The 72,089-nt window shown below is 42.2% G+C and overlaps 2 protein-coding genes across 2 annotated transcripts in view; both read left to right on the forward strand.

Moving 5' to 3' along the window:
* The first annotated feature begins 5,727 nt into the window (after nucleotides 1–5,727).
* NAMPT (nicotinamide phosphoribosyltransferase) lies at nucleotides 5,728–38,400 on the forward strand. Its single transcript, XM_074163902.1, has 11 exons — nucleotides 5,728–5,865; nucleotides 18,593–18,749; nucleotides 19,705–19,808; nucleotides 22,488–22,616; nucleotides 23,087–23,245; nucleotides 23,604–23,740; nucleotides 25,770–25,995; nucleotides 27,176–27,295; nucleotides 33,012–33,152; nucleotides 33,309–33,443; nucleotides 35,140–38,400. The coding sequence occupies exons 1-11, from the start codon at nucleotides 5,806–5,808 to the stop codon at nucleotides 35,251–35,253; spliced, it is 1,482 nt and encodes a 493-aa protein (XP_074020003.1). The 5' UTR covers nucleotides 5,728–5,805; the 3' UTR covers nucleotides 35,254–38,400.
* Nucleotides 38,401–70,190: 31,790 nt separating this feature from the next.
* Nucleotides 70,191–72,089, forward strand: part of SYPL1 (synaptophysin like 1) — a 4,398-nt gene continuing 2,499 nt past the window's right edge. Inside the window, exons 1-2 of the mRNA XM_074168924.1 lie at nucleotides 70,191–70,259; nucleotides 71,051–71,169. Of these exons, the coding sequence (XP_074025025.1) occupies nucleotides 70,191–70,259; nucleotides 71,051–71,169 (188 nt within the window). The remainder of the gene's footprint in view (nucleotides 70,260–71,050; nucleotides 71,170–72,089) is intronic.

Genomic DNA, 72,089 nt, shown 5'->3' on the forward strand with positions numbered 1-72,089 from the left:
CTATATACCGCATAAATAAAGCAATTCCTCTTATTTTTCATACATATTATAGTCAGTTATTCATACAGTCTGCATAACACATAATTTTTAAAGAGCATTTTGAGTTATGGTTTAATCAGACTTCTACACAAGCCTTTGGATAAACTACAGGGGGAAACACTAGGCTTGCTTCATTCACTGAAAATGATTTAAAATGATGTGTCAGGATTTTTTTATTCACTTCTATACACTTCTACGTCTCCGTGATTCCTTGTGATTGGGATACTATTTCACAAGACTATTGATGGATGCTGTTTAGCAGTGAGAATTAAATTCTGGAGCCCACTAAAATCTACTTAGATGATCTTAACCAATTATGCACTGATTAACCCTGGAGTCTCAGCCAGGTATCCAAGGTGAAAGAATGCCACAAGAACACACAGGAAACACTAAGATGCTGCAGAATGGTGTAGGATGGTAAGCTTTAGGAAGGATGAAAGGAGATTTAGGGGACTTAGCCTTGAAAAAAATGTCTGTGGGCTCCATTCTGTTTTCTTCATAGCTCCACAGCAAAGAATTGTATGCACCGAGGTGGAGAGTCACAGACGTCTGATAAACTCCAGCAGTACCAGCCTGGCTATCAGGCACCAAGGGACTTGCTGCCAATCATTACAGGCTCAAACACTGCCGTAAGTACTAGTTGCACCAAACCTAAAGCACAAAGGAGTAGAGCTAAAATTCTGTTCTTTCACCAGCATATTTGAACAGAAAAATAACAGTATTAAGAGATAATGTTGACATTCAATCTGTCAATATGCCTTGAAACTATCATCCAGGTAAAGGGAGCACAGGGGATTGGTTCGGGCTCAGAATCAACAAGCAAAAGAAGCAGAAACTCTTCACGAGGGAAAAAAAAATCACACTCTGCATTACCATGGTGTGTGCAGAAATTTCAGTCACATAGATCTATGCAACTGCGATGGGACTCTCACGGCTAGATGAAATAAATTTCAAGTTTTGCAACAGTGATCGAAGAAGGGATATAATGTATTATCCATCTTAATTTGTCTGTCCTTGTACACTTCCTCAGACATCAACCTGAGGACATATTTGCAGGATAGCTTTCCTCCAAATACAAGAGCAGACTACATTATAGAATTTATATATGTAAAATGCTGACTGGACACTTCTGCTACGCAGAATATCATTTATTATCAGAAATCCCAGGGCAATAAAACATGTCCCTGGATTTATATGAATTTATTAAAGCTACCATTAGAGCTTTGTTTATTAAAAATATCTAACATGAGTTCCTCTAAAAATCGCTCACATGCCAAAGGAAAATGTTAGAAGATAATTACTGAAGAACCCTGGGTCTATCACTATGCTAAACAGTATCAGAAACAATTTAGCTGAACTCACATTTAGATTGAAGAACATGATTTCTTGGTGTGGTTCCACCTGAAGACAGAAGTTAAGCCCCACATACATTACAAATCCTGGTTTCAATAAGACAGATGAACAGTCCAAAGTCAGTTTCACAGATAATAGATGACAAACAGAGCACAGGAATGGAGTGTTTGAGGTTCCTAGGACTATTCCTCTTTTGCCGTTGTAACTATACTCCCACCATCTACTGCTGCAAGAGATGTATTTAATTTTTTCCAAACTTAAAATATGTTCTCTTCACCAGAAAACCGTGATTTAATATAGTTCTGTTTAGCATAATACCATTTTCTATTAATACTCTGAAGTCTCCTAACTTTACAATATTTCATTGCAGATACGGCTTTAGATATGTTCATATGAGCTAAATTAAGCCATTATTCAAGTTCTGGCACATCCTAAGGTACAAGAAAGAGCCAGCAGGAGGAGGAGGAAGATGCTAACAAAAATTATGTATGAGCAAATCATCATTAATTATTCTACTGAAGGCTTGAAGATATATCAGCAGGATTCTGTAGAGAGGAACATAATTTTTTAAAGAAAAACAAGCAGCCCTGTAGTATCTGTCTGACTTTTCTAATTTCTTGCAACAGTTAAGATAAAATACTGATCTGATAAAATTATTCTTTTTTCTTTTTACTAATCTTCCTCATATTAAAATAGACTTTACAAACAAAAATTAAGATTTGTCCTTTGTGGCAGAGAAATTTCACCATGAAAAATACACAGATTAAGGATGTGGTAAGGGGGGAAATTCTGATGTAAACAACATCATGGAAGAAAGTTTTGGGACAAAACGAGGGAGATTTCTATATAAAGATAATTTCAAATTATCCCAAAATCTTGTTGTCACAATGATGGGACACTCCACGAAAGGAATCCTCAGAAGGAATTAAGGAGGAGTCAAGTCCAGACAACTTCAGAAAAATCATTTTATATTTCAGGAGGATGTGGAAAAAGATAGAGCATCTTTCTAGACTAGCTAATGGAAGTGAGCAGACTGGGTTGGCTATGCAGCAAGAAACAAGGCCAAGAGATGGAAGGGGAAGAGTTACAGAGATCCTCAAGAAAGAAAATGGAAATTTCAACTTTTTTTCATTGTGAAGGGGAAGTAACGGTTAGAAGATTAACTTCAGGTCCATGGGACTGAACAAGAGCAAGAAGAAAATCTGAGACAAGGAGAAGAGTTTGTGGCAAGTTCATGGAGGAAAACAGCAATAATAGCAATTACCATTGCTACTACCAGATTTTGTTGCCAAAGAGCACATAGACAATCTGGCAGAGGGAAGAGTACAGGAAACTCCTGATACACATATTCTCTTAACGTTTCCAACTGCTTCACTGACTTTTTCCTGCTCCATGGGAACTTTTTCCCTCCTGAGAAAACTAATGAAAGTAATTTCATATAGCTTGATTATTGTCAGTAGCTGTCAGTGTTTACCCTTTTTTTTTTTAAACAGTAAGTACATGGTTTAATAGTAAGCAGTCACAATTAAACGAAAGACCTGGTGCATCTCTCACATGAAATGGCATAAAGCAAGAGCACACTGAAGTCAATAGGGCACACAATGGTAATTGAAAGAATGAGGCTCAGAGTGTAATTATGGATCAACCGGGACCAGAATATCTGGATCCCATTCCTGATCTTATTCTTTGCAATTTATTGGATATTCATATTTCTATGAAAATCTGACTGGTGAAACCCGTCTTTTCCAAAGCATCTTAATAAACAGTTACTAGTTAAACAATTTGGGGTTTGGATTTGTAGACGATCAAATGCCAACCTAACTGTTAATTCACCAATGGTTTTACAGAAAAGGCTAATTAAGCAGCTTTCTTAATGCAGTATTGATCAGTAGTATGGTCAATATTTAATGCTATTATTTTTCCAAACATCTGATTAGTAGAGAGCAAGAAGACCATCTTCCCATCATGAAGGAGCCATGATTGCGCCAGAAACCATATTTTCTATTTCCTCCAAAAGAAGCAATGTTTCCTATTGTCACAGAACAATTCAAACAACAGCTTTCAAACAATAGCTAAATATGATTTACACAGATTAAAAGACCAATTACAATTATAACGAGTATAAAAGAAAGCTTTTGGAAGGCATTTGTATCTTTACATGTAATTTCAGATCAACACCTACTTAAAAGAGGGCTAGGGAAGTATTGCTCTATAAAAAGGTATCTTATTCTTCCACTGGAGCAACTGCTTCTGAACAACAAAGGCAGAGACAGCGATTTTGGTGCTCTGGAAGGCCAGGTAGTCCTTTCCCATATGGCAATCCCAGCATCTTGATAATGGGAGGCCTGACTGGAATAGCCTATACTTCGCTGTTTGGTCATTGCCCTCCATACAGCGGCTGCAGCTCTTTTTCAAGCACTCACACGCTTTCCACTTTCCCCAAGTTCTCCACCTTGTTTCCCCGTCTCTTTCCCCAAACTGACTCCAAGCATAGGCATCAGGGGAGACCTTATGGCTCTCTACAATGACCTGAAACGAGGTTGTAGCAAGGCAGGGGCCAGTCTCTTTTCACAATTAATAGGCAATAGGACAAGAGGAAATGGCCTCAAGTTGTGTCAAAAGAGGTTCAGAATGGATATTAGGAAAAATTTCTTCAGCAAAAGGGCTGTCAAGCACTGGAACAGACTTCCCAGGGAAGTGGCAGAGTCACCATACCTGGAGGTATTTAAAAGATGTGTAGAGTGTTGGTTGATGACAAACTCAACATGACCTGGCAATGTGCCCTTGCAGCCCAGAAAGCCAACCATAAACTGGGCTGCATCAAAAGAAGCGTGGCCAGCAGGTTGAGGGAGATGATTCTGCCTGTCTACTCTGCACTGGTGAGACCCCACCTAGAGTACTGTGTCCAGCTCTGGAGCGCCCAGCACAGGAAAGACAGGGATCTGTTCAAGTGGGTCCAGAGGAGGGCCACAAAGATGATCAGAGGGATGGAACACCTCTGCTATGATGACAGGCTGAGAGAGTTGGGGTTGTTCAGCCTGGAGAAGGCTTCAGGGAGACCTTATAGCAGCCTTCCAGTACCTGAAGGGGGCCCACAGGCAAGATGGGGAGGGACTCTTTATCATGGAGTGCGGCAATAGGACACAGGGTAATGGTTTTAAATTGGAAGAGGGGAGATTTTTATTAGGTATCAGGAAGAAATTCTTTCCTGTGAGGGTGTTGAGGCACTGGAACAGGTTGCTCAGAAAAGTTGTGGATGCCCCATCCCTGGAGTGTTCAAGACCAGGCCGGATGGGGCTTTGAGCAACCTGATCTAGTGGGAGGTGTCCCTGCCCATGGCAGGGGGTTGGAACCAGATTATCTTTAAGGTCCTTTCCAACTCTAACCATTCCATGATTCCACGTACTGCTGAAGGACATGCTTCAGCAGTAACTTGGCAGTGCTAGGTTAATGATTCGACTTGATGATCTTAAAGGTCTCTTTCAACCATAAGGACTCTATGCCCCTCTTCTTCCTCCTCCTCCTCACACACGCCCAATGGCCCGGACCCACACCCGGTGTACTCAATAGCCGCTGCAGTTGTCCTCTCCTGGCAGCAGCGCGGTGGCAGGCGGCACCCGTATCCCTCTTGGGGAACCCGTCCTCTGACCCACCCCCCTCCCCCAGAGAGGACGCTTCTCCTCACGGGGCATACCGGCCAGGCCGCACGCCCTCCCAGCCAGCCCTACCCCCGGTGCGGCTGCAGGCCCCCCCGCTTCCTCACAGCCCGAGGGGGTAGGCGGGAAGCTGAGCCCTCCCTCACGGCCGGGCCCAGCCTCCGCGGAACCGAGGCTGCCGCCCGCCCTTTCCCGTAACGTCTCTGAAAACCGTCGAGAACCGAAACCGCCCCCCCCAACCGCGCATGCGCAGGCCGCCCCCCTCAGCCCCCAGCCGGCTCGGCCGAGGATCCCTGCTGCCCCGCCGCCGCGCGCCTGGCCAATAGGGAGAGAGCGCGCACCGGCCGCGCGGTGACGTCACTCAGCCGGCCCGCCCGGGATCCAGTCAAAGAGAAGGTGCAGCACGGGGGCCTGCCCCGCCCCCCGTGGCGTCACGGCCACCTCCTCCCTTCCCCTGCACAGACCGTGCAGCGGGGCCAATCAGAGCCTGCCTGGGCCCTTAGCCCCGCCCTACTCGCGCGGTGACCTCACGGCCCCTCCTTCGGCGGCGGAGACGGGCGGCCAATCAGCTGTGCGGGAAGCCGCGCGAGGTCCCCGCCCCCTTCAGCCGTAATCCCCTTTCTCCCCGCCCCGTCCCCGTTCCCCCCTTTCTCCTCTCTCCCCCCAGCACCGAGCGCCTGGCGGTGGCGGCGGAGCCCAGCCCAGCCCGGCCCAGTCCTGTCCGTGCGGGCGGCGGCGCCTCTCCGGTCCCAGCGACATGGAGTGCGCTGCGGCTGGGGCCGAGTTCAACATCCTCCTCGCCACCGACTCCTACAAGGTGGGCGCGGGCACGGCGGGCGGGAGGGGGTCACCTCTGCGGGCGCCCTGCCGCCGCCGTCACACCAGACCCGCCGGGGCGCTCCGTACGTGGGGCGCCGAGCCAGGCCCTTCCCGCCGCCACTGGCTCGCTGTCCCCTGCCGGCGGCCGGGAGGGCCCCCCCGAGGCGGCAGGGAGGGTGCCCGGCCTCGGGGTGGCGCGGGGGGTAGGAGGGGGGCGGCGGAGAGGCCTGGGCAGAGGGCTGCCTGCCCCAGCCCCGTCCTGGGGAGGGGGCAGCCGAGCCTGCTCCCCACGCCGGGTGCCCGGGGCCGCGCTGCCGGCGGCGGCCGGGCGAGAAAAGAAAGTGAAAGCGGGCGGGGGGGGCGCCCCGTCGGGCAGGGCAGGGCTCGGGGGGGCTACCGTGGCGGCAGGCGGGGGCTGCGTGCCCATCCGGCGGGCTGCCCGCCGTCCCCCGGGGAGGGGAGCGGGCGCACGTGTGGCCCCGGTGGGCGGGGGGGAAACGAGGAGCGGAGTGGGTGCTTTTTTTTTTTTTTTTTTTTCCTCTTCTCTTCCCGTGTTTCGTTTCTCCCGCGTTGGTCACCTCGGGCGGCGAACCCTGCCGGCTGCCTGCAGCTTTGTACCTGGTTGCGATGCAGAGCCCTCCGAGGAGGAACCCCGCCTGGCTCAAGCATCCGTATTTTCGAGTCCTCTGCTTAGTTTCCTGGTCATTGCGGTGTCAAATTTGGTAGACGAGGTGATTCAGAGCAGGGAGTTGCACTTCCACAGCCCTCCCTTCTTTCCGTGAAAATCGTGTTGCCGGATAGCAATGGCCAGGTTCCATCGCGCTGGCCGCACTCCGGTCCGGTGGTCACCGGCGGACGTGCCTCAGGACATGAGTGTGCCCAGACCCAGGTCCCCCCCGGCGCAGCGCTGCGTTGATGTACGCACGGGGTTTCTACGCACCGGGCAGAGCCAATGTGTGGCTCCCCGGGTCTGGTCATACAGATGTGCCCTGCATTGCCTCGGCAGAAAAACTAACTTTTCATTTCTTCAGGAGCTGCGTTGCAATGTCAAAGAGGTTGTTGGTGCCCTAAACAAAACTCCAGTAACAGTCCTGGGTATCATCATAAAGCATTTATGATGTTATAGTCTTTTAAAGATTTGATCGCTCAGGTGGGTTTCGGGGAGGAGGGTACTTCTAGATAGAATAGTTGAAAAAAAGCAAATATGATGTTATGGCCAGGTCTTGTTACCGGCGAATTACCAAAGTACGAGCCTCAGTGCGTGCTCTGATTGCTGACTTGTGCTGTCGTACCTTTCCCAGCTCCTCTGTGACATTATTATCATTGTATACTTCTACATAAAGACAGTCTTTTTGTAAAGAAATTCTTAACGTTTATTGTCGCTGTTTGTGGGAAGGTGTGTTGGAAGACTGGAAGATGCTGATGCATCTTAGAGCAGCTCAGTCAGAGCATCCTCACGCTGCTACTGAAGGCTCATAAAACAGCTTTCATTGAGGACTTCATCTAGCTACAGTACTCTTTAAGAACTATGTTTAAGTGCTTGTTACCAAACTTATTCAAATGCTTTTCTTCCATGTCTGAGATTAATCACATTAATTACTGTAGGCCTGGGTTTAAACACTATCTGTTTTAAATCTAATTTGCACACTACTTTTCCTAAGTTCACTGCATCTGCTGTAGGGTCAGTGGTAGTGAGGAGCACTGCAGTGACAGATCACTAGTTTGCTTCTGGTTTGTTTCCTGCTTCGTAGGAAAGACGACTTGGAAGCATTTCAGGAATGGTAGAAATCTTAGAGGTCAAGTAAAGGCTGAGGTGGGTTTTTTTTTTCCAGTTTAAAAGTAAATTTGGATGAGGCTTTCTGTGGCAGGTAGGAGCATTTTCTATTATATTAAAAACAGTTGGAATGGTGTACTTTGTTTTGTTAGGACTGTTCAAATTGTCTCTCTTCCTGTATGCTTTTTTTCCAAATCTTAGGAACTCCAGCATCTTTGAACAATACTTAAACAAGTAGCTTCTTTTATCTTGTTGGGTAATATGAGCAAACATCACTTATCTTCTCTCTGGATGATACTGTCATTTCCTAATCAATGAAAGACACTTAGTGAGAGCACTTTCAGCAACAATTGCACTAAAATATCTGATAGTTTGCAACATCAAGCTTTTTACGGGAGTTACCAAACACTCTTACTAGCAATTAAAAGAAAAATGAGAATTGATCTTGTGTGTTTTTCTTCTTCTTTTTTTTTTTTAATATTTCTGCTATATCCACAATTGTAGCATCTGTCTGTGTGCAGTACTGTCCGTATATAATGTTCAGACTCTGAGAAAAAACATGGATCCGTTCAGAAGCTTACTTGGTGATCCTATTGCAGTAGATGCCGATCCGTACAAACTAATGTTGGTGACAAAAGTCATGTGGAAATAAAGAGCTTGGGGGGGTGGGGGTGGAATATATGTGCAGACCTTCCTAAACAGTAGGACCCTAGCTTAGGCAGCTGTCTGTGAGTAAAAAGTTCTGGTGTCTCAGGGTCATATCTGTCACAACTCATTAGTCTGAGTGTTAGCTCCAGTGTCCCAGTTCTCTCTTGCTGCAGTTGGAAATTTGGGGTGGAGAGAAAATTGGTTACTGGTTTAGTGCCTATAAAAATGCAGAAACAAAGTAATTTGGTAGGCAAAGATTCATCTGTTGACAGTTAATCCAGCCTCCCCTCCCTCTAGACTATTTTCCTCTGTGTACATCATAGGATATTTCTTCTTAAGTCACAGAAGATTATAAAATAATTCAGTTTCAAAATCTTAAAAGCTGTTATTGAAAAACTGAGTATTGTGCTAATTTCTAGTATAATTAATATTTCTAGATAGGAATTGTTCCCAGTGCGTGAATTGCAGAGGCTTGCTACATCCTGGATCCAGTACTGAGCTTCCATTGTGAACTGGGAATTTTACAAGTGCTCCAGGATCTTAAGGCTGGGCTTCCAGTTGTGCAGTTTATGTCTAACCCACGTAACAAGATAAGTGCTCTTACATCAGTTAGGTTTTTTTTCCTTGCTGTGTACTTTATTGCATATTCTTAAGCTTCTCCAAATCCCCCGACAGTGTAATTCCTCCTGTGTGCGGGTTATTATATGCCATTCCTTCAGAGTCTGGGCACGGGCATATGGCGTGGTGTGCGTGCGCCTTGCTGATAAATGACAGCAGTCTCACTAATTCTTTGGATCGTAAGACTTCAGAGAGATTCATCAATGCGATGTTATCTAGGGAGCCTCTTTGTTTGCATGCCCAGTACAGCAATGACGCTTTTAATAATGACGTTTTCTGCTAGTGACTCGGTATTACTGGAAAAGGGAAGCACTTGGAGTCAAAATCCTTGTTGCTAGAGAGCTGCAAGTGAGGGGTTATCAGCAGGCTCCTTGAAGCTCGCTGTTCATGCTGTATGATGGCGTACTCTTGTGTCCGCACCACGAAGTCCTGGCAGTTTTGACCCTCTGTGACGGTGAGGGTTCTGTTCACTCATGGTGAACAGAACCCTCCAAGTAGGAGGGTCCATGCACTTCAGTTCCTCATTCATGTCACACTGTTGACTGTGGTGGGTTAACCCTGGCTGAACGCCCACCAAAGCTGCTCTATCACTGCCCTCCTCAGCTGGACAGGGGAGAGAAAATAGAACACAAGGCTCGTGGGTCGAGATAAGGGCAGAGAGAGACCATTCAGCAATTACTGTCATGGGCAAAACAGACTCAACTTGGGGAAATTAGTTTAATTTATTGCCAATCAAATCAGAGTAGGGTAATGAGAAAGAAAAACAATTCTTAACGCCTTCCCCCCACCCCTCCCTTCTCCCTGGACTCAACGTTCCTGATTTCTCTCCCTCCTCCCCCTGAGTGGCAGTGAGTGGCACGTACCAGGCCTGGGTTGGATGGACCATGAGCTGCAAGTGGGAAAGGCTATCAAAATAGGGACTGAACCTTGTTCGCTAAAGTAACAAGAGCTTAATTTGCTTTTACCAATTAAATGTATTACTGTTGCTTGGAATGTTTTGTAATTAAGCTGATAGCTATAATAAGCTGCCATGCAGTTGCCCCATAGGAGTAGCTGACTTTCTGTCTAGACTGTAAATGAGATCTGTTTCAGAATTTAATTCTTTCTGGACACTTCAAGGAAGCCTAAAAGATACTTTTTAACTCTATATGCCTTACATGTTGGATCTTAAGTATTTGTCATTTTGAGTGACTAATTTTACTCTGCATGGATGTAGAAGAGCACTTACTTCTGGAGCACTTCACGTGAGTGTTTATTCCAGGCTCTGACAGCCTGTATATCCTTTATTTAGAAGCCTAGAGGTATGGAAGGAAGAGACATGCATATTTGTTGCTTATTGCTTTTGACTAGTACTTACTGTCTGCAAAATACTCTTTTCAGCAGCCTATATATGTGTACATGTATTTATTAAAATCTTGTGCTTGGGGTGTGACTGTGTTCTCCTGTAATTCTGTCCATGGAAAAGCATTGGAAACTTCTGGCCCGGCATTCCTGGTAAGCAATCTTCACTCAATCTAGGTTCGTTATCTTCCAAGTTTTGATTCGCAGTCATGTAGTCCTGTTACAAACACCAAGTCATCATTGCTCTAAGGGAACACCACAACTGTACAGAATTCAGCCAATTTTTAAATTAATGGAAAGTAACTCCTTCCAGAGTCATTGCAACTTTCATTGTTGAAATGGTAAATGTTTTTCTTTCATTAAGGAACAGCAAACTTGTAGCAGTATGTGAAGTAGTACAGCTGCCTATTCACAAATGTGTAAACAGTAAACATAAGGCATGTTGTCATCTTTGTTATGATAATCTTGGATGCAGAGCACACAGAAAGTTTTGACGGTAAAGAAATCTGCTGTTACCTTTTTTAAACATTGTATTTTCTCTGAGCCATTTAGACTGTGCTCGGTTCTAGTGCTTACACTTGACCTTGTTTTTCAAATGAATGTGGACCTGGTCACTTACAGCATCTCTGCTGATAATGTGCAGCTTCCATAAGAATTCAGTTGCTCGCATGTGCTCTCATTAGTTTTCTTACTACTGACTGATCTCTTAACTTTTTTTTTTTTTCTCACTCTAGTCCTCTTATTGTTCATTAGGCATATAAGAGATGATGGATGAACTAGAATACAGAGGCATTAGAAGTGGTACAAGATCAGTCTTCAGTCATGACTTGCAAAAGTTTATCCCTCTCATCTTATAAGAGCAGATATTTCCCAATATTGTCACTTTAGGTCTTAAACATTTTCTTAACCTGTGTTTGCTTCACTTACGCGTTTTTAATAAGGGGCCTGGAGTCTCTCTAAGGCTACTTTCCTGTGGCAATTTGAAGCTCGTGTTTAACCAAAATAGTAAGATTGTACTTGACTATTAGATTATTATATTTTTTTTGGTACTCACAAGTGTTTTTCACTTTACCTGCTGTTATTGGGTACCCTTTTTGTTGACTAATAAAGATTGATTCTTCTAAGGTTTCCTCTTGTGTTCAAGTAAGCTTATCTTTTAACCACACGGCCTTTTGGGTTGGTTTTCATTTCCACTTTTGTTTGTGGTGTGCATTCTTTTTGTGATAGCTTTGAAAGCTACTAAAGCATCCTTGTTGAATATAGCTGCTAGTCAGAGCTGCCAGCAATACCTTGTAAGTGCCGTTAGTGATGCCTCATCCCAGTGAGGTGTGTCTGATGGAGGATTCCCTTTGCTCCCAAGTACTGGTTCATCTCCTTGTTGTCAACAGTGTTGTTTTTCATACAGGTTATTGGCAACCTTTGCTTTTAACCACTCCATTGGTTAAACTTCATAAAAGTTTAGGTAAAGCAGTCGTTCAAATCGTGGCCTCTTTCCACAGTATTTGCAAATAATATGTGTTACTGTAAGTAATGGGCATCTTAGAGGTGCTTTGTAGAAGTGTCCCCAGTGTAAACGCGGTAAAATCCTGTAACTCAGTAAGTTGTATATAGGGGTGACGATCACCCAAATACCTCTTCCAGCATCAACAAGCCGTTCTGCCACTGCACCCCCAACCGTAGCTCTCACTTTCACTTGTCACATAAAACAGGCTAAGGTCAATCTTCAGCTACACTGGAAAGGATATAGCTCACATCAGTGTACCAAGAAGGTACAGTGACCTTGGGCCCTAATTACTTGCCGCAGACCTGAAATGCCCTACCTGGGTGGCGCAGCTACGAGCTTCCAGGGCTACGCTGCTTCTCGCTTATCTTCCACCTCTTCCTCTGATACGTCGTGTTTCTGGCTGTGCAGCGCCATGGGTTCAGTAGCCAAGTTGTTCTGTACCCGTTTTGCACTAAAGATCTTTTCCAAATAACTCCAGAAAGTTCAAATATTGTCTTAGCTGAATTGGTATCATCTTACCACGTGTAGAGTTTGTATGGTATGCTGGTTTTGACTGGGATAGAGTTAATTTTCTTCATAGTAGCTAGTATAAGGCTACGTTTCGGATTTGTGCTGGAAACAGCATTGGTAACGCAGGGATGTTTTAGCTGTTGCTGAGCGGGGCTTGCACTGAGTCAAGGCCTTTTCTGCTCCTCACTCTGCCCCACCAGCGAGTGGGCTGGGGGTGCAGAAGGAGCTGGGAAGGGAGGCAGCTGACCCCAGCTGACCAAAGGGATATTCCATACCATATGACATCATGCTCAGTATATAAAGCTGGGGCGGAAGGAGGAAGGGGGTGGGGGGGAATGTTTGGAGTGATGCTGCTTGTCTTCCCAAGTAACTGTTATGCATGATGGAGCCCTGCTTTCCTGGAGATGGCTGAACACCATCCTGCTGGTGGGAAGCAGTGAATGCATTCCTCACTTTGCTTCACTTGCATGGCTTTTGCTTTAGTTATTAAATTGTCTTCATCTCAACCCATGAGTTTTCCCTTTTGATTCTCTCCCCATCCCAGCAGGGGGGAGTGAGCGAGCGGCTGCGTGGGGCTTGGTTGCCAGCTGGGGTTAAATCCTGCTGGCTGGATACTTTGGGTTTGTTTGCTTCACTCTAAGCAGGGCTTAGAAGCATCTTTCTGATGGGTCATGTTAGCACCCACCTGACCTACCTGAGCACCAATAGAGAATTTGGCCATGCCTGACTTCTATACTCATGTCAGACTTGGTTTTCTCATATTTTCAAATGGTTGAGTAATACAGACTTAAATAACCTTTTAAAGTCCATTTCATTGCAATCTCTTGTAGAACAAAACTTGTAGATTGTAAGATTATTTGACTTTTATAGCAAAGGTTTTCTTATCTAGTGTATAAAAATGCAGCCATGACTGACCTCAGTCATCCCTCTTCTGTGATGAACATCTGTTAATTCCTTTTTCTTAAATTTTAACTATTCATGTTAGGGGTGCTTTTTTGGATGGCTGTTGTAAATGCAATTTGTGCTTCATAGTCTTTCTCAAATGGCTGACTTAATTTAGTTAAGTGGATATAGTCTTTGTGGAGGTATTCTTCGTTCAGAATATACCTTTATTTGGATGCAATTTAATAAGGAGTTATCACAACTGGATATTTCAGTCATAGTACATAACCTTGTTGTAGATGGTTGTTCCAAGGGGCTGTTTGTCATACTTTGTGTAGACAAAACCTAAACCACAGTCTTTGAACTAAATATCAAAAGGCCTTTGAAGATATTTTTGGGTTTTGTTTTCTTGTAAGGGTCTCTTAATCCCTGTAGGGGCTTTTGTTTGGTCTTTGTTTTTTTCTTTCTGCAGAGAAGAGGTTTCCTATTGACTTTATAGTCACTCCTGCTTCTCAAGAACCCATCTGTGCAAGTCCTGCTTCTGTCATCCCCTAACTGAAAGCACAGATGTATTGGTACTGTCTTGATCTGTAGTCACATAAAATACATTTCAAATACTGTACATTGTCACTGCTTCTTTCCACTCTTCTCTAGAATACAGAAGGATGCAAAACTTCATCTGACAACAAGGAAAGTTCAGGGGTTTTTTTGAAGCATAGTTTTCATTGTCTGAGTGCCTTCGCATGTTGTGTTGTGGGTTGTTGGTTTTTTTGTTTGTTTGATTGGTTGGTTTGTTGTTTTCAGTGGCATTCTTTGTGTCTTCTGTGAACTGTTCCTGTTCCCTAGAGCTTGATCCTTTTTCAGACTTTTTTTACCACCAGGCATTTCACTACATGCCAAACCACCTGACCATCGCTATGGTGGATGGGGATTGTTTCCCCGTGTCCTAGTGGTCCAGAAATGCCAGCTAAGGGTCAGAGCTGCCATGATGTTTTGTGGGCAGATGCTACTGCTAGGTATGGTGCAAGAAGCTCTTCCGAGAGCTTGGAAGCAAAACTGATGGCCCCAGATAAGTGAACAGGGGATGTAGGTCTTGTTCTTAAGTTCACATACCTATACAGCATGCCTGGAATAAGTTATGCTTGGAAAGTGTGATTGTGTCTTTAAATACTGAGTAGTCAGTGAGAAGCCTTGCAGACACCCAAAGGGTTTCAGCTTTATGGATAAAACTAATCGCTGTGAAGTGTCAAAAGAAGCACAAGTTATTTAAGTTTGCTTAGATGTAAATACCTTAATTGCCAGGGATGTGTATTTTCCACTGTTAAAATAGATTCTAATTTGTGAAGAATATAATTGAATCTTACATGTATAGCAGTTGTAAAGTTCATTATCTCTTTCAAGTTCTTGAAGCAATTTAATTGATAAAATGACTTTTCTATTCACAAAAAAATTTATTTGGATTTGAATCCCTAGAAATACCTATTTTCTGGACACTAGCCAGCATGTATATTTTCAGGTTAAGATCTAATCTAAGGTCAAAAAAGTTAGCTAAACCTGTGATTTAATGTTTGAGGAACTTGAGTGTTTTCTTTAGGTGGAAGCTGCCAGCAAGGTAGTCTGGGGGAGCTGTTTCCCCAGGTATGCTGCGTGAAGGATAAATCTGGCTGTTAGCATTCCAGCTTTATTTCAGCGCTCAAGTTCTGATTTGCAGGCAGAGCACCATGTTTTGTGACCATGCTTCAAAGCAGAGCTAGAATGGGAAGTCCCTAAAAAAACCTGAATGTAAATGCAGTAGGAGAATGTGACACCAATTCAATGTGTGCACTGTGCACCTTAAGCTAATTTTGGTCCTGTAACCGATTTGATAGAGAGAAGCATTTAGCTGGAGGAGATGTCTTTGAACTGCCAGAGTCTGATTTTTATCTTTTTTTTTTTTTTTAAGATCATACCCAAAGATCACACAAATTTCCATTACAATATAGGTGTTGACTTCAGCAACCAGCTCGTAGTTAGTAAGTTGGATGATTAAACTTCTTTAAAGAAACCCAGTAGGCAGCCTTATGTGGATATAGTTTTCTTTTTTTTGCTTGAGCTGTTGTGAATAGAACAACAGTGTTACATTGGTTTGCTCTAGAGCTTGTCACAAGAAATTCAGAGAGTTGGTTTGGAGAATTGTTCCTGGGACATCTGCCATGTAGACACTAAGCTGGTGGGCTCGGGGTTGAGCCTTTACTCTGAAACCATGAAGCTGTAGCATGCCAATAGGATGAAGAACGGAAATAAAGTTAAACTGAGTTCCCAGGTGATATAATCAAATCATAAAGAAGCGGCAACTTAAAGTCCAGTCCCAGTCATTTAAAAGAGCAATTTTTTTTTTCATACAACTGCTGTAACTTACTGAAGTGGCAACAGTGTGAAGCAAAGAGCTGCTTTCTGTGCCTCACAGTGAATGAATGAATGAACCTTCCAATGAATTATTACATGCCTTTTTTCTCAGAGTCCATTTACAACATCGGGATTTTTTGCAGGGTGGGTGGGTGGGTGGGTGTGTGTGTGTGTGTGTGTGTGTGTGTTCATGTTTCCATTAGTTAGAAAGATGTGTCAAACAGCATATTTTTGCGGGCACCACAGTGTGAGAGGTGATTTAGGAAGGGTGTGTGTTACATGCCTTTCTCCTTTAAGCATGATGATATCCTGAAGACAGTTTTCTGTGAGCTGGTAGTGTGATTTACTTTTTTGGAAGTTCTCTGTAGAACTAGAAAAGGACATGTTATAATTTGTGGAGTGAGACATTTCTTAATAGCTAGAACTAAATCTAAAAGTCAGGTTTTGTATTTGGGTTTAACTTTGCTACTTCTGCTTTTGAGGGGCTGTGGAATTGGAACACAATAGGTTTGTGCTCCATTAAATGCCTGCATTGCAGTGCTTTGTTTGAAGTAAAGGCAGAAAACTTGCAATGACAAGCTTGGGTTTTATTTGATTGGCCTTGAAAACCTCCTAGAAGTAAAGATAATGGAAAGATCTGAAAATTGACCTTTTTGTTGTTTGAACGTTTCCTTGCAGCATTAGAAACACAACCACAACAGTGTTGTGATGGTATAGGAGAACCAAAAAATTCAGTTGAGCGGTCTAGTTCATTGCCTAAGCTGAGCAAAATACTAAGTATAAATGGCTTTTGAGAGGGGGAAAAAAAAAAAAAATTTAAAATCCTTTAATACACAGTTTTAGCAACACAGGTAAGGGGAACTTACAAGTATTTTATTTTGAAAGTGTCAGTGGTACATTTAAAAGAAAAAAAACCAGGACAATAAGGAAGAAGTGGTAAAACTATCACTTTTCCAGTTCCTTGTGATATTAGACACTAAAGGTTTTAAGGCGATTTGGAGTAAGAAGCAGCAGCACTTACAGTGAACTCATGCTCTAACCTATAAATCTGGGGATTTGACAACAATTCAGACACAACTTTCACACCTTTTTGCAAGTTTTGTTCTGTTACATGATGGTGCTTTACTCTGCCATAGGAGCAGTTTTCTCTTATGGAATGTATAGGCTTGTTCACAGACTTCTCTTTTTCATAGATTCATAGATTGGTCCAGGCCGGAAGGGACCTCCAAAGGTCATCTAGTCCGACCTCCCCGCAGTCAGCAGGGACACCCCCAACTAGACCAGGTTGCCCAGGGCCTCGTCAAGCTTCACCTTGAATATCTCAAGGGAAGGGGCCTCAACCACCTCCCTGGGCAACCTGTTCCAGTGTTCCACCACCCTCAGAGTAAGAACTTGTTCCTAATATCCAATCTAAATCTCCCCCTCTCCAACTTAAAACCATTGCCCCTCGTCCTGTCGCTGCAGGCCTTTGTAAACAGACCCTCCTCAGCCTTCCTGTAGCCCCCCTCAGGTACTGGAAGGCCGCTATGAGGTCTCCCCGGAGCCTCCTTTTCTCCAAGCTGAACAACCCCAGCTCCCTCAGTCTGTCCTCACAGGAGAGGTGCTCCAGCCCCCTGATCATTTTGGTGGCCCTCCTCTGGACCGGCTCCATCAGGTCCATGTCCTTTCTATATTGAGGGCTCCAGACCTGCACACAGTACTCCAGGTGAGGTCTCACCAGAGCAGAGTAAAGTGGCAGAATCACCTCTCTGGATCTGCTGGCAACACTTCTTTTGATGCAGCCCAGGATGTGATTGGCCTTCTGGGCTGCGAGAGCACATTGCCTGCTCATGTCCAGCTTCTCGTCCATCAGCACCCCCAAGTTCCTTTCCTCAGGGCTGCTTTCTAATACCTCATCCCCCAGTCTGTATTTATACTGAGGATTGTTTCTTCTCAGGTGCAGAATCCTGCACTTGCTTTTGTTGAACCTCATGAGGTTCAACTGGGCCCACCTCTCCAGCCTGTCCAGGTCCCCCTGAATGACATCCCATCCCTCTGGCTTTTTGTCATAATTTAAGAAAGCTTTCGATAGCTTCACCTTTGGAAATGCCTTAAGCTGATTTATGTATCCTGTAATTTGAACATCGGTAGTATTACATTTATGTTTAATACAGAATTATGCCTTTTTCATGGAGTTTGCTTTTTACACATTAGGAGATAGCAATTTTGCGGGTTTAAGTTGCTAATGTTTAGAGTCTATGTGTTTTAAATGATACATTACTCAAATTCCTGGGTAGATTTACTATCAGGAGCTCAAAAAAGCTGTTATTGTTGAATCCAGTGTTACATTATATGTTCATATGACCAATTTCCATGTAATAAACACTTTCAGGCTGCAAATTTTTGTGCTTCCTTTATGCCGAATGTGAACTTTTTCAGATTGGAAAAAAGTCCACTGAGCAAACTTTGTGAGGAGGTACAAACCTCAGGTAGATTTTAACAGCGTTACCAGCAGTAACAGGCTTCATCATAATCTGGCCTTGGGAAACATCCTCCGCTCATAGTGAATGGAACGCGTGGAACTTTGTCAACGCCGCCTTGAGTCCGGATGGCTTTTATTTGAACTATGTAATTATAGCCCTCAAACTTCAATAAAATACAGTGGGCACCTCCACTTTGGTAGTAGCAGACAGCTTTGTGCTTCCAACTTTAGACTTGGCCAAAGTGTGGGAGAGTGAAAGCTGATCCTGTGTGTTGATGCTCAGTGGGGATCCTAAAATCCCACCTAGTGTCTTTCCCAGTTAATCAAAGCAAAGTCATCAGGGGAGTCGAAGAGCTGACCATGCAAATTGCTCTAGGGGGAAAGGCCTGACACAGAAGCAAAGAACAAGATAGGGAAGTCAGTCTTTTGAACTGAAAATTGAAGGTGGCTAAAAAAGGGAAAATCCCCCAAATTACTGTGTAGAGTGTGAATAAAAGTCCCGAAGAGTTGGGTGTCACTCTAAGCTTTAATGTATAAATAAGTTTTCTCTCTGCTTTGTAGTGATGCTTTGAGCTCTTACTGAAGTTTTTTTCTTAATGTAGGTTACACACTACAAGCAATATCCACCTAACACAAGCAAAGTATATTCCTACTTTGAATGTCGTGAAAAGAAGACCGAAAATTCCAAATTAAGGAAAGTGAAATATGAAGAAACTGTTTTTTATGGTTTGCAGTACATTCTGAATAAATACTTAAAAGGTAACTGTCTCAAATTCCAGTAAATAATACCTGTAAATACCTCAAATACCTGTAAATAAATATTTTCATTTTTCTCAAGCCTGCAGTCTTATAGTTAAAACAATTCCAGGATATCTTGGTACAGTGTAGGTAGATCTTATGTGATTCTAAAAATGAGATGTCCACCCTCATAAAATGGTATTGACTTCTTAATTCAGACACCTCTCTAGTATGTTTATTTATGTCAATGGTTTATTAAAAATGAAGAGATGTTCATATCCCAACTTTATTGGGCTAAATTGAAATGAATTAAAGTAGAGCAAGACTGCATAGAATCACAAGAAGATAGAATGTTCAAGGGGAGAAAGATTTTGCATTTTGAACATAAGCTTTAGTCTCTATTTGCTGGTTTAGTTACTGTGTAAACTCAATGGTTTTAATTTCCCTTAAATGTCAATTGCCACTCAGTTTAGATCACTGAATATGGCAGCTACGTGTGAAAGTGTTTTCAATAACACAATAGTATCGCAGAAGTGGTTAATCAGAGACTGGTTGTAAGGCCTGTCCATGGGGATTCTCCCTGGAGCAGCGTAGCTTAACCCTTGTGCTAGTCTGGTTATGTCTTGTTGCATGTCCCAAACTGCGCAATCATCACATTCTTCTGGGAAAAGCACTGCTAGTAAAACCCTTGACAGGTTACTGACTGTCAGAAAAGAGTAGTAATCCCAAATTGTTCCTGAGTCACCTGCAAACTGCAAGTTTATTTTATCCTGTTGGTTTCTTGAGCAACCTAATCTATGTAATAAATGAAAGTAAAATTTTGTTTTAACATAGGTAGTGTACTGCATTTGACATATTCTCTCTATCTTGGTTGAAGACAAAGTGACTTTTCTGTGTCTGAACCTTTTTGTTATTTATCTTATAAATTGATGAATATCACAAGTTTCTAAGCTTTCATCTGTTTCTGAAACCATAGGCAAAGTGGTGACCAAAGAGAAAATCAAGGAAGCCAAAGAAGTATATAGGGAGCATTTTCAAGATGATGTCTTCAATGAAAAGGGATGGAACTATATTCTGGAGGTAAAAACTTCTGAAAGTAGTGTGAGATCATCATGAAGAATTTATGAATCAACTGTAGAATAAATACAGAAGCCTCTCCTTGTAACCATGATAGTAAAGACTGGATAAATTTAGCTTTTTATGCTTAGCGTACAGGGAGCAGCAGCTGTCAAAGAATAATCATATAATTGTAATTCCTTAGAGAAAAGTAATTTTCATCCTTTCAGATGCCAAATATGGCTTTGCAGGTAATAAGGATTTATGGCTGCCGTCAGCCAGATAGTATAAGTGAGGGCTTGTTGGCAGGTCTCCATATATAATACAGTGCTTAGTGGTTGCTTGCATCATTTCCATTGCTTTCTGTAACTAATATAACGATTTTTGTTCTAATGCAGAAAGCATTACAACTTCTTGCATGTGTAAATAGTTCCAGAAAATACATGTTTTGTTCAATCACTTCCTAAATTTTTCAGAGAGACTTAAGTTGAACTTTATTATGAAATACAAGGCTTGAGCACTTCTGACACACAAATCCCTCCAAATCAAGTCTTTCCACAATTATCCTCTTTCCCTTTTGTTTAAAAAGGTGTCAGTCTTCAAATAATTGCAAACATCTCTTCTCTGTAAAAGCAGCAGATTCAGACTAATAGCATTCATCGGAGCTCTTCTAATCCCTGCAGATTAATTAAATTTCATTGTAGGTTCTAGTGAATGGATATTTTTGCCATATGAAAACACAATTTTTAGTTATTTGCATTTATTTGTCCCTGAATACCCTGACAGTATGTATTTTATGGTGGCATCTGTCTGTAAATATATCTGGATGCCATCTTGCAACCAGGGTGTACCATAAGGTGTGCAAGAGAAAAGTGAATTTCAACTAAACGTTGCAAATGGCCGCAAGGTAAATAAAACCACCGTTTTCTAAGAGGGAGTTATGGAGAGGTTTGTAGAGGACTGTGAATTCAATCCATATTTGTGTTTGAGCTATGCTATACATTGTGAACTGCTCTCATCTGCATTTAATCTTGATCCCTCTTTGGCTAAACTGAATTAATACACTTTTAATACTGCATGTCTGTCCACAGAGTTTTAACATGGTTTAACTAATTCAGTTTCGATGCATGCTTTTGGTTTAGTCAAAAGAAGCCTTCCTGCATACCCCCTGTATACAATTTTTTTTTGATTCCTTTCTCAGATTTTCTTGTTGAAATTGTGCATCTGTATAAACAAATACAATTTCAACTTCTTGATGTTAGGTGCTGATGGCTCTCAAACTGGAAGTGTATGTACCCTTTGGGTCTTTGTATGCCTTTACGTGCACATAAACCCTGCTTCTCCTCACTAAATTCCTGTATATATTCACATACCTACCACTGTTTGCTCTCTGGCTCTGTTACCTGATGTGTAGTGTTAGGTAAAGTGGAGGCAGCAATGGCTGTATGGGTGGAGGGCCAAAATGGATTTGAAGTGTACACGCATGAATTTGTACAGAGAGTAAATGAATGAGTAAATACTGATAGGGTGAAGTGGAAGAGAGAAGTGGACTGCCTGGAGAACAAGGGGGTGGTGCAAAGGCTGGAAGTGAGCAGGAACTGATGATGACTGATGAACAATTCAGGGCTTATATCTTTAAGTTGATTTTACCTAAAAATTTTGAAAGGGGCTACAATACAGTGCTATGGCATGACCTTACTGCTTTTTCCATGCACAAAATCACCACCTATAGCAACTTTTGAAATCTGTTTTGTTTTTCCACTTAAGTATGCTTCTGTCTTCATTGAATCAATAATAAATTATTTCAAGCCTTTTTGAAGGCTTCATTGTCCTTTTTTAATCCAGAACAGACATCTCCAAGTCTAACAACCAAACCTGTGTGGTGTATAAACACAATTTGCTTCAGTATATTACACTTTGGGAGAAACTTTTAAACTGTAGTGTAGAAGAGACTTCTGATATGTTTTGGGCATTGGAGAATATGTTTTGATGCTACTTATGAATCTGTAATTTCTCTGAATTGATGCAATTTTTGTTGTCTTTAAAGAATATCTTATGAGAAGCTTTCTGTCAAATAATATTAATATACAAAACACTTTAAGTTTTATCAGTTTAGCTTGTAAAGCTCTTTCAGAAAGTTAGAATTACTCCTTTAGAATTGCTGTCTGCAGCTTACCCTTTTGAAAAAGGTGTGTTTCACACAATGTTTAGTCCTTCAGGGATGAAAGACTGAATTTGTCAAAAGAATGACATGTCAAGGTTAGATTTCATGTTTAGTGAATAATTGCAATGATAAAATATTCTTTAAAATAGATATTAAGTGGATGCTGTTCTAATAAATTAACAAAGCACGCATCTATACTAAGTAAAACTAAAGATTTTTTTTTTTAAAGGCCTAGATAGTAGCTAAACTTTTTTTAGCTTACTTCATGTGAAAGTACTGAAGAAAAGAGTAGCAAATATTTCTTGTCCTGTGGGTATTTTTATAGAATGTTTAAGCCTTCTTGACTCAAATTGCACAAGGAATACAACTGATAACCATCATTTGGTTTGATAAAGAGACTATTATTATTTCTAGGGTTCAAAGAAATGAAGGCAAAGAAAACTTTATCAATAAACTCATAGCCTGACTTTTGTTCCATTGCAGTCAAATAAGAGGGGTATTTTTCCTGTTGTCTAACAATATTACTGTTTCTTACACAGAAATATGATGGTCATCTTCCTATAGAAATAAAGGCTGTTCCTGAGGGCTCTGTAATTCCCAGAGGAAATGTTCTTTTCACAGTAGAAAACACAGATCCAGAGTGCTACTGGCTCACAAATTGGATTGAGGTCAGTTTTGGAAAGTTAACTTTTTTTTTTGAGTAAATATTAATGCACTTACATTAAAGGCTGAATCCCTTATTGGTTTAAGGGGAATCTCTGGCAGCTTTAATTTTCTGCTTTAAGTAAGCCTGGATTCTGTTTTTAGTGCTCTTACACAGACCTTCTCCCCCTACCTGGCAAGAGTAATAATAATTTTACAGGAAATTCACAAGAGTACTTTTATCCACAAGGAAAGGAGGATGGGAAGAATTATCTGTCTGTAGTTTGGGAGTGATAATTCCTGAGATGATCAATACCTGGCCTACCTTATAAAGGTTAATTACTTTAGCCTTAAAGCAAACTGTTGGAGGCATCAGTGATTTCTGAATGGGTGATGAAAACAAATAGACCTTTTTGTGCCTGATTAGATGCCAAGTGGGGATTTCTGAGTCCTAAGCAAACACATACCTAATAAGGTATTGTTTTATATGTTTTAGACTATTCTTGTGCAGTCTTGGTACCCAATCACAGTGGCTACAAACTCGAGAGAGCAGAAAAAGATTTTGGCCAAATATTTGCTAGAGACTTCTGGCAGCTTAGAAGGACTGGAGTATAAACTGCACGACTTCGGCTACAGGGGAGTTTCTTCACAAGAGGTAATACAATTTGTCTAATAATTTGAGTAATCTAATAGTTCTTAACTATAAGGATTGTAGCATGTATCTGCTGACAATTGTGTCCCTGTTCAGCAGTGAAACTGTGAATGCATAGAGCACTGTGGACTGACGCGGAGGGGGAGATTTGGGCTGGAGGGTGGGTATGTCTCTGAACTGTGAGCACAGACTGGGAGGGCCGTTTTCTCTATGGAAGCTGTCTTTCCAATGTAAATGCATGAGGAGGGTATTGGTGAAATGTGAACTGAGTCAGAGTTTTGCTGTTACAAACTAGTGCTAGCAGTGACAGGATTTAGGCTTCTGTATCTGGTGCAGCAACTGAAAGTTGTGTCTCTTTCAGACTGCAGGAATAGGAGCTTCAGCTCATTTGGTGAACTTCAAAGGAACAGACACTGTAGCAGGAATTGCATTAATTAAAAAGTACTACGGTACAAAAGATCCGGTTCCAGGATATTCTGTTCCAGCTGCTGAACACAGGTAAGATATTAGGCTATTAAAGCCTTTTTTAAAATAGCTTAACAAAATGTAATTTTTTCTTATCCATCTTTGTATCCAGAAATATTAAGCTTTTTCGCTTAAATCATACAGTATTAGCCATGACTGATCCAGCTGTTGAGGCTGAAGTGCGATACTGATGCCTCTATGCTCTAGGGACACAAGAGTGGCACAGTTATTCTTATCTATAAGTATGTTTTAAATGTTTTCCAACTATAACCTTCTCATCAGCGTCTTAAGTAAATTTGGATGATTCTTTTTAGAATGGACTTGAAGGCTTACAGGTGAAATTAGATATTGAGGATTCATGTTATGAGCTTTAAATTTTGTTTGAAAGACAAAATTGTAAAATAAAAAAAACATGTAAGTTGCAAATCTGGACTCTCCCAGATAGTGTTCACCCTCCAGAAGAGGCAGTTGCTCTAAAGCTTCCCATCAGTACAAATAATTCAGCCAGTGGTAAATCCTTGATCTCTCACTAAGAAATGTGAATGAGTTTTTGAGAGTAAGGAACTGGTGTCAAACAGGCATTTAAGATCTCTCATTGTTTATATCCGAATCCTGTACAAGGTCAGGAGTGAATGCAAATCCTTGGATTTCACCTGCATGTCTGCATACTGAAATAAACAGAATATAAAGGAAAGGATAGCTGCTTTTTTTTCTTATAGACTACAAAACCTAGTACTTTTGAATAGTGAATATTTTCACTTAGAATTGCAAAACAGACAATGGAAAAGCTTATATGAATAGTCCCAATAGATGAACTTCGAACAAACACCGCTTCATGTAACTCTTTGGACCATTGCTTTTCTCGGAGACCTGCTTGATCAGTAGAAGTGACAAATTTTTTCTGAAGTGTCTTCTCTTAGCTTAGCTTAATACTGCAGTTAAATCCAAAAATGGTGAATCAAACAACTATAAAGTTGTTTGTAATGAAGGCAAACACACGGAGTCAAAGAACAAGCAAGAGTCTTCTGCCTAGCATATTGAAGTGGTGGTGTGAGACCAGACAGCTTAAACTGTCCTCATTAAAGTTCGCATTGCAAAATGCAGACTGCAGTCACCCTTTCCAAGTTAATACACCAAAAGGGTCTCATGCAAGAGACCTAAATTTTTCCAGAATTGCTCTGCTGTTTCACAACCTCTGATGTGAGGTGGTGTTGTCAGTGTGGTGCTTGCCCCTGGGTTGCCACCAGGGTTGTTCCTCAGACTGCCCCAAACTTTTTTTGTGTCTTAACCAATTTTGTTATGTCCTGGGGCTTGTCCACACAGAAGTTAATTCTAGCATTTTATGGTAAAAATTCAGTGCCCCCTAGCTCTTGCTGCACACCTGTGCTTTGCATGTGAGCATTTTTAGATGTTCACACACAAGTCACTAAAGTTAATTATGTCAGCTGGTCTGTGACAGCCACATACAGACAGCTGCTGCGGATCAACTGGCATTCAATAACGAATTACCTCTCTCAGCAACTCTGTTTTATGTGCTTGCCTGTACCATTCTACCAAGGGTAATGCCCTGAGGTTCCTCTAGACGAATGTTTGTATGAGTGAGCATAATGATTTTAAATCGCTAGTAAAAAAATGAAAATAGTGTTTTCTTCTAAGATTTGTTGAACATATGCTGTGAGTTCTCTACTTCCCATCTCCTAGTCTGAAGCTGCCAGAGCAGATGTTCTGTTCTTGCATCTGTAGTTCCCAAACTGTCTGAATTTCAGATTTAAAAGAAAAACTCTCTCACATTTGTTAAATAAATAAAATCATTTTAACGAGTGAAAGACATTTCATGTGTCAAGTGTTTGCCAAAAATGAATCCAGGGTACTGTTTATTTAGTGTATATAGTATATGTACTATCCATGCAACGCAGAGCTGACAAGCACGTAGTTTATGCTGTCTTATAATCATATTGCCTACTATTACCTTGAACTGTTACTGAACTGTTACTGAAATACAGAATGTGCGATTTAACATTTAAATGCTGCTCTAATGTGGATTTTTCAATTGACTTTACAGTACCATAACAGCTTGGGGGAAAGATCATGAAAAAGATGCTTTTGAACACATAGTGACACAGTTTTCTTCAGTGCCTGTATCTGTGGTTAGTGACAGCTACGACATCTACAACGCTTGTGAAAAAATATGGGGTGATGACTTAAGGCATATAATTGAAGCCCGAAGTCCAGAGGCACCACTTATTATTAGACCAGATTCTGGGAATCCCCTTGACACTGTTCTAAAGGTAATTCTTTCTTCAAGTCATTTGTATACAAGATTGGGAAGGGCAATTTTGTTTTGCAATGACGGGCTAACAGACATAGGAAACACAATGCTCTAACTTGATATGCATAGTATATACTTGATGCTAGATTTATTTGGATTTATGAAAAATGTAAACATTTACCTCCTCTCGGTGTAGATATGGGAACTGTTTTGCAGTCTGAATAGTTTAATCTTTTTCATCAAACCCATTCTTGCATACTATTCTTGAAGCTTTTACAACAGCTACCAGTTTTGCTGGTCTAGTGATGTTGGAATAATTCTAGAAAGAGCGATCTTTCATCACTTAATGAATAAAATGGGAAACATCTTGAACATTAATAAATACCAGGCCAATAAGACATCCTACCACCAAGTTTAAGTATCTTGCTGTCCTGTATTAATGTAATTCACTGTTTTATGTTACAAATACAAGTTTAGCACACTTCTCCTTTTTTTAAGATGTGCGTTTAAGTCAGTGGCACGTGACTTCCAACTTGAAAAGTGCTTCTTGCCTTGTTGCTCTTTAGAGAGTCTAATCTATTGCAGTTCTATAATAAAAGCTGTTGATACCTCTGATTTTGAGTAGCTGTTGGCACTGTTTTAGTTAGTTATGGTGTTACTATGTCAGATTAGATCCATACAGCTTTAACACTTTTTTTTTTTTTCTCCTTTGGGACAACAGACATATCACAAATAGGAACTTTGAATAATCTTTCGGAGCTGATTAGAAAAACTCCTAACTGAAGTCTTTCATTTTAACTATTCATGGCTAACAAAATTGCAGAAAACTGAAAGCCTCATCCACCATCTTAAGGGAGGTCAAAAGAAGAGCAGAATCTTAAGTTGACGTGTTTAATTGCAAAAACTTGCAGCAACCAAAGAGAGAAAGGAGGGAAGCATGGGTCTGGTTAGCTCCTGGGTACAAGTTTGTAAAGGCCATATGGTCTGTGACTGCTTTAATCTAATGGCTCCCACCACAATGACTGGCATGCTTTTTGATTATGTGCCTATGTGGATAGATTTAGAGCAGGATACGTGGGTATATTTATGGAATTATTTTTTTTCAGAGCATGACTCAAATGTGGAAATTGTGGGGTTTTTTTTTTACTGGAATGGCAGGTGGTTTTTTTTATTTATTTTGAACTATCTCTTTTCAATAGGTCTTGGAGATTTTAGGGAAGAAGTTCCCCATTACAGAGAACTCAAAAGGCTACAAGTTGCTGCCGCCATATCTCAGAGTTATTCAAGGCGATGGTGTGGATATCAACACACTGCAAGAGGTAGGAGATCCTGTTTGGGTGTCAGGGTGACACTGGCAATGTTGATATTTAACCTGGACTCTCTTACAACTAGTCAAATATTGCAGCTTCTCTGCTGACCCCACCCAGCCCTTCATTCCAGGCTCTGGCAGTGATATCCTAATGTGTAAAACAAATTCATTAAAACTCCACAGGGAATTATTAAGATGCATAAAAAAAAATAAAAGGCATTTCCTAATCCTCCTGTTGTAACCCTTCTCCCACTGTCTCCTTTTGTTTGATTTTATCCTGCTTGTCAAGTCTCATTCAGATCAAAATCTGGCAGTGTTTGGTCCTTTCATTGATATATCTAAGGCACACTGCATGATTGCTGTGCTATAGCAGTGGTAGTAATTGACTGGTTTGGCTCATTAGCTATGTACCATCTGAAGTGTGCTTGCACTCAAATACTGAAGGTGTAGTTTTGAAGGAGACTTTTTAAAAACAAGGGTAAGGGAGGTGAGTTTGTTGATTTGGCAACTAGTGGAATAAAGATTGTTGAAAGCCCAGAAAATATGTTTAACAGATTAGTCTGTAGTCTGAGTCAAAAGTACAATTTCATCAAGACAAAAATTGATTATTTAGTAGATGCTGCATGCTTGGAACTAGTTATAAATTCACCACTGTTGACTAGATGGTGGTACTGGGTAATATAATGTGGTTACAAAGGTAGAGACTGCAGTAAGTATAGATGACGAGGTGCGCGTAAGAGGAGGACTTGACTTTATCAGGTTTGTTCTGGATCATTCATCTTAAGCTGTATCAGAGTTCAAAACTAGAAATAACTTGAATAAATTGAAATTAAGTTTACTTGATTTTATTAACGCTTGTCTTAGCTTTCTAGACTGATACATCTTTGTATTCTTGTTAATCAAAATTGGCTTTTGCTACTCCTCAAAATTAGGAGTGAGAGAGACATCAGGCTTGTTTTTTAGCTAGTCTGAAACTATCTGAGACTGAGTATGTAACATGGGCACATAATACGAAACTCAGTGACAGAATTCAAATTTGTCACTCAGATCCTTAGAAAGCAGTTAGCTTTGATACTGTTACCTATGCCTACTGTAGTGCAGTCATGCACTAGGGTTTTGTTCCTCCTCCATTAGCCTTTAAAGTAAATTTTATTTTACTTTATTTTTTTTGTCCCATGTGGCTTTTTGAAAATATACAACTGTGCTAATGTGCTTAACAGGACACAAGCATGAGAGGTTAATAGCTGCAAAGAAAGTCTTATCGTTAGATACTAGGGGAAGAGACTGTTTGGTTTTTTTTTATATATACATATAAAAACTTGTTCTCAAAAACCATTTAACAGGACGGATGCCTGTGTTAAGCAAATTAGATAGTGGCTGAGATTTTCATGAGTCATAACAGGAAAGAAACTGGCCTATTAATCCTCTCTTGTAAGGAATTCAAAGGTTGTTTTCTTTAAGTTGTGCTGGACAAAATTCAAGGACGCTCATATAGCATCAATTGTAATCAAAATAGTAAAACTAGTATTTAAAATATTTGCATTAGAGGAAAAAATGCACTGCTCTCCCAAGTTCTGAATAGAGCAGGTAAATAATTCCAGCAGATAATGGGAAAGGGTAAGAGGCAGAAGGAGCAATTCTTTGTTCAGATGATCTGCCTGTTTACATATTTTCTTCATCTAACTGTAACTGATTATGAAGAAAAGTCTACTTCTGTGTAGCAGAAGAGAGTTGAAAGTCTGGTTCCACAAGACTTAGAGAGCAGACATAACTCACTGCTGCCCAGTGGCTGCCTTTTTAGCTCTTCCTGATTCTAATCTTGCTGCACACCTCATGTCAGCTTTGGTCATTGAACCACTGGTCATTAAACTAATTTAGCCCACACATGTAGCAGCAAACTCACTCAGCCAAAAGTGACCAATTTTTTGGTTCAGTGAATTAAATTGGCCCAAAAAAGGGGACGGTACTCGCCACCACGATACAGGAGAGAAAATAAACTGTTGTTTTGAGCTGGGAGAAGCAGGAAGGAAGGAAAACGACACTTCTCATTTAACAGCAGATTATATTGAAGAAAACCCCTGAAGTTGCAGCCCAATTTTACTCATGTTTAAATTTCATGGATTTCTTTATGTTATGGTTTGAGAGAACCCATAACAATCTATTGTCATTAGACAATTATTCTATTACCCAATGACCCCTCCCCACCCGGAAAGGGGAATCGGGGAACACAAAGATACACAAGGGTTGAAATATAAATAGATTTAATAGACTAAGACTAAATAAATAACAATAATACTAAAGAACCAGTATTAATCCTGATACTGATATAAGATATATGGGAATTATACTCAGCCAGCAATATCAGTAGGAAGCTGTGCACTCCCAGCAGTGGACAGCAAATGTCGGACACTGCAAGCGCAATGGCTTCAGGAGGAAGGGAAGGCCTCAGGGCTCCGGCACCGGGGCAAGGAGTTGTCTGGACCGCCGCCATCAGGGAGAGAGCCCACTATGCAGCAAACTTTTCTCATTTATATTGGATGTGACGTTCATGGTATGAAATACTCCTGTTGGCCAGCCTGGGTCAAATGCCCAGGCCTTGCTCCTCCTTGTCCCTGCCCCTGGCAAGGCCCGAAAACATTAACCTTGGATCTCATGGAGCCTGGCTGGCTATAAAGTAAATATTTTCACAAATTCAGACACTAGAGTCTTCTAAAGGTGCAATTTCCCCAGCATTAGAAGAAAAGTTAGTCCTGTGTCTCTCAACCCAGGACACTTTATCCTCTTATGTCAGCAAAACCAAGGTTACCATGCTGACTTTTGCAAGACTGGGTAATACCTTGCCATTTGGAGAGAAGGAGAAAGAAAAAACAAAACAAACAAAAAAAACCCAACAACCCACCCATCCCAAAACCAACCCAACCTTTTCAAAAAGAAGTTTACCTGAACAAGTATGAATGCATTGTTGTGGCCATCTGTCCTCCCCCCCCACTTAGAGCTTATGGAAGTGATTATTCTAATTATTCTGTATAAGTCTTAGACTCTAGGTGTGATTTATTATTATGGATCAGATGAAAGGTAATAGGTACAATAGGAAAATTTAGAGTGAGTAATGACTGATCAGCCTCATTTAACTGTCCAAACTAGCTGAAACAACAATATAGAAAACAACTGAGAGTATAAACTGGCTTTTAAAATTCTTTGTTTTAATAGGGAATGCTGGTAGAACAGGTAAGGAACCTTTTCTGACTTTCTTCTAGTATTTTCACTTTTTAAAATCATTCCAATCTGCTAACTCCACAATATACTACACTTTCAAAGGATTTTCTTTGAGCATTCAATTTCCAGATGTGTTTAAATTTTTATACAAAGAAAATCCTCTAATCTGGAGTCACAGTTGATGGATTAATCGTGTTCATAATGGTCAGAGGAAGCTGGTCAAAACCTTGACACCTGAACTGTTCTCCCTGTGTAGGTTTGAAAGTGTGAGACAAGAAATTCCTCTATTTTGTTTTCCTTTTGGGGAGGCTTCAGTTGTTTCAGATCTCCACCTTTTCTTCTTCCCTACTATGGCTGCTGTTTTCCCGCTCTTCCCCATACCTAAGGAAGCTGTTATTTGGGTCTCTGCTGCGGGTCACTGGTAGAGTCAGAGCTGTCTTTCAGCTTGGTGTCAGCTGTCAGAGCTGTCTTTCCCTTCCCTTTCACCCCTCACCAGCCAAAGATCAGTCTGAGTAAGGAAATCCCTTGGGAGAGAGTGGAAAGGTGGATGCCAGTTCTTCACCGAAGGTAAGTGAGGAGCTGTGCCTGTGGCACAAGATGAACAAACCCTCTGTAAACGAGAGCAGGAACTCTAGATGAACGGAGGTTCACATTTCTTCTCACCTAGGCAAGAAGGTTAAGCAGCCATGGCCCAGCTATGCTGTACTTGCACTACGATCTGTTAACAAGTATCAGTGAACACAAAGTCTAGGCATCATGTGCCTTGGTAGGATGTTGTTTATACTGGGTAGTTTGTGCTACACCTTCAGGCTTGTTCAAGGGAGTTCAGTGTCAGATGTGATCTATAAAACTCAATGAGGAAAAGAGTAGCATATGTTGGCTCAGGATTGGCCAACAGTTCACACAGCTTCAGGCTTAGTCAGCGTAAGGACAGAACTTGATCAGAGTCCAGGTGGAGTTTACCTACATTTGCATTTTCAAAAGACAGTGTAGATAAGCAGATTCCGTATCCAGTCAATGCTGACTTCTTACAGTACTATTGGGCCTTATGCTTAAGGAGAAGGTATAGAAAATCCCTTTTCTTACCCTTCTTTGTTATTTTCAGTTGCTTCTGAGATGCTTAAGGGAGAACTTCATTCATTTCAATCCTTTATCCTCCCTGAGTACCCCTCTTAACTGCTTCCAGAAGAACCTAATCACCTGAAAGTAGGGATTCCTTTTGTGCATGGTCACTGTCTGAAAGGATATGATGACTACTGCTAAAATCCACAGGATTGTCACATATTGAGGGGGTATTTGTTCAGGATACAAAGCTTCCGAAGGGTTCCCTTAAGTGAAAGTCATAGTGGTAGGGCCTGAGATTCATTTCTCTTGGCTTTTTGGATGAGGCTGAGTAAGCTGGTACCATCAGAATGACGGAAACTCACTGATAAGAGCTCTACTGGGGAAATCTCTGCTAAAAACATAGTGGGAAGGTGTTCAGAGCATACCCTCAAAAGGCATTTCTTTTAGATGCAGGAGGCTGAGACTGCAGAAAAGATTTACCAGATTTCTGACAATGTTGATTTTTGAAACTCCGCACTGTTCCCCATAGATTTTGTCTCCCCCCCGCCTTCTGCTTCTTACCTTCCCTTTTTCTGGATGGATGGGATTTTGCCATTTCATCCACTCTGAAGTTCTCACCTACTTCTGTTAGGAAAATGGTTAGGAGATAGGAGTTGAAACACTCTGGTATTGGGACTATAACCATCATTTCAGGCTGTCATAAGGGTAAACAGGTCAGGGAAACAAATCTTGGCTATTTATGAGCATGACTAAACTAGCATCCATTACTCCAGGCTAGAGGATGTCATGTTTGTCTGGATAAAAGGAGAGTTGGGGGAAATAATATATGGCGAGTTTTAACTTTACTATTTTGGCAGTGCAGTTCACATTGATCTACTTTGCCACCTTCTCGGGCAGGTACAAACTTTTTCAGCAGCTTTATGTATTTTCATTTCCCGTCTTCAAAATTGCTAATTGAATTCTAGTCAATGTGATTTTCAGGAGAACTGCTTGGTAGAAATCATTGGTCAAAGTGGGTAGTAACTTTCTGGAGCTGATGAGAAAGATGACGGCTTTGTTTCAGGGTGCACACTGTGCTTTGAGGTCTTCCCATAATTCTGAGAAATCGGAAGGCTCTGAAATACTCCCATGAAGTCTTTCATTTTCTTCAGAGCTCTGATTGTCTGGGCATTGCATTACTGTGCTACCCTAGTTTGGGAAGTATACTTGCTGGCATGATAGTTTTACAGCATAAACTTTCTATAATTAGTCCATGCTGGAATCTCAAATTAAAATGCAAACAACATGCCAAGTATTGACAAAATTGTTACACACATATCCTGGAAACTGAATGTTAGTTGGTTTAATTGTCTGTAAAAGCATCTTGTTTAAGTAGCATAATATCTTTACGGAAAAATGGCATGACCTGAAAGTATGTTCCATCATAATTTTCTTTCTCTTATTAGATTGTGGAAGGAATGAAGAAGAATAGATGGAGTATTGAGAATATTGCATTTGGATCTGGTGGAGCTTTGTTGCAGAAACTAACCAGAGATCTCTTAAACTGTTCCTTCAAATGTAGTTACGTGGTGACCAATGGTCTCGGGGTATGTCTTTGTACTACTTCTACTCTTATGTTTTCAATAGGGACCTCCTTGCTTGAAAGGCTGTTGACATTTCCTGTTACATTACCACCGTCTGCATTAGGTGCACAAGCCCCACAAAGCCCTTTCCTGTTAAAAAAAATACTCTTTTCATTTTAGGTAAATGTCTTCAAGGATCCAGTTGCCGATCCGAACAAACGGTCAAAGAAAGGCAGACTGTCATTGCACAGGACACCTGCTGGAGATTATGTGACACTTGAAGAAGGCAAGGGAGATCTTGAAGAGTATGGGCAGGTATGAATTTTCAAAATGGTTTACGTCATTCTTCATGCAAAAATAGACTGAGAAAAAACAGGTTATAACTTATTGTCTTTGTTCAACTCCTGTCTTACTACCTCAGAAGTGTCCCCAGTGCCAAATTCAGTAACAGCAGAATGTTAGAAAGCCAGTAGAGTGTTCAGGCTTTACAATTGGAGATCTTTCTCTTTTGTTTGTCTTCAGAAACAATAGAACATTGCTGCTTTTTCCCAAAACTAATGTCTCTTTTGCAGAATGTATGCTAGCCAAGCAGTCTTGTATGGGCTATATAGCACAATTTGAGTAGTGACCTGAGGTCGGAGAGGGATAGGTGTAACTAAAACTTGTTTCTACTTTCCCATTGAGAATTTTAAATAGTTCCTTTGGATGTTAATGCTCAGGGGCGGGGGAAGGGGAGAATTGCCCAGTTTTCAAAGATGTAAATTTACAAGCCAGGAATTCGGTTTCCCTGTTAATTCTTTACAATTGCAAAATGAAATGCTGGTTTGCTAACCTAAGCACAAACTTCATGCCAGTCTCAGGCTTTCAGTTTGATATTGCTTACGTTTTACATGTACATGCAATGAAATGTTTAACTGCATTTTGAGTCTCTTCCTGAATTAAGAGGACTGAAAATAAGTTACCAAATTGCACTTCAGCCTTTAGAAGCTGGAGGTTTCTTAAGTTTTCTGGTCTAAGGAAGCACATTTCTGTGCTCTTAGGCAGAGGGGTACTACTAGGCGTACTGTAAAACTGAGATCTGTCTGAGAAGCTTCAAGACAGGAAACCAGTTATATACACTGTACATAATGTGTTCTAGATGCAAAGATTAAGAAAAAAAAGACTTTCAAAGTGATATGTACGCATAAGCATGTATGTATGATTGTGTTGAACGTACATGTATACAGAGAGAGGGGGACCTAATGGTGAGAAATCTCTTCAAAACAAATCACAAGACTTTGGCTCTGAAATTAGGCAATATATAGTTCCTTCATTTTTGACAGGTCAAATAATTCATTAATAATTTTTTTGTCCTGTGATATTAGAGAGGGTAATTTGTGTGGTACAGATTCTGCGGCTCCCTAGGAAATGACAGGGAACTACTTTTTTGTGGGCCCATTTCTCCAAAGCCACAGGTTCTTCAAGCGTAGCTTTTGCTCAATGTTTCTTTTGTGCTAACTTTTCTGCACAAAGCTGTGTTTATTGCTCTTTCAGCGGGCTGTTTGCAAGCACTTCTTGATACACTGTTTTACAAAATATATGTGCAAAGGGGACTGCGAAGAGAATTTTTTTTAGTGTTTTTTTTTTTTCTATGGTTGCTCTAGAGGAAATAAAGACTTCATTTAAACCTCTGTAATTGAATTGTATTTAATTGGTTGAGCATCTCCTTTCTTACTAGCTGCTCTAGGAGGGTATATTTAGCATGTGTGGCTGTGGCTTTGGCTTTGGCCAGATGTGGACAACTTACTTTAGGGACTACTTGGCATAAAGCTTCTGTCTGTGCACAGGATGGCCAAAATCCTTTTTTCTGTCTAACCATTAGTTGAAGGTGCCAGAAGTAGTTGTAAACTGATTATATTGACAGTTTAAAGTGCTAGTCTTAATCAGGCTTGATTTGGGTGCTTGCTTTTGAGTTTGTGTTGTTTGTTCATTTGCCAAATCACTCTTGCTGAAACAGTGGTGTTTCTTGCAGGATCTCCTTCATACAGTATTTAAGAATGGGAAGGTAACGAAGTCATATTCATTTGATGAAGTAAGACAAAATGCCAGGCTGAAGAACAGTGAACTAGAAGTGGCGTCTCACTAAGTTCCATTCCATGTCTGTGTATGTGTGTGTGTAACAAGTACGTACTGCATAGCTACTGGGTTTATTGTACAGATTTGTGTGTTTGTGTTTTATGACATTGTAGCCAAATTATTTGTTGGTTTATGGACATACTGCCCTATCTTTTGCCAGTCTTTAGAAAAGATAAAATCAGGAAATGGTACTTACATTGTAAAACATATTTAATGCTAAAGTGTGCTTTTTAGGGCCCTTTGCCAGTAGTGATTCAATCTGGTATTGATCTTTTCACAAATGAGACAGAGCTGAGAAACTTTTTTATATATATTACAGAATATCACAAAATGGATTTACATAAAATTATCATGATTGCTTTATGTTTATATTTAACTTGTATTTTTGTACAAACAAGATTGTGTAAAATATATTTAAAGTTTCAATAATTAAGTCTTTCCAACTTTTCATGATTTTTATGAGCACAGACTTTCAAGAAAACATTTGGTGGGGGGGAAATCCATTGCCTTTTGTCCATTAATCAGCAAATAAAACATGGCCTTAAAGTTTGTTGTGACATTGTACCATTTGACGACTAAATGAGGACTCTTATCTCCTTAAGATCCCATAGAATTGCTGACCTCACCGTTTCTTGTAGTTGTCTGTATTAGTAAATCTGCATTAAAGAAAATTACTGTTCTTACTAGAAGGTTTAGGTACTACAGACCTTGCTGGCATGGTAAGGTATGTAAATGAAATGCCAAATTTGAAAGGATTCTCTACTGCAACTTAACTTGCCAAGTCTATCCCACTTGGCATATGCACCTCAATATTTTAAGAGTAAAGTTTTTAAGAGATCTCCTCTTCCACTAAAGAATATATGTGTAAAATACTGAAATATGGAAGCGGTGTATTTTAAAGTAATTACACTTCTGGGTTTATTTTTCATATACTGTAAGTGACATGACTTTAAAGCAAAATACTGGACTGGGTAGTGCACTTTTTTACTTTTTTGTATTTTTTTCATTGATTTGCCTTTTGTCAGACTGGATGTTAAATTGTAAAAATGTTTAACTATTTTTGTTAACAACTTTAATAAAACTTTATGCTAGCCAAACTCCTACATGAATGGCAGAGCTGTTTCCCCTTCTCGCCCTGTCTCATTGGGGTGAGGAGGGGCTTTTATTTTGCAGAGGGTAACTGTAAAACAATGTTTGAGAGATACTTTTGAACTGTCTGCACTTGATTGTATTTGCTCTCTGCGTATGCTTGATGTGAATATCTGCTGGAAAACAAAACTGTTGAGGATTTTATTTGAGAAGCTATGTAGTAACCTTTGAAATGTCTGATAGTACTGTAGGATGGCTCTCACTAGAAAAGTACCTCCCTTACTCAAAAACAAAAAACAACGGGAAAAGTAAATGGCTCCTGTGTTTTCCTGGTGATCAACTATCAGCCAATGGCTTAATATACTGATGTAATTGATACTTCTAATTAGTAAATGATGTTACAGAAAAATGTTAAGGGTCCTTTAAAATAATTTAAGCCTACAAAATTTTATAAAATATGCTTTTAAAGGAAGATTGAAAAGCCATACTTCATTTTTCTTATTCTCTCGCCTAAAAGGGCCACATCAAAGCACCCATAATATTTCCAGAGTTTGTGGTTAAGACATTTATGCCCAGTCTCAATAGTTCGTGTTAACAAAAACTTGTTTTTCACTTGTAGTGTATGTAATTATACATTTAAGTGATGTATTGTTTCAAAAATAGTGCTTTAGTAAGACTAAACGCTGACCTTTCACACTGAGGAACTGCCTTCCCTTTGCTATTGATGGTATTGTTTGTATTTGCCCAGGAGAGGTTTTAAATCTGGACCTAGGATCAGTAGCAAGTAAACAGTACAGAGCCTATTTCACTCCTCCACACGTGTACTAGGGAATTTTATGATGTATGGTTTAAAAAAAAAAATAAAGTAAATGCTGCTTTCATTCTGTACCAATAAAAATTTTGATAACTATTGACTACCCATAACTGATATTTTTGTACTTGAGAACTGAGGATATACTGTGGAAGCACTGTTTTCTTGTGTACCATGAAATACATAAGTAATTGTTCAGTATTGTCTAAGACTTTTAGCTTATTAGTTGGAGATTTTAAGCAAATTGTCTTTGTGCATGTTACTTTCAGAAGGCTGTTATGTCACCCATTTTATTAAATGTTAATATCTTTAAAGGGGGAAAAAAAAAAAAACACCTGGTGCTATTCAAACCTGAATACATGTCTCTGTGTTTGGTGGTTTGACATTCTGGGCATCAAGGAGTTGACAGAAATTACTGCAGTGCTTGAACCATACAATATCCTAATTCTTCCACATGAAAGCAAACAGCATGTTTGTTTGCTTTAAATTACTAGATTTGTAGTCATTGATATATTTTAATTATCCCCATTTCATAATATGATACAGTATTTGTATTTAAAAATAGAAATTGGGAGTTTTGTGTTAATACTCTTATTTGTAACCATATTTAGCATAAGGAGTGGGTTTTATAAGACTATTTTTTTTCTTGAGCTGCATGATTATGATAAGATGCATTTTTGGTACTTTGAAAGATCTGAGGAGAGAACAGAAGAGTACTTAACTGTTTGGTTTGCCAAAATCAAAACAAAGCTTAAACAGTTTTTTCTTATAGGTTTTTACATTCCTTCTTAACCTGTTTAGCGAAGAAGAAATATTCCTCACTTAAATCCTCTGTTGAAGTAACTTTAATGTACTTGGCATCAAATACCAGTATGTAATACACATGGAAATAAAGTTTAGTTCTGGCAGTGAAAATAATAGCCATTTGACTGTGTCTTAAAGGTTGTGATGTTGAGCATCAGATTTCATTCCTGTGCTTTTTGTTGCCAAACACAGGCTGGAGTGTAGCTGTGCTGTCATTCCTGTCCTCTGCAGGAGAGCTGCTCAGCTGGCCTGCACCCTGGTTGTGGTCAAGTAATTGAATTTACAGTCAGCTCCATTCGAGAGAAGAGGCTGTGTTTTAGGGTGTGAGCACATCTGTGCTTTGGCATCTTGAGCGTTTAAAAATCAAGCACTTGTAATGAATTCGATAGAAGGAATTGTCCTCTCTTTATTTTTCACGTAATCCTTTCTCAAAGATTGATTAAATTTTACCTCTAAAGCTACTAAAAATGCTTTTTTAAAGGGAAATTAACCAAAGATGTTGCAGCCTTCAGTTCACTTAGTGTATGTCAAAAAATAGTATCAGCTCTTCAACAGAGAGAATGTCTCATGTCCCTTTGGACAGGATTTTTGTAATTGGAAGAAGTTACACTTTTAATTCCTACATAACTTACAAATTGCAGAGGCTGCCTTACAGACAGACACTGTTAGGAAGGGTGTATAAGGCACCTAGTGTAAAGATTTACCGTCATTTGTTGCTGGTTCCTTTAAGTCATACTGTAATGTAAAACAGGGCTCCTGTAGCCTGCAGTAATGGCCTTTTAGCTCTTGAATTTAAAGTCTCTGTTACATGATATTTGCAGAGAACACGCACAGCCTAAATGCTAGGCAGGCCTCTTCCTGCTACTTTCCACGCTGGTAAAAACCTCCAGCTACAACGCTACAGCTTTTCTTACTCTGATCATCCTTTGTGCATTGGGAATTATTGTTGATGGTGAGTGTGTGGTGGTGGGCGCCCATGTCATCACACAAAGCAGTCTGCAAGGAAATTCCAGGCCTTGGACTGGGTGGGGGAAGGCAAGGGACTCAAAAATGTCTCTTCCTGTGTCCTCTAATTCTACTGTTATAAATCAAATAATATCTCTGCTGAGCTGCTCAGGGCAGGAACTTTGAGGATGCATTTGAGAGATGGTAATTGCATCTCTGCCTGGTAACATATGGGCGGTTTCTTGTCCATGAGAGCCCCACCAGGGTCCTGTAGGTTTGCACCTTCTCTGTGGAATTTGTAAGCGCTTGAGTGAAAGATGGTCGTCTTGTTTTAAATCTGGTGGATAGAGGCACCTCCTGCAGAGAGCTGCATGCCTTCTAAATAACCTGGTGATCAGAAGTAAGGAAAAACTGAGATTAAGTATGGCTCTGTAAAGTCACACTTAATGAAATCACAGTTGTCTATCATGGATAGGTTTGGGGTTTTTTTCCTATTTTACTCATAGTAGTACAGCTGACCTTGTTAATGATTTTTAAACACCCTTCACAGTTATCTAAAGATGTTTGGTTTTAATCCATTGTAAGGGATAAAAAGCACTTAGCAATAGAGCATTTCCAAAAGCTATTTTCCTGTGGCGCAGTATTTTGATGAAAGGTGCTCTGATTTCTGCTGTAACACAACCCAGAGCAATTCAATGGATATGGGAGTGAAGACGGCAGGATTCTTCTCAAGTAACGTATTTTGTTCTATATTGGCTCCTTACTAACCTTTATCTGAGTATTCCTAACTGCTCTTTGAATAGAATTTCTAGAATTTTCAATTTATGGTGAGGTTTCCTGGAATCAGAGTTGTACTCCTCTCTCCTGCTCCTGGTTGGGGCAGAGGGGTCTCGTAAGGACAGACAGGGAGCCATCATGCCTCCAGCAATGTTTTTACTTCCCTCTTATACAACTTTTCTGAGTAGAAGGGCAAGTTTATTGTTTTCAGAAAATTTGGGTTGTGTAACTTTTTTTGTATCTAAATCAGTTCAAGCTGTTTCTAGATCACTAGATATATTTACACAAGCATACTCTAATTTATTAGTATGTGTAACTATTTACCTTATGCCTCATTGATTAGTATTGGTCTATGAGATTCGAAGATCTGATTCTTGGTGGTTGTTCCTATGCTTGTGTCAAGTTAACGTATGTAGCTAGGTAATTATAAATTATTGAAAATAACCTCAGAATTCTCTATAATTACAGTATTTAAGAAATTCAAGTGGGTAGTTAAAGAATGCATGGAAGGGTCTGAGGGCTGGACGTTTTTACTTCTTTGTCACCACTTTAGGTTATTAGTGTAGCTATTTAAAACTTTCACATCAGCTGTATTATACGAAAGAAGATGAGGAAACACATTTTATAATGGCTGAGTATTCATATTGCCAAAAGATTAATAATACACTCTCACACCAGGTGAGACTCAAAACCTTTTATCTTCTAAAGAAAAGTGAAGAACATCAGTCCCAAACTTAACTTCCCTTTCCCACAAAAGGGAGGAGACAAAGCTGTTTTCTCGGGGCATTTGGGATGCACTTTCCTCAGCTGTCTGAGTGTAAAGAACAAGGCTGCCAAGCTCTTCCCTTTCAAGGAAGGTTTCCCCAGTTCCAAAAGATGCTGCCCTATTTTAAGCATAAGGAATTGCAGCTTGTTGTTGGATGTGTCAGAAGGATGACATACCCCAGCAATTTCAGAGGATAATCTCTGGGCGAAACAGCTTCGGGTAGAGATATGTCTGTAAGTCACAGAAAGGTCAGAGCATGACAACTAATCTCCCTCTGGTGAGGGTCCCTCCCCATCATTTCTGTCAGCTGAGCAGGTTCAAGTCTATCCTATAATCTGCTGTGAAAACATCGAGGCTGTTCAACCAAAACAGAGTGTTGCCGTGTCCCTGTGATAACAAAGCACTGGTCTGTTAATGTGCCCCAGTCTAACCTTAATCCATTTTTCAAGGCTTGTAGCTTCGTGTTAAGCCAAATGCCAGTGACAAACTTCATTAAAGCTACTGTTCTTCCCACACACCATGGGTTTTGCAGCCTCACCTCCAGCACTGCTGCTTGAGGACCATTATTTGCTTTTATTGCAACTATAAATCTTCAGAAGATAAAAAGGAAGATTTTACCTCTGTACAAGGTTTTACAAACTTTACACCTTCAGACAAAAGCAAATAGACTCCCCCTGTAAAACCGAAAGAGAAAGCTGTCCCTTTGCTGCCTTTCACGCCTTGAGTTGTGACTATAAAAATGTTGATAGACACGTGGGGGCTGGCAAAACGGAGAGAATTTATTCTCTTAAAAATTTGTTTCCTTATAAATGCCATCTAGTGAAACATAGACATATAATCTTTCTAGTAATTAATGAAACAACTCAATGCTCAATCACTTTAGCTTGGTGCTTCTTGACTCGCCAGGTTCCATGCACATTACACACGGTTAATCCCATCAGACAGAGAGCCTTCAGTGGCACACAGAATAGCAAGTCCTCAAGTACATAGAAACCACAATGCCAGGTCTTGTGTCTGCTGGGAAAGTCCAACGCTGTATGAAATAACATGTCCTGCTGCCATCCTGAAACCTGGAGTTATAAAAGCATTTTTGGTGCGTTTGGTGAAGCTAATTCAGCTCCAGCTCTGCTTATAACTGTGAAGGCTATTCCCACGGCTGTTTTGTTGTGTAAGAAAGCACATCCGTGTTCTGTCCCTGGTTTATCTTTTACAGCCTGTACTAGGTTAGACGAGACCTGGAAAGTTTCATTAGTTTCTTCTGTATTACAATGTGGTCTTCCCAAAGGCGTTTTGAGGCAAGGACCCATATGGTTATTGACTATGTGTGCTGTAAACCAGCATGAGAAGAGGGAATGACTTTGCCGGTTGTGGTATGATTGTAAATAATACTTCCTTCCCAAGTCAATTGATTAGACACAAATGCTGTCACTGAGATGGTGGTTACAACACCATAGCAAAGGCAAGGGTATCAAGATGCGGGTTGGCAAAGGCTGCCTCTGGTTCTCATCCAACTGGCTTTCTTTATCCACTACTCTCTTAAAACACATGGAATTTGGAAAGCACCACTCTCACCAAGCAGCCGTGTGTAATTTTCCTACAATGGGGTAAAGCTCTATGTTACCGTCTCTATTCTTGCCTAACATTTGAATTGCCTGGGGTATTTTTGTTTGGTTGGTTGTTTTTAGTGCTATTGAGCTTTGTACTGATGTTTTTATGAAGCTATTTTTTATAACCCCAGGATTTTTTATTTAAGTGGCAGTAGATGAATCATAACACATCATTTCATGCGTGTGGTTAGGATTATTTTTACCTATACACCTTGGTTTATGTTTATGCTGAATTTCATCTCCCATTGTAATTTGCAGACACGGTGTTTCATAAGGTCCTTTTGCAATTCTTCACGATCAGCTCCCATCTTTATTACCCAGAGTAACTCAGCACCTCCAGCAAAGCGTCACCTAGTTACTCATCCCTCTCTAGATTGTTTAGTAACACATTGAGCAGCCCGTGTTCCAGCACAGATCACTAAGTGGAGTTTCACACTCTCTGTGAAAGTTCAGTATTTTTCCTACTCTCTTTTTCTATCCTTTGATCAACGTTGTATCTGTGTGAGGACCTCCCCTCCTGTCTCAAAATTTCTCAGCTTCTTTCAAGACTTGATTAGAAACTTGGTTGAATGCCTTTTTGAAATTAAAGTAGATTATATTAAAAGTCTCCTTTATTCACACACCCGTTGACTCCTTCAAAGGATTTCAAAGAAAGTGACCTTCTCTTTATGGTGGGTTGACTTTGGCTGGACGCTGGGTGCCCACAAAAGCCACTTTTATAATTGCCTCCTCAGCTGGACAGGGGAGAGAAAATAGAACAAAAGGTTCGTGCGTCGAGATAAGGGCAGGGAGAGACCATTCAGAAATTACCATCATGGGCAAAACAGACTCAACTTGGGGAAATTAATTTAATTTCTTATCAAACAAATCAGAGTAGCGTAATGAGAAATAAACCCAAATCTTAAAATGCCTTTCCCTCTCCCCTCCCTTCTTCCTGGGTCCGACTTCACTCCCAATTTCTCTCCCTCCTCCCCGCAGGTGGCACCAGGGAATGGGGAATGGGGTTGTGGTCAGTTCACCACACATTGTCTCTGCCGCTCCTTCCTCCTCAGGGGGAGGACTCCTCACACTCTTCCCCTGCTCCAGTGTGGATTCCCTTCCAAGGGAGGCAGACCTCCACGAACTTCTCCGATGTGGGTCCTTCCCATGGGCTGCAGTTCTTTATGAACTGCTCCAGAGTGGGTCCCCATGGGGTTATAAGTCCTGCCAACAAACCTGCTCTGACATGGGCTCCTCTCTCCACAGGGCCACAGGTCCTGCCAGGAGCCTGCTCCAGCATGGGCTCTCCATGGGATCACAGGCCCCTTCAGGCATCTACCTGCTCCAGCATGGGGTCCTCCATGGGCTGCAGGTGGATATCTGCTCCACCATTGACCTCCATGGGTTGCAGGGACACAGCCTGCCTAACCATGGTCTTCACCATGGACTGCAGGGGAATCTCTGCTCCAGCGCCTGGAGCACCTCCTCCCCCTCCTTCTCTGACCTTGGGGTCTGCAGTGCTGTTTCCCTCACATATTCTCACTCCTCTCTTCAGTTGCAATTGCTGTTGAGCAGCAGGTTTTTCCCCTTCTTAAACTTCTTATCACGGAGGTGCTATCACCATTGCTGATGGATTCAAACTTGGCCAGCAGTGGGTCCATCTTCAAGCCAGCTGACGTTGGCTATATTGGACACGGAGGAAGCTTCTAGCAGCTTCTCACGGAAACCACGCCTGCAGCCCTCTGCTACCAAAACCTTGCCATGCAAACCAATACACTCTTGCACATCATGCAGAGTCTTTTCCAGGAGCTTAAGTTCATTCTTACCACCATAATTTCAAAGTTAAGTTTGTTCACCTTCAGCATCTGCCCCTTGACTTTTCTATGCTTTGTCTGCAAGATTTAAGGTCTTTTGAAAATTTGGAAAATCTGCCCCCAAACAACTCAGGGAATTTGTGAAGCTGGTCCTTGTTCTCCTGCTGTCTTTGCAATGTTGCCATTCTGGGTTGTGAATGGCACAATGCTGACAAGATTCTGCAGTTTTACTCATGTGTTGACAGTCACCTATTTCAGTGAGTACCTTGGGATAAGAACAACAACTAGCCATTAGGACAAATCTATTCTTCAGGTTTCAATTAAAGCGGGACAGTTACCAAGTGACAGAGCAACTTGTGGGAGGCTTGTCACCTGGTGATGCTTCTCAGGGACTCATGAACAGGAAAGGTGGACATTCTAAAAAAGACAACCCCACCAGCCACTTCACAAGAAATTTGATCAAGACTAGAGGCAGAGAGAACCTAGTTTGCACAGTGCTCCTCCTTGGACTCCAAAACAGTTTTTGTATTCAACAAGGGACTCTGGACTAAACCAGATTCCAGATTAATTGGGAAATTGAGGCTAGAAAATGCATCTAGGCCTGTTGATTTTTTTTCTTGGCCTAAATATCTGTCTTATGCTACCTTAGTAAAGAGCCATTTGTTTTAGACCCCCATGCAAGGCTCTGTGAACATGTCTCATGTCCTGAAAAAATAGATATATAAACGTGGTCATCTCTATACCTGAAATGAGGGTATATTGAAACTACTGAGGTGCCTCTGACGTATTTGCTGGGCATGAAGTGAGCACTGGCAATTGGTTTTTTACATACACTGACTGTACAAGGATCACATACATATTTTACATATAGAAACGTACAATCTACCTATATATGAATAGACAGATGTAGATAGATGTGTATGTATTCTAGCTATAGAAGTAAATGTCCATAAAGACTAAAGACATTCTAATAGTGACCTTTCATGGGCTATGATCATTCACAAAGGGATCCTTGCCCTCTTTCTTCCTGATAGCTTCATTTTATACATGAAAGGGTTGTGTAAGCAGCCTTTTCAGCTACCACCTGACTGGCAGCTTATGCTGAAATGATCATCTATGATTACTCCTAAATCTGTCTCTGAATTATTGCTTGCCAAGACAGTCTGCACGTCTGTCTCTGGTGTTATGAAAGTTGGTATTTAGCTACCTGCCAGGCGATGTCATGGGATTGTGACTAGGCAAGTCAGATTTGCTTGACAGTAACCTGTCTTTGCCCCTCTTCGTTACCCTCCAATTTACATGTCTTCCACAGACTTTATCAGCAGCTTTATGTCATTGTCTAGTTCACCAATGAACAAACTGAATTGTGGCAAAAAGACCCCAGCCCTTTAGCACTGCTGCTAAATGTGGTCATGCTTATTGGTGACTCCCAATGATCAATATTTTGAGATCAGTGAAAAAGCCAGTTTTTAATCCATGTAGTTAATTACCTAGTAATTTCATATTGCACAAGTTTTTAAAACCAAGTACAGTGCTGTACTAATGCCTTGGAGGAATTAACATTGCATTACAATGGTTTTCTTTATTCAACAGACCTGCAATCCCATCATTAAAAAGACCCCAGCCCTATTTAGTTCCCTTTGTTACTACTACTCAGTACAGTGCTCTGAACTGAAAGGTTATAGACAATCTGCTTTTCCTTCTAAGATCTCCTCCCTTTAGCTTTGAACAGGAAGTGGTGCTGGCCAAATCCTGGTTTCTTCTGCAATTCCCAATGACAAAATGAAATCAGGAATGTGCTAGGAATATTTAAGCTGTGGATAAAACACGGCCCTGGGGGAGAAGAGTGACTTGTGTGTTAGCTAGGTAAAGTCATGCAAGAGATGGGGACCATGACCCTGGGGACTGTCCTGCCCGGCACAGCCCAGACCTGGCAACTCCTCTGTCCTTCAGCAATTGTCTGTGTTGGGCCAAACTTGCTGAGCCACAGGACCAGGGCTCCAGCTGAGCTGCAATGGGGCTCATAGGCTGTGGGTGAGGAGAGGTCCCAGGTGAAGCAGGTCAGGGTGCTTGGAGGCACTTGGTGCCCAGACAGAACCAGCAAATGATCATGCAGCTTACAGCAATGTTTTTATGAAATTAAAACCTGCTTACTTTGGTGATAAAGGGGGTGGAAGACAGCTGTGGTGGACCTAAATCTGGTTGACAATATGTCCCCAACATGCTGCTCCAGCAACATTTAAAAGCTTCTGAAATGAATGTAAATGTGGTGTTCATCCATGTTTATGCCAAAAGTCACCACAAAACAGCGAGCAATGCTGATGAGGAGGGAAAAGACGGTAAAGAAACAACATTTTTAAGGGAAAGCACAACTTCTTGAGATACACAGGATCCAGGGCAAGCCGGTGATATCTGCTCTCCAATGGGATGGGCAGCCAGCCCCTAGACTCTGTTATGCCAGTGGTAGTCATACACACAAGAGGCCCTAGGCCTCTGATTCTGTCAGCACTGATTTCCTGAAGATAACGCACACGTGGCCATAGAAGAATGAGTCTGAGGTCTGCTTGCATTTCAAGGAAACACAGCAATGCCATCATCCAAGCTTAGGAATTTTGTTTGAAGGGGATGCAGGACTCTGGGGTGTTGGGATGCTGTGGGCACAGGGCTGGGACAGCCGCTGTGGACCACCCAGCAGGTGAGGTGGTGTGCTGCATCTGACCGACACAGTGCTTTCCTACAGAACAGGTTGCTACAAAGGTCTGGAGAAGAAAGTCCCAACCTTTCCTAAACTCGCAAGTGCCAGGTAGCTGCACAGAGAGCAGGTCTTCTGTGACGGGAGGAGCTCAAAGACTGAACTGCTTCAGCCAGGACTTGACAACCCACAGTGGCTCAACAGACCTCTCTGGAAGAGGAACCTGTGCATATTTAGAGCAGCTCAGACATAAATACATGCTATATTTTGGGATTATCTATAGTGCAACAGAGATAATGCACTACAATACACCTCCCAGAGCCTGCCCTTGTTGCCTTCCTGGGTTTCTTCAGTGCTGCTCGCTCGCTGGGAGCCAGGAGTCTTCATCTTCTACAGAAGTACTTACACACCCACTGCAGCTTCAATGTGCTGTTCCCTGGGGTCTTTGAGGTCCCCTGCAGGGTAGCAAAGAGCTCTACCTGTTGTGGTTTCCACCTGTGCAGGACAGCCACTGACATGGAGCAACCCTACGGTCTCCTTCCTCCTCCTCCTCTAGCCTCTGGCAGACGACCCTCTGTCCTTCCAGGCCCTCGGGCCAGTGACCCTGGGCGGCAGCATCCAAAGCTGGGGCCAGAGAGGCCATTGTGGCATTAGTATTTCCAGAGTGAATGTAGGGCTGATGGCAGGATGAAGTTTAAACTGCTGAATTAGATACCACAGAGGTCTGGATCAGAGAAGTATAATGTCAAGAAGAAGGTGGGGAGTAACCAGCCAGCAAACCAACCAAGGGGGAAGAGGAAACTCCCCTCAAACGCCCAGCATACCCCCGGGGAAGAAAGGGGATTTTGTATGAGGTACATTCTTCTCTTTCACATTGCTCCTGCTCGGTTAGGTGTGAGCAGGGATGGGCAATCATCATTTAGCTCACAGTGGTTCCCACCAGGCCGAGCTGTCCATGTGAGGTGCATTTGTGTTTCAAAACTGAGTCCCATGTCAGCCTAACTGCAGGTTGGGGGAGAGCAAAGTCGTACAGACCAAGGGAGTCTGTAGGGAAACAGCTGCTCTGAGGACACCAGATCCCTCTGTCTGCATCTCAGAAAAGCCAGAGGGATGGGCACTGCTGTGGGCATCCTGTTAAGCACAGGTGAGAACTGTATAGCTTTCGCTGGTGACCTTTCAGCTTCCAAAATCTTGGCTGTAACTTGCTAAAACACACTTTGCCTTTGCTGTCACACCTGTCCAAGCACAGGTGGGAGGGAAGGAACTGAACTGGAGCCAGCTGAGCTGCTTCCCTGAAGATGCCAAGCCAAGCCAAGCGGCATGTCCAGGGCATCCTGGGCCCTCCAGCAAGTCCATCAGCAGTTGCTGCCTGGATGCTCCTCTCAGGAGGAACTTCTCTGTCCCGGCAGCCCAGCAATGTGCATGAGCAAGGAGCAGCCCCTGGAGCGACTCCACTCCTGGCTCCAGTTAAGTCCTGAAGGTGAGTGAGCAGCCTCAGGTCAAACTATGTCAGATCTTCAGGCAGCATCAGGCTTCTGGTCAAACCACTGTGTCTGTATAGGGATTATTTCCCCTGGGGAGATGTTTGCTGACTCAGAACAGGGTGTGAAGTTTTTCTGTCCTGATGGCGCAGGCTCAGGACAGGGCACCCCTGTGTGATGGGCAGGTGTTGGCAGAACTACTGGCCCATGAGAGATGCACTGTACTTCTGCCTCGTTTATTGATGCTTCTTTCTGAATAAGATCCTCTCTAATGAGCTTGGTGTCAGCTCAGTGCCGGTCAGAAAAGGGCAGCAAGCAACATCAGAAAGGAAAAAAGATTTTGGGGGTGGAGGAATCCAGGATTCTCTGATGCCTTCCTCTGCCGGGTGAATAACAAACCACCCAGCCACAGTGTTTATAACTAGACTCTTCTCCATATTTTTAGCAACTGCTCTATGAGATCATTTTGCTATTTTCAGTTGTTTGTGACTTGGGACTTTTCTGCTGGCAACATGCTGAGTGGGAAGGAGCACATACTCTGAGCTTCCAGTGAGGGGCTGAGCAGACCTTACGTACCCAGTAAATGATACTCATTTTCTAAGCAGTTTACTGCCCAGAGCATCAGCACTCCAGGGCATCAACAACAGTTTTGGAAATGCCCTCTAGGTTGTTCTCCAAGACGCAGGAGAATAAACATGTACCCAGGAAAAGTCCAGACAGTCTTCATTAAACTGACCTGACCGCTTCCTTAAGCAGGCAGAGTCTGTCTGTGAGCCTGGATGTCATCTCCTGTGCCCCATTCGCAAGCAAACACAGTCCTGCTTAAAGCAAGAAATGTAATTCACACACATGTCTTTTGGTGACTCCATGGTTTCAGTGCAAAGAGTCTGTGTATCCTGCACCATTCCCAGCGTTAACACAGCACTTGCTGCAAACCCCTACGTCCGGCAGCCGGGCACCATTAGCAGGCACTGCCCTCCGAAAGGGACAGCTGGACCGCCTCCCTCTGGACTGCTCCTCTCCTGCTTGCCCTGCTGCATTACACACACGGTGCCGTACACCATCTCTTATCTCAAAGTACAAAGAGACCCTGACCCCTCATAAATGAATAAAGAAGCCATAATTAATTGACTGAGTGAAAAGCCACAGCTATTAACTTCACATCAAGCCCACAGAATTACCTGCAGGATTCCCCTAACGGTGCCCGCACTGTGCTAAAACTGCGGCTTCCTTCATCTACACCAGAATTTAACATTCATTAATGACAACTTCCTGCAACCAGGGCAAGGCTCGGAAGAGACAAGTTACTTGGGCTGTCTGTAAGTGGGGGGTCGCAGGGGCTGGGACGTGGGGCTGCTGGGTGGGTGAACGCTGTTGACATTTAGGACTTTGTCAGAACAGCAGGGTTTCCAGCCAGGATGAAATTCTGGCTCTGGAAAAGATGAGGTTAAATCCAGGTGCAGGAGAGCTCGATTTTGTCTGAGCAGACCCCCAAGGTAAATTCTGGGATTTTTGCATGTTGGGAGCCTTGACAGGGCTCCACTGACCAAAGCACAGCCACCGACTCAGCAAGTCCATGTGGAGCCATGGGACACTGGACCTCCTCACAGCTTGATGGCCAGCAATGAGCTCTGCAAGCCAGCGAGCACGAGATGTCTCAGCCTTGGGATCTCAGCGTTTCCACAGCTTCAGGTTCACCAGCTCAGCTGCAGAAGTTTGAAGCTACTTAATTACTTTTTCTATGGTGCTTCAAATATATAAAGTGCTTATAGAGGTACAAAATGGCACTTTTACTACCAAAAGGGAAATGTTTATCTATTTTTATTTCCTTTTGAGTTAGAGGAGAGTGGAAGAAAATATGAGCTTGCTTTCTCTAAGAAAACAAACTGACCTTTGAGTGTTATGAAAGCCTTTATACAATAATTTGGGCAAAGAGAACTGGAATTTCTCCTGTGAAGCATATTTTTCCTTAAAAAATGCCAGTTTGTGAAAACCAGAAGACTTTGCAGAAAGGCTTGGTTGCAGTGAATCCGTCCATTTGATAGCTGGCTACAAAAGTTTTACAACTGCTGAAATGCTGAGTTTGTCAGCATAACTTTTCAAATATGAAGTGTATCTACAGTTGGGAGTTAAAAAAAAATAATTAGAATTTTTAAAAAATTAGAAAAAAAATACTAATAAAAATGGAATTGAAATAAAAAGTAAGTGTTTTTGCATTATTAAAAACCAAAAAGTTTAAACTGACCTAACTGACCTAAAACCACATTGTAATCATCATTTCACAACAGCTTTGAAATTTGGATTTCTGGGGAGTGGAAAGTTCACTCCCTCCCTGGAGGAGATTGGTGAGCAGCCCTGGCAGGAAAGCTGCAGGGTAGGAGGGGACTGGGGGCTGAGGCTTCATGCCTGTGCTGTAGAATAAACTGGCGACCTTGTGCAGTGGCATCACTTTCTTTACAGATGTCTCTTCTGAAATGGGCTCGAATAACTCCCTGACTGGCGGCTATGACCATGGTCATGCAAAGCAGGAACTCTGCGTTTGGACAGGTTAGCATGCAGCCGGCACCTCCTCTGAAGAGTTGCACACAAAATAAATACATCTAGTACACTGATGCAAAAATAGTACAGTTAGAAATCAGGAAGCCCCTTCTGCCTCATGACTATTTTCTTCCAGCAGCTTGGAGGTGGGACACGACCACCACAAGCTTTGCCTGAACCTGCATACGGCACAGGGAGGGCTGGGGTGATGTTGAGTTGCCTTTATTTGTAGTTATTTTACTGAGCTGCCCTAATTTGATGGGTTTGTTTTCAGTTTTCAGAATAGCACAGATTCAAAGCAACAGGTGGAGTATTTCTGGCTCTCTCCCTCCTCACCAAGGGCAGTGCAAGACGTCCAATGAAAAAAACAACAAACATTAAGCTAAAGGCACATGTTGATCTTGCTAACCAACGTTAACTAACCTTAGAAGGCTTATTACTGTTTTGCTGCTCCTTTTTACCCCCGAAAGGAAGTATTCTGGGCTGGAACTACTCTGAGGCCTGTTTAGAACAAGGTCAAGGTCCAGTCAAGATCCTGCCTTCTGTTAAAGGTATTTTTGTCCAGGAAATATGTTTGGAATAATTAGTAGGTAGGGGAAATCAAAGGAAATAATTAAAATTGGATGAGTAAACTGTCTTTCTTTTCCCCTTCCTCTCCCTCCTCACCCTGCTTTCTGCACCAGAGAAAGCACACAAACCCAATTACATTCATTCTAATTTGGGAAAAAGTGGGATTTTTAAGGCCAAAAAAAAAGGAAGATTTCATCAAGGAATAACACTCTCCAGAACCTGCACTGGCAAGGAACTAACGCACTTCCCAGCTGGGTGAGATGATGCTGCCTTTGGCCTTAAGCCCTGTGGCACACCAAAGGCATGAAACCATGGCTCATCGCAGATAACTTTTATTGTGGCTTAGGGCCAAAAGGCAACAATAATGACTTACATTTGCACAGTGTGTTTCATAATCCATTGGGGTTGCAACCAAGCAGGTTGTGTGCAGCTGTGTCCTTCTCATTCAGATTCCTAAGTACCAAATTAATGTGCTGGTTTGTGGTTGTTAAAGGTGACACTAGGTGGCCTGTCTTTCCTCCTCATTGCTTGATAACGCATCCTGCTACAAGTCTTCCTGAGAGATGCTGCTGTTGATTTTTATCCTCCTGGGGCTGAAATGACATTTTATTACCAGTCAGTGTACAATCAGTGCAAACCTGCCCTTGTTCAGGTCACCAGCTGGAGCAAGAGATGTATCTGTTTGAAACCCAGAAAGGCAAAACCCTTCCCCCTCTCTGTTGATCATCTCCAAACTGCATTCCCTGGCAGCTGTGCATGAGGCACCGTCATCTGCAATTAATATCTGCTTTTCAAAAAAATCAGCCATTGCTTATTTTTTTGCTTCCTTGTAGCTTAGCCTAACATTTTCCTGAGTAGCCAGGAATAAAGTGGTATTGTGGGTTTTTTTAAGTTCACAGAGCTGTGTGTGATTAACAGTAGCCAAGAATCAAAAGCATTATGCTAGAACATGCCTAATAAACATAATGAGGAGAGAGAGAGGTGTCTGGATGCTTTTCTACATCTGAATCAGATAATTCAAGGGTCATAAAAAACTCACTGCCATAAAAAATGTAAATCCCTGGAGTTTTTGGAGTAAATCCAGTCAAAACCCAAAGAGCATCAAGCAGGTATTCCTTTAATAAACATTTAATTAATCAGTCATTGGGTCATGCGGTTCCTAATTCTCTTCTAGTAGGGATTTTACTTGGTTAATTAGTTCATGCACTCACACCAAATCCCAGTCTCTTCCTCCTGCTGGGCAATACTGCTGGTAGGTGGTCCCCATAGCCCCCGGTACAGCCGCACTGGCTCAGCGCCCAGAGCTTTGCTCAGCAGAGACACCCACAATCATGACCAAACAGCCAGCTCAGGACTCAAGGGACAGCTGGGGCTCCAACGTCCCCTGCAGCAGGCAAGGAGGGACATGGGATGATGCTGGGGCTGTCCCAGCTCTGGGATTTTGGTGGGGATGGGCAGTGAGAGCCCCACATTCATGCCTGGGGAGTCTCTGTCTCCCAGCTCCTGCTGGCACTGTCCTTAGGAGTCATGGGGGCAGGATTCAGCTGGACTGCTGGAGACTTATCCTCACCATCCAGGAGTCACAAAGCTCCCAAAGCTGCCAGTGGAGTGGTAGGAGGGGTGACACCTGGACCACAGGCACCCCAGCTTGGGCCTGGGTTTCCCCTGGCTGCCTGCAGCACGCTGGCAGGAGCCTGGAGGAGCAGAGCAGCCCAAAATAATGCCATTGAAGCCAAGTAAATGTCGGCTTGCATTCTACATGTTTATGAGCTGTCCTGCTCACCACTGGTGAGGAAGAAATAACAATAGTTGTACACTAGGCTGATGTGATCTCCTTCCTTCTGTGTTCCCAGGCTGAGTACCCAGTCTCCAGCTGACAGCCAGCTGGCAAGGACACTGCCATCACTGTCCTCACCATAGGGTTCCCCTGGAGATCATGTGGCATCACAAAAGACTGCACAGCAAGTGCACAAGACAGTTCCTGCATCGTGCACATCACCATGTCATTCATTACCACTGCTGCAGTGCGACCACTGGTCTCTTACTGATCGCGTTTCTTTTTAATGAAAGTAGATGGACTTTAAAGCCCCAGAGGAGTGATTTCAGGCAGGGGCAGTGTGTGGCTCAGTCTTGCTGTGCAAATTCGTACTGCTGAGGCTGAGTTGAATTTGATAGTGGTTAGTTAAAAATGTGTGGATGTGCTTCTGCTCCAGGAGACATGCATCCACCAACCCAGGTGGTCGCTGGCTATAACCCACCTTGTCTGTATGTAAGGGGATGCAAGCAAATTTTCCATGGATGGACTGAACAGCAGGATGCATGCTTATGTGGCCACAGGCCACTGTGGCACGTATGGACTTAATGAGAGAAGGCAGGTATGACTGGGGGGGATTCAAGGAAAGGAGAAGGTGATACCACGTAGACAAACAGGAACAAATTTGATTTTTTCCATGGACAGAAGACACAGAATCACAGAATCACAGAATGACATGGGGTTGGAAGCAACCTCTGGAGATCATCTAGTCCAACCCGCCTGCCAGAGCAGGTCCACCTAGAGCAGGTCGCACAGGAATGTATCCAGGCAGGTTTTGAATGTCTCCAGAGATGGAGACTCCACCACCTCTCTGGGCAGCCAGTGTAAGACACCACACAATCACCACATCGTTGGGGCTGGAAGGCTGAAGCCAAGCTCCTGCTTCAAGGATGGTCAGCTGGGACATCAGACCAGGCATCCTCCTGGGCCTGAAAACCGCCAGGGTGGCTTTGCCTGACTCTGGTCTCATATAGATTGCTATAATCAGACATAGGTCCTGTCAAGTCAGTAGATGCACACTGCTGCCGTCCGTACCTCATCGCTCAGTCTCTTGTATACCATCTCACAAAGAATCCACAACTCTTGGGCGCAGGTCTCCACTTCCACACATTTTAAAGAAGGTGAATTAACCTGAACCTGTTAATGCCCTGACCAATTTGAAACGTTTGCAGGTAAAACACAGAGCTCAGGTTGATAATGACAACTGAAAATGTTACTAGAACAGAACATAGCGTCTGGAAACAAAACCGCTGGGGATGCACACAAGGCTATCGAGCTGGTCTGATGGGGAGCATCGATTTTCCTCTACAGTCAATTGCTGCCACACAACTTCACAAATACTCCCTGCTCCCGCTTCGTTCGAAAGCTGAAAATGGCCTGCGGTGCTGGAGAAAGGGTTGATGAAGCAATAGCTCTTTTTGTCTTTTCTTTTCTCAGCAACACAGGGAGAGAAAATTGCGAGGAAAAAAAGAAACAAACAAACACACATCTGCTGAGATGAGGTTCGTCCTTTGTCCCAGTGGGCTGAGCAGAGAGCGTAGCATCTTTCTCAGAAGCAGCACAATGACTGCAGTGAAAACTACAACCAAGCCAGCTCTAGTGCCAGGAAATCCTAAGTTTTCCCACATGAAATGACTAGAGAAGATTTTTTGGTCACTGAAGACTATTACCCTCTTCCCCACAGGCAGCACAGGAGTTAAGAGTGCATGCAGCTGCCCTCAAGTGACAGGACTATAAATCTCTGTGTCAAGGGCAATGGAAATGAAACTGCCTCAAGTGTTATTGGAAAAGCCCTCCTTGTTTCTTACTTTGTTCAAGCAAACAGAATTAAATCACTGTTTATTCCTTAGTCAGAGTTGTGCATCTTGTAGATAAAAGAAGATAAATGTACAAGCATCTATCTCTGGCAGCTTGCATGGTTGATGCTCTGTGCACAGGGGCTGTAGAAAACCACCTTCCAGAGTGAGGTGACAACTCATCTGTAGAGGAATTTTTTGTTGAACTTACTAACTTTTTTTCTTTCTGCTACAGAAGATCCAACATCAACATTGCTGCCATAGCAGCTGCACAAGGAAATACGTGATTTCCTGTCTGCGTGTGTTCCATCGCTCTGCATTTTATTTTTGTGCTAAACCACAACCGGGCATGTCACCCCACCCTGTGCTGGGGCACTTTCCCCCATCCCCTGCCATAAGGAAGGCACTGGGAAAACATCAGGGAGGCAAAATATGCCACAAAATGCCCACTCAGTACTTGCGCCAAATGCCTTCCCCAGAAATGTGCTGCCGAGGCAGAGTTTTCTGGACTCTTGGAGTAGCCAAGGGCACTTCTTGCAGCATATGCCCCTTCTTCCCAGAGCTGTCAACCTAAATGGAGACAAGAAATCCAATCCTTGGCACGACCTTCAGCCTGAACTTGCTCCAGAACCCAGAACATAACAAAACCCTCTACCTAGCTGTGCAAATAATTCCCAAGACTCTTATTGCTTTTCCTTTCCTTATATGACAAAAGAGCTAACTTGCATCCTAAGGGAAGGTTAGGATGCTTGGTTCTGCTAGGTTCTGCTTGGGTGCAGTGCTGCTGATGTCCATGAGAGGGCTATTGGCAAGAGCGTTTGGGTGTTTTACCTTAAAAGAAATACAGAAAACTCACTGCCATCTGATTACAAAATTCATAAGCAGCTCTGCTCCCTTGTAGGCTTTGCCCAAGCTCTGGCTCAAGCCAATGCGCCCTCACACCGGCTGGAGCGGGAGGCAGCAGCTGGGTGCGATGTGACGTCCTCTGCCCAAACCAGCTCTTGCAGCAGCAAAGCCATTAATGACTTCACAGCAGCATAGGGCAGTTGTGGGGGCTCTGCTGCCTCCAGCCCTGGCTCCCCGCAGGCTCCTGGGCAACCTTCTGCGTTGTCAGAGTGTGTGAGAGGAGTCCCATGCTGAGGACTGGTTTTCTTAATATGGCAGTTGAAATTAAATGCACAGCTGAAAGATTTTGTTATTCTCATTATTAAATAAGGCAAATTTCAGAATCAAACATGCTTTCATAATGAAAAACTGCAGTATTTTGTTTGAAAACATGTAAAAATGCAATTTTTTTTCCTATACATGTATATTTTATATATGTAACATATATCAATCAAAACATTTAATATCTTTTTCTTCTCTGCATATATTGTACCATTACCTTCATCCAAAAGATACTTTCTGAATTAGGTACAATATTTGGTCAACACAACAGAAGTCTGGGGGGAATAAACCATCTATCAGAAAGAATAAAAAAAAGAAGACAACCCCCAAACCCTTTTCTCATTCTGAGATTTTGCTTCCATTCACTTTTGCAGTCACCAGTAGAACTGTTGGCTCTTCTGAATGCACCTTGAGTGAAATTCAATCCAGTTTTGAGGTCAATATGAATGTCAGCATTGCCTAGATGGAGAGGTCCTACTTGAGAGGTACGTGATCTATAGAGTTGTGCTGGTTCATTGCACAGGGCTGAATGTGACCTTTAGATTGCTCCTTCAGCTCATCTGAGACTTTGTACATTATCTCTGGGACATTAAGCACGGCAGGATGAGCTCTCCAGGGAAATTCTGCAGGGTTGCCAGCATTCTGATGGCTGGTCCTGTGGGACACGATGCACTTCTATCCCCAGCTTCTGGAGTCATATGATTATGTGAGGATCTCAGCTTTCATGACAATGGTTTCCAGCCATTGAGACTGCAGAGAAAAGCTGGCAAATGTCACCTCCTAAAGGTAAAGGATCAGAAGACAAATGAAAAGGAATCTCAGCTGCACCAAGAGCCTGATTTTTAAGCTAACTGCATGGCTTAAAAATGGCATGGGTTTGAGGACCAACTATTAAATTTTGAATACTTGGAATGAGAAATAACATCATTAAATTCTTGATGAGAGAAACAAATGCTCCTTGCTTTTTCCTCCTCTCCCTGCCGCTCTTCCCACTTTTCTAAGGCTCAAGCCTGTTGCTTACGCTCCTTGATGCTTCTCAGTCCGGAGATGCCATTGGAGGAGGCTGGTGTTAACCAGTCAGATGGAGTGTGAGTACTGGGAATTTTCCAGGGTTACAAAATGTTTTCCTTGCATCTGCCAAAGCTAATGGCAGCAGTCACTGAACACGTGCCACTGGAAAATCACAAGCAGGCCGGCTGCCAAGTATGCAGAGCTCTTTGGACGGAGGCATGTCAGGATCTTGTGAGTGTGAAAGGACAGTGCTGTGTCTGAGCTGGCAGGGCAGTGCTCCAGGCTGGCCCCGGGCACGTGACAGCCCACGACTGTGTTCCCAGCCAGGAGGGCTTGGGAAGGAGCCAGGCACTGCCCACAGATCTGCACTGAGAGCTGCTGGGCTTCGCCGCAGTGCAAGCCTTCTGTGAGGATGGTCCGCTTTGCCGTCCGAAAAGCACATTTATTTCTAATGGAACAGTTTAAGTGGAAGTAAAGTGGTCAGCATGGAATAAACAATCTCAGCTAATGGCTTGCTGACACTCAATCACAGTTCAGCAGGGACACCTCCAGCACCCCTTGAATCTTGTGTCAAGCCATTAAACCCCTCTCACTTGGCAATGGGCATTTGCCAAAAAGAGGCTAAAAAGAAAGCTGAGGAATTAGTCTACTGTGAGCATGTGAAAAGGAGTGTCACCAGTGTGAGATGGGGAATTTTACATTTATACTGTATATACATTTATATGTATTTATAAGACACGGGCAGAAACCAATCAGAGCGATGTCTATACTAGATCAGACCTGGGGCCTGTCTTACCCTATAGTCTTTTCTCTGGCAGTTCCCAAAACCAGGGGAAAGATACCTAAAACTATGGAATTGTTTCTCCCAGCCTTAAATGAGTTGTGACACACAGGCTTTGGTGAGGGACTCCATCCACCAGTGGAATTGTAGCAAAAAAGGAAATCTTTTGTACAACTCAGTGAAACCCATGGCTGTCATAATGTCTTATCCAGACAAAAGCTAATGGGAAAGGCTGAATCTGTGTAGCTGGGAGAGATCATAATTTTTCATAGAATCATAGAATGGTTTGGGTTGGGAGGGAGCTTTAAAGATCATCTAGTCCAAACCCCCTGCCATGGGCAGGGACATCTTCCACCAGAGCAGGTTGCTCAAATCCCCGTCCAACCTGACCTTGAACATTTCCAATGATGAGGCATCCAAAACTTCTCTGGGCAACCTGTTCCAGTTTCTCACCACCATCATTATAAAAAATGTCTTCCTTATACACAGTTTTGGTAGTATCTGTCCAGGCAAGAACCTCGTCTTATATATACAGAGAAGAGGAGAGTATTCCCACAGGAACACACACCTCTCTATATGACTGCTCTTATTTAGGTTGATTTCTACCTTCTTGCTTTTGCACTGAAGCCAAAATCTTCAATTAAAGCTATCCATCTCCATGAGAGATGCTCAATGGCATCCATTTTTTAAGATATGACTTCTGAGGAGTTATTCTTGATTTATATCGACTTAATGAAAAAATTGAATAAGGCTCCATGTTACAGAAGGTTTTGTCAAAACACTTAGGTCCTAAATTCTGCCTTCCATTAACAGTATGCATTTTAAACAGGTGCTTGAAATTTATAGCTTAATGTAAATTATGTGCACATATGTTATGTGTCAAATCTATATATACCTGTTTGAGGGAGCTTAAAAAAACCCACTTCTTTCTTGGATGTTAACAGGACAGCATGGAGAAGGCAGAATTTTTAAGCACTATGTATAGCCCAGAATTTGGTGTGCGCTCAGGGCAGAAAGGATGAAGGGAGGAAATAACAGTGGATTTATGCCTTTGCAGAATTAGCCAAGCTGAGACAACCTCGCAGTTTGCTGCCCGTGGCCCTCAGAGGTTGTTCCAGCTTTATGTTTCACTAATACGCACTACCGAAATGCTGCCTGGGGCTGACAGACTACCAGCAAGACTGATTAAACCAACTACTGGAAAAATCCCCAGGAAGCTAGTCAAAACACAGCATTTCCAGCGCTGAAACACAAGCTGTTCCTAGAACCGACTCCTGGGTTTGGTTGTTTTAAGTCATAGGTTCACGCACACACACACGCGCAGCAGCCCATGACCCTGAGATGACAGCACAACGTGTGTCTCTTACGGCCACAGGCTTTAAAGAAGTGCTGTACACAGGTAAGGCACATGTGCTCTACTGACATGCAGGTGTTTGCTGAAGGACACGTTGCAACGACAGGGGCACCAGTATGTATCAACGACCCCAGAGCAACCACATAATTAGGCCACCTAGACTTTCCTTCTAAGCTTTCTATTCTTCAAAATTTTCTCTGAGCAAAGGGCTCATTTGTGAATATGACGAATGGCTCATGAAATGGCTTGTACAGCAGGATGCTTACAATAAAACGGGTTTGGAGCAGACAAGGCAGCATTATTATTCCCCTGCCTGTCTGGCTTCTTGCCAGCCTCCTATCTCCCATCACAGGAGGCTGGGAAAATTCCCCCGGGATTGATTAACATGAGAGAGATCCTGTGAAAAACGGAGGCGGTATGAAGAAGGGAGGTGATGGCTGACGAGAGAAATCAGGCTTGCAAGGATTGACACAAGCAGTTAAGCGCCTGGAGAGGTGGGAGAGCAATGAGAGCGCCTGCATCAGAGAACAAGAAGGAAATCCCAGGCAACTTCTTCTCTCTCTACAGGTGCTCCATCCCTCCCACAAAAATGCTGCTTCTAGATGAGAAAATTCAAGAGTGGCAAGGAAAGCCACCTGCCCTGGAGTGCTGTCGGTCAGCAAACTGGTGAAGCAGTCCGGGGCAGAAACTGGACACGCCCCCAAATAATTCCCAGGCACAGTTCAGGAGTGAGGATGGTCCAGAGATGGTTCTCCCTAGGTCACAGAGCCACCATGGCTTGGAGGCTGAGGCTTTATGAGCAGAGAGTCAGACTACACCATGTCAGCTGGCCTCCAAGTCCAGGAAGGTCCTTGGCCACATTTCATTTACTGCAGCTGAAGCATCTTGGGGAAAGAAGGTTTTCCTCTGTATTTTATACTACATTTTACACTGCGTTTATACTGCCACTGACAACATTGGTAAGGCTCTGAAAAGACAAGAAGACTTTTGAAAAATTAAACTGGAAATATTCTTAGAGAAAATCTTAAACTTGACTTTTAAAAACCTTTCTGTGAGGGCCAGTTTCTTTGCAACCCACGTATTGGAAGGTCTGGACTTGTCAGGTAGCCTATAGAAGATCCTTTTCTTCTGTTTTTTCGGTGATACTGTTTTCCTAGGGTAATTTGGCAACATTGCAACATCTTCTTTCTCAACTGGTATCCTCATTTGGTCCATCTTCTGCCAAAAATTGTGCTCCTGTTGAAGCCTGTAGTATGAAGGCAGGTATTGGCAGTGGCTGAATTTACTCCCTGACTCTGGACACAGAAAGAAAAGGCCAGGGGTCACCGTGCACCTACTTGGTTTGTTTCTGCTAAATGTCAAGTGCTGAAGCAGTCTTGGAGGAAAGATGTTAAACATGTAGCTACCAAATTACAGCGCCAAGGGTATAGTTTGTTCTGTGTGAATTTGGACTTGGCCAAACTCCTGGCTTGCATCAAAAAGAGAGCTCACTCTTGCATTTGGAAGGCTATGAACTTTTGGACTAAGAATTTATGAACTATTTTCTTTCACTGAGTAGCATTTGCACCTAATGACATTAAGAAAGGCTTTTTTATTTGCATAGACTGCTTCAGACTTGTTTGGTTTTTGTTTTGTTTTCTAGAAAATTTAATCTGGTCAAATAATAACTGCATAACATAGCAACACTTTAGTTTTGTTATGACCTCTACTTCAGTTCTCACTTTACTTATCATTGCTGTTTGCATTTTATTTAATTCATATGTATTTTTGCAATTTGTGACCTAAAAGATATGATCTACCAAGTGCATTTCATTGCTTCCAAATTCTTAACAGATTCTTTAAAAATATCTATTGTGTCTCATTTGGCAGACAGATAATACCCGCTTGACCATCTGTATTTGTGTCCAGTTATTCCACCCAAGTACAAAAGACTTCCTTTCTCACCATTTAGAATGAGAAATACTTGTACTGTTGAATAGATTAAATTTTATTTTGTGGCCTGATGTCCATGACCCGGATTTGAGTTATAACCTGTCATGTGTCAGGACTCATTATCCACTGATTGCATAAGCTATTGTTACCAGGATAAATTTAGAATTCATCTGAAAATCACAATTAATCATTTGGTCAGCTCTACAAATAAGGTCAGCCAACATCTACTGCCTCTAAGTTCATGTATATTGAAGTTTGCTGCCAGAATATCTTCTGAGTTTTAGCTGCCTTGATTTGTGTTATAATCAGAAATATCTAATTGCAGAATCAGATTACTTTGTATAGTTAGCTCACTAACTCAAGTATGCTGGCGTGGCTTTTAAAGACTAGCATATTCTAAATATGTGCATAGACAATAAATTAGCAAGATCTGAAATAATTACTATTTATATCCTTCCGTTGTTTTCTCAAAAACCAGTATTTTATACTTAGATATTGTTTTCAAGATGATTAAGCTGACTCCTAAAATGTTTTTCCTAAAATGTTTTTGTTTTTTCAAGTCCAATAATGCTTCAGGACTATTTCCATCTGGTAGTAATAGTCCTGTTTATTCTGGAACATCTTGGTTTATATTATGCCTCTGTGTCACAAAATCTATTGAAATCATGCAAAACACCGATCTCTCTGCCAAAGTCAATAAAATTACTACTTGTTGAAGAAAACAGTAAACAACAGAACTCCATAATGATGTCATTAACACATCCTTTGTCAACAGTTGGGAAATCTGGAACCTTCAAGAAAAATAAAGAAGAAAAAGAAGTAATGCATTCAGCTTAGTTGTATAATTAATTATACATAAACTTCTAATGAGATTTGGTTAGAAATGCAAACAATGTTTATAGAAGCATTAGCTGCACAGCAGCATAGCAGCAGTAGTTCAGCTTGTAGAGTGGATGCTGCATTTTACTCGTCCATCACATAAATGGACATATTTTAAAGCTTCTTTAGAGTCAGCATGCTACAACAGGCCCTTTGCAACTGCTACATAGATCTGAGCTGATCCGGACTCCAATTCAGGAATCCAACTCAGAACATTGGGAGCTCCCAAGGGATTTTGTCCTACCCTGCATTTTCTGTTGGGAGCCAAATTCTCCTTCTCTTTGTGTTCTGAAGACTCCTGGGACATTGCCCCAAACTACCTCTTGCTTTGTGCCAGCACAAGCTTTTCTGCATCCATTTGGTACCAAAAAAACCCAAAAAAACCTATTCATGGGTTTATGTTTTTGTCCTGATGGGTTCAAATGTGTGACAGTACAACCTTCTGCAGAGAACAACGTGGCCATGGATGGAGCATCATTGTGGTTTAACCCAGCAGGCAGCTAAACACCACACAGCCATTCATTCACTCCCCCGCAGTGGGATAGATGAGAGAATTGGGAAAGAAAGGTAAAAACTCCTGAGTTGAGATAAAGACAGATTAACAGGACAGAAAAGGAAGGGCAAAAAAAAATAATAATAATGATAAAAGAATATACAAAACAAGTGATGCACAATGCAATTGCTCAACACCCGCCAACCGATACCACCGAGCAGTGACCACCACACCCCGGCCAACTCTCCCCAGCTTTATATACTGAACATGATGTCATATGGTATGGAATAGCCCTTTGGCCAGTTGGGGTCAGCTGTCCTGGCTGTGTCCCCTCCCAGCTTCTTGTGCACCCCCAGCCTCCTCCCTTGCAGGGCAGAGTGAGAAGCTGAAAAGTCCTTGACTTAGTGCGAGCACTGCTCAGCAACAGCTAAAACATCAGTGTGTTATCAATCAACACTATTCTCATCCTAAGTCCAAAACACAGCACCGTACCAGCTGCTAGGAAGAAAATTAACTATATCCCAGCCAAAACCAGGACAAGTATGTTTGTTTAACCGGCAGTGCCAAGCAAGCAGCACATAAGGCACTAGAAATCACAGTGGTAGGCTGAAGTACAAGTGACAGATATTGCCTGAAAGTGGCGTGATATGGTCAAAACTGAACTTACTAGGTTAGTTCTCAGAGATTGCTGTCAGAAAATAAAGAGAGGGGGAAGGGAAAGGGTTTTCTGATTTCTAGATTCATCAAAAAGTAAATTAATAACAGCACTACAGAGGTGTGCTTTGCTGTGTAGTAATTAATGCTAGGCTTTAGTGATACTAGTGTACATTAAGGGATGCTACTGGTGCCCACACCCAGGGTAACTGGACTGGCTGAAGCAGAGAATATGTTTTACCTCCTTTTCTCCATGCTTTCCATTTTAAATCAGAATCTATGGCATTCTTAATGTCTTCCCTTCAACCAAGAAATTCTATTTGGTTTCACAGATATGATAATTTATTAAATTAATAATAACCTCCTTAGCCTGAAAAGAGGTAATTTCCACAGTGTGCACTGTCACAACACGCCACTAGATGGTAGAACAGGATTCTGTCTGCACAGCTCTGCAGCCACTCAGCACTCCCAGATAAAACCCTTCCAGCGAGCAGCTAAATGAATTCTGGCTGAAGATTCATAAGTCTACAGTGTAATTTAGAATTTTTATTCCAAGTGCATACATCATATCCTTTGTCGTTTACAGTTAATTGTTATGTTCCAGAGCTCTGTCTTCAGTGATGACTTTCCAAGGTGTATTTACAGAACAAAGGCACGTATCAGCATACTGTGCAGGCTCAGTCTCACAGCTACCTAGTTAACACCTACAAAGTGATGAGCTATAAAAATTAAGCCACAGGATTCGTTTGTAGATTGTGATCCCACGTGGAAATCACACTGCCTGGGAGGCAAGAGTGGCTACAAGAAACTTCTGCTCTGAAGCATCCTCCAGAGGAGCTACCCACCTCTCTGGGAAGGGCTGCCTTCCCTCTTGCCCTGTGGAAATGTACACAGAAATGGGGAGGAAGGGAGGGTAGGGGACATGACTGCTTGCCCTTCCGTGGCTTCCACTGGGATCAAGGGGAATAACAAGAATTTTTACACGTGCAGCAGTAGAAAACTAAAATTCAAGAATTCAAGCAGCAAGGCTACTAATAAGCAACAAAATAGTTCAGAAGTAACTAAGCTGCTGTGAGTAGATGAAATACAGGCAGTGTAAAATGCTTAGAATTTATTTTTAAAATTTTGATATGTGTCTCAGAAAATCTAACTTGTATTAACCACAGAACTTAAATCTGCTTGGATATGATAGATGAATGGCAAATGCAGTGAAAAATGTCTCAAGGAGTGTTAGCAAAAGATATTAAACAGTGATTTCCCCAAAGAGAAAAGGCAAAGGGGTGCCACAGAAATCAGGAAAAAAGAACAATGTAACTTAACATTGTTATTAGAGAGCCAAAAGAGAAATAAATAGAATAATAAATATATTAACAGGTCTAAAGAGGAAAGGTTTAAAACATCAGTGTGCACAAGCAAATAAAATGATGCAAAGATACCAGATACAGACAGATAGCTAACAAAATAGACAGAAAAATCACATCATGAGAAACTACCTGTAGACAGCTACTTGGCAGGTGCTATTTATTTAGTAAGGGAGGAAGAAAAGCACTTTCCCCACCTGGAGTTTTCAAATTTATGGCAGATCTGCTGAATAGACGGTATTGTGGGCAGAGTGGTCCCGTGCAATGGTGTCTCCTCTGCCAGATAAGTATTAACTTAATCACTCACTCTTGCTTTATCTATAAACACAGAGCTCAGGACTTCCCTGAATTAATCCTTGTTTGGACTGCCTAGGGAATTAGGATGGGAAAAGAACATCATGAATCATCAAGTTTTTTTTCCACTGGTATTACAAACAACAGCACAACTGTTCTGAACTCCCTCTAAAAGCAACCTCCAGTTTTGCCTTCTGTTGTAAGTAATTTCCAGAATGTCATACTCACACTTTACATTCAGCATAAATTTTATTCTTTGATTATATGCAGCAATTCCTGGGGTAAAACTGTCTCAGTATAAATCTCTGCCTTCCCTGTGTCTACTCCCTGATGCACTTCAAGCCAGCAGTAACACCTTTTGTTACCCTTCATTTTGCTAAGCTAAACCACCCAAGTTCTTTCAGTCTAAGAAAATGAGCTCTCCATGACCCTTAATCATCCAGGTAGTTTGAATTGATCTTCCACAAGCAATAGTAAATGAGACTGCTGCACAATGCTCCAGAGGAAGCTCAGTCACTCCTTGAACGTGAACACCAGCACTTTGATGTCTCCGTTGGAGACGTGTCTCACCAGGGCAGAGGGGAATCCCACCGGTCTCTCCCACAGCCTGGTCAGACACCATGAGACCAGCTATATAAACCTCACGGTTTTGTCCTCTTCTTTATTTTCCAAAGAACGGGACTCAGTATACTGAGAATATATTTTTTCCCCACTGACCATATTGATATTCAGTTGAAGACCCACCAGTTACCTAGTTTATAATTAAATCAGTGCTTCATGTCAGTTTTATGTCCTTCTAGATTCATTCAGTACCAGGTCAAATATCTGGTGTGTTCCAGTGGCAGCTGTTGACTGCATCAGTCCAGTGTTTAGATATCACTGCTTAAGCACAGGCTTAAACGTAGGCTAATCAGCAAAAACTAACTCCCAAATGACTGTGTAGCTTGACATTAACTATATTGTTCTAATTTAATTTTCTATCAAGAGGATTCTGCATCAGTCACTCCATCTTTTTTCTTAGGAATAGTGATAAACGGATAGGCCTACTTAGCCATAACATCAGACATCTGGATCTTGACCAGTGTTTTAAAGATGACCGTTAATCATTGTTGATATTATGAGAGCTCCTTTATCAGCCCTGACCAAACTGGGGTTGCTGGGTATTGACAACTAATATAAAAGCTTTAGCAAATGTGACTCAACACTCCCCTGAGCCCTGCTGGAGTGGAAAGGATTTATTACGTGATTAGCATATTAATACTTTCCTGCTTTTTCCCAAATACAGAATACAATGTTGGTCATTCCTGCCTTTTTTTTATTATTTTTTTTTTATTTTTCTTTTTTCTTTTTTTTTTTTCAGTTGATTTCCATCATTTCTGTCTATTCACTTTGGTATAATCTATTTTCTTCCTCCCGTCTTTCAAAAATGCGTTGCTGCTGTCTGCAAGTCTGCAGACCGTATTCTGGTCCCTCAGTCCATTTGCTTTCTTATCACTTTTCTGCAATAAGCTGCCTTCTAATTTATATTCATTATTACCAACTTCTCTTTTCTCCCATTTACTATATAATTTTTATATTTCTGTCACCTTCTCTCTAAGCCAAACTGATTTTCCAGGCAAAATAACTCTTTTTTTTGTAGTGGGCTTTTTTTGTGCTCTTAAACAGTATAAAGTCTACCTGCGTAAATTTTTCTTTGCAGAGATTTGATTCACAATTGGTTTCAACTTATGAAATTGGCCTGTGAAAGTAATATCTATATTTAGAGTGTTGGATATCACTTTGGAATGCAATCCACTTGCAAAAATGTTCCAAAACACTTTTAACCCCAGCAGAGAAATAAGTTATATGGAGTGAAAAATTAAGAGTCTCTTCCAATTTTAAATTAATGAGCCCACAGCTACAACATTGCATATAGTTCACAGTACATCTATCCACCTGACACCTGAAAAGACTTGGGGGGGAGGGGAAATATCAATCAGGAACTCAAAGCATTTTTGAGAATGCTTTAAATAATTAAATACTTTTAACTAACTGACAAGTGGAAAAGGAGAGGAATCAAAGAAGCACCTATATGTATTTTTAGGGAGATACATAGCTTACGGGGTTTTAAGTAGAAGATGGGGAAGAAGGAAGACAGGGAAAAAAACACTGAGACGTATTGGATGGCAGGCAGAGAGTTGCTTGGTTCATTTAGGCTGAACCAAGACTTCATATACCACTTATATATGGGACAGTTCTTCCTGGGAATGAAGGATGTGAAGATAATGAGCAAATAGATATTCCATCTTTTATCTTGGTCTTTCCCTTTTTTTATACTTCTATTTTACTCCTTACAGACACTGACTATTCAGGCAGCCAAGATAATCAAGGTGGCTTGAACCCTCAGCACTGTTTGTCTGGATTGGGGCAGTTTTTTGTGCGACTCATGTACTATATGGAGAGTAGGGTGCACAAATAGTCTCTCATAGGCTATATTTTCCTGATTCAGCCACCGCTCATTTAATTCAGGGGAAACAGTACTGAACTATGGCAGACCCTTACAAGATCAGAGGGCATTTCGCCAGCTGCTTAAGAAACACCACCATGAAATACATAAAAAGCACTGTCAATTCCACAGAAACTCCCCCATTGGACTTTAATCCTACAAGATCAAAATCCTACTTCAGCAACACCCGCTCAATTTTCCAGCTGTGAAGGCGGAGGCCTGGCTCCTACAGCGCTCTGGAGATGAATCCTCAGGGCTGATGTAGCGCTGAGTGGACATTAACCTGAGTTAATCTGAAGGGGGCTTACGAGAAAGCTGGAGAGGGACTTTTTACAAGGGCATGCAGTGATGGGACAAAGGGCAATGGCTTCAAACTGAAAGAGGGGTGATTTAGATTAGGTATCAAGAAGAGATTCTTTCCTCTGAGGGTGGTGAGACCCTGGCCCAGGTTGCCCAGTGAAGCTGTGGCTGCCCCATCCCTGGAGGGGTTCAAGACCAGGCTGGATGGGGCTTTGAGCAACCTGGTCTGGTCGGAGGTGTCCCTGCTCAGGGCAAGGGGTTGGAACTCGATGATTTAAGGTCCCTTCCAACCTAAACCGTGCTATGTGCTAAGACCTGCACAGCCCAAACCAAAGCAAGTTTTAGTTATGCCATTGCAATATTCCCACGAGGGGGACCCTAGGAGAGTGACATAGCTCTGCTATGGTCTCGTTCTCTAATTTGCACCCACTGTTCAACTCCATTGACTTCAAGAGGGATTGATTTCAGCACCAAAAATCAGATTACTGTTCTCCTCTTGCAACATCAGTCAATGACGTATCTTATGGAGACAAATTAGAAGTTCATTATGAGTAATGAAATAACTACTTTTATTGTCTTAGACCTTATCTTGGACAGCCTACATTAAGCCTATCTAAAACACCCCTGAAAACACAGGATGAAGGCTCAGGCAGACAGCTCAGGCCCTGTGGTACTAAAGGGCTGATGGCGCTGCAGAGCAATGCATTTGCAGGAGATGGAGCTGTGCCCAAGACCACACCAGACCCCACACAGGAGGTCCAGACCCTCACAGATCTTGTCACCTTCATTTGGAAATGCAAGGTGCTGTTCTACTGATTGGTGATTTAGGCCCCTCTTACCCTGGGGGTTCCCATTCCTGAGATACCCTGCTGTGATTTCTAACAGTACAATGAGTGTTTTAGTAGCCTCCTCCGAGAAGCAGATGATCATTTCTGTGCTTCAAAAGCCTGCACACATCTGGGAATCCTCTACCCCCAGGACAAAGTAAGACAATGCAACGTTTTAAAAATTAATTTTAGCATATGCTTGATCACACCTGTACATTCTGTTAGAGTCCTTGGAGGCTAGGCACCCTGTTCCCAGCTTCCTAAGGGCTTGCAGAATGACCTCACTCTGCCAAGGAAAGCTCCACAGGCAGCCCCTGCCACACAGGTGCTCTCACCCTTCGGTGCACTCTGCACCAGGTGTGGTTTTTAACCCACAACTGCATGTTCTTGACATTTCCAATATACAGGCCATTTGTAATTAATTAGTTACTAATCTGTACATTGATCTTAACAGCAAACTCATACATTAAGTATGAGCTTAGTAGTGATGCTAACAAGCCTACAGTTACATCAGATTTAAAAGCCATTTACAGATACTGGAATTAATAGAATCAGTGATACTAATTTATTGTATTTTAAGGTATCAAAAATATAATTTTCATGTAATAAAAAAGAGCCTATTCTATTCATTTTAAGAGTTTCTCTAACCTTCAAGGACAGGCACATCAAAATTTGACAACTGGGGTTTCATCATATTTTGTGTGCACGGTCCATATTACTCTTACAAGCACAAGTGAGAACAAAGCAGAAGTCACCAGCCAGGGAGGCGGCTGCCAGGCTGGACACCAGTTGTATTTGTAATGTAGCAGTGAAAGAAAGGAAAGAGCCATCCTTTCCACAGCTTTAAACTTGGACTACCTCCAGCAGCCCGTAACAGCAGGCAGATCTCAGCACCTCTCTTGCTTGTTGAGCAGAAAACCAGGGTCAAAAATCTTCCTTGAACAGAGAAGCAGACTGTGTGAGAGCATCCCACCCCGCTGCCAACGTTTTGGAGCAGTGCAGCCCCAGGCCAGCTGAAAGACTGACTCTTTGTTGCCGTTCCCATATGTATTCCCCAACCTGGCAGCTTCCCTTGGCTGGCCTCCCACAACTTACTCACAGTAGTAACGTTTGTCAGAGAGCAAACTCAGTCAAGGCTGCCCACAGCCTCCGTATCCCTGACCAGACCTTCTTTATCTGTAAGCATCAAGTCCATAGAGCACCTCTCCTTGGAAGCTCCTCCATCACATGCATGAGTGAGCTTTTATCACTGCACTCCAGAAACTCCACAAGCAATCCAGATTGCTTGTGACCTGCTATGTTTCCTTTCCGGCAGGTACTGGAGTTCCCCCTGAGGACCAGAGCCACCTTCTGGTTACCTGAAGAAAGTCTCCTCTACTTCTTCCTGATAGGTAGTTTGTAGCAGACAGCCACAGTAGCATCACTCGTATAGGTCTGTCCTCTCTCTAGTCCTAGCCCATGAACTCTCAGCTAGCTCATCATCCATCCTAGGGCAGAGCTCCACACATGCCGTCTGCTCTCTCACATAAAGGGCACCTCCACCTCCTCACCATCCTGGCTCATACTTTCTAAGGGGCCTGTATCCATCCATGGCAGCACTCCCATCATGTCAGCTATCCCACCCACCCTGTCTCCATGACCAAAATGAGATCATAGCACACACAGGGCTAATACCTCCTGTTCCCCGTGCTGCATGTGTTACCATACAGGCACTCACTCGTGCTGACTTCCCAGAAAAGGTATCAGAGCTCCTTAAGGTAACTGTGGGTGGGACCAGCCCCAGAAGGAGGTGGCAGGGGTGGGACCAGCGCCAGGGTGAGGTGAGCGGGTGTGGCAGGGAGGAGCACAGGGCTGGCCCTATAAGGAGGTGCCCGTGTGATGGTGTGGGTCCTTGTGGTCCCTGCTGGTTCTTCTGGTGTCTCCCAGCATGGCTGGCTTACAGGTGGACTTTGGATTGCTCCTGGAGCCCCTGGGCTTCATTAAGGTCCTTGAGTGGGTGAGTGGGGCTGGGGAGGCACAGGGGGAAGCCTTATTCTCTTTGTGGGGCTGTTTCTTCTCCTTTCCCAGGCCTGAATTTGCTACTGTCTCCTAGCTGGGCAGGCCTGAAGAGGCGTGTGCTGATGGGCTGCCCGCTCCCTGGCTCATGCGGTGGATGAATGTTCAACACAAGGATGGATATGGTGGTAGATGTTCAACATAAGGCTGCTCCTCAGCCAGATCCTCCAGCTGGGAGGGAAGAAAACAGTTCTACAGATACACACAAAGTCTGTGTGTTAATTACAAGTTTGTCATGGCAACTTGTGCTGCTGTGTGTTGTGCCTTCTGATTATAGGGCGGTTAGGGTTTTACCAGTGAACAAAGGGAAAACAAGAGCTACTTAAAGAGTCAAGCTGATGTGCAATACTCTGAGCATGTACCTTCTAGCTACTCTAATCTATAGTTGTGGGTGTCTGAGGCTCCTAAAAAGACTTCCCTTACCAACTGCAAGTGGAGGTACTCTGCTGGCTTTTAGCTTTAAAAAAAAAAAAGGCAAGACAAAAAACTTCTGCTGTAGAGCTAAGAAAAATATAAACAAAAAGAACTTTCAAATGGACTTTTGTTAGTGGTGTTGCTTGTATTTTTGGATTATAAAACCTCAACATTTTTATTACTACTTGACATATTTTCATATTTTACCATTGCTAACTTTGTCCCTATTTCTTGCCTTCATTAACTGTTTCAGCTAAACGCTATTTCCTTTGAGCTCTAGTGGTTTGCACTAATATGTCTATGTATCATTTCCTATAGATTTTTTCCATCTTTGCTTTTGTCACATGTGGAGGCTATCAAGGTGAAACTACCCTTCTAGTTTCCTGCAAAGGTGCAGTAAACAAAACAGTTACAGCTGCTTTTGCTTATCCATTCAGGTGAGTATTAGTTCTTCACTTGTCACTTATACACTAATTATTTATATTCACTTTTTTCCCCATCTGTCTCCCTGTGAATATGTACTCACTGTATATATCTGAATGAATGTGCAAAACCTCTGGCTTGCTGTGTACTAGCAATAAATAAATAAACATTTAGTTTAAATTGTTCAAAGCATTGTGATTGTCAGTGCCTTATAGAAAGAAGTATGTAGAAAGAGCAATAAGCTGTATTACTGCTTTGTATCACTCTACCTTCAGCTCTATTCTAACAGTGTATGAATGCTACAGAAGGTAAGTAATAAGCAAAAAAATACAAATAACTTTAGCAGCTTATTTCTTCATCAATTTGTAGCTGCTTTGGAGGCCTAGATATGGCATATGTAAAATGAACTTTTTTTTTTTTAAAGACTGAATGGGAAACACTTTTCAGTTTATTCCACTATGGTCTTGGTGAGGGTTTCGAGTGCATAAAAATGAATCACTCCAGTGTCCTTGTAGTGCTCTTATAGAGATAAGCTCCTTCCCGGAGCACGAGGAGGAAGGCTTCTTCTTTGTTCTCACAGCCATGCAATTACAAGAAGCGGGGAGTTAGTGTTCCATATGTCTTCAGTAAGCATAGCTGTAAGTATAGAAAAGAGGCCAGCTAGTAAAAACTACTAGAGAAGTATAGGATTTGGTCACAAACCCCAGCATTGTAACCATACCTGAAGGGGAGAGTGGGAATCTGAGATGATTCTGTGCTGGTCACTGAGTGGTCGCTGCTAGGCACACAGGTTTTACTGACCTTCCTGCACTTGTATTTTCTCATAGCCGTAATGTAACTCTGTGCCTTTTAAATCCTGGTCCCATTGCGTAACTGCCAGTCTCTAAAATAATGTTCTTAAGAAACCCTGTTTTGGAAGTAGGTTTTCTACAGT

Source organism: Numenius arquata, chromosome 2 (genome assembly GCF_964106895.1).
Source record: "Numenius arquata chromosome 2, bNumArq3.hap1.1, whole genome shotgun sequence".
Classification (NCBI taxonomy): domain Eukaryota; kingdom Metazoa; phylum Chordata; class Aves; order Charadriiformes; family Scolopacidae; genus Numenius; species Numenius arquata.

Coding starts and splice junctions, on each gene's coding strand:
- NAMPT (XM_074163902.1), top strand. CDS start 5,806: ATGGAGTGCGCTGCGGCTGGGGCCGAGTTCAACATCCTCCTCGCCACC. Junction 22,617..23,086: donor GGCTCACAAATTGGATTGAG/GTCAGTTTTGGA, acceptor TATATGTTTTAG/ACTATTCTTGTGCAGTCTTG. Junction 23,741..25,769: donor GTTCCAGCTGCTGAACACAG/GTAAGATATTAG, acceptor TTGACTTTACAG/TACCATAACAGCTTGGGGGA.